Source organism: Leucoraja erinacea, chromosome 15 (genome assembly GCF_028641065.1).
Source record: "Leucoraja erinacea ecotype New England chromosome 15, Leri_hhj_1, whole genome shotgun sequence".
In the NCBI taxonomy this organism is placed as follows: Eukaryota; Metazoa; Chordata; class Chondrichthyes; order Rajiformes; family Rajidae; genus Leucoraja; species Leucoraja erinaceus.
Window position 1 is genome coordinate 34,059,312 of NC_073391.1, and position 59,598 is coordinate 34,118,909.

The 59,598-nt window shown below is 49.4% G+C and overlaps 1 protein-coding gene across 1 annotated transcript; it reads right to left on the bottom strand.

Moving 5' to 3' along the window:
- Positions 1-2,042: 2,042 nt before the first annotated feature.
- ldb1a (LIM domain binding 1a) lies at positions 2,043-46,065 on the bottom strand. Its single transcript, XM_055647100.1, is given in 13 exon segments — positions 2,043-3,084; positions 4,058-4,161; positions 4,164-4,185; positions 4,188-4,207; positions 5,096-5,219; positions 6,018-6,101; positions 8,378-8,500; positions 9,055-9,227; positions 10,090-10,192; positions 12,087-12,162; positions 14,839-14,883; positions 16,643-16,745; positions 45,498-46,065. Coding segments are annotated over 13 exon segments (1,233 nt in total). The 5' UTR covers positions 45,523-46,065; the 3' UTR covers positions 2,043-2,853.
- Positions 46,066-59,598: the final 13,533 nt, after the last annotated feature.

Consider the following 59,598-nt stretch of genomic DNA (forward strand, 5'->3'; position numbering starts at 1 on the left):
AACTGGGGAGGGAATGTTTCTGGCCGGCATCCTTTTTCAGTTCTTCCCTGGACACAGGTGAGGGGGTGATGGGCAGATGGGTGGAGTAAGTGACAAGGGCTGGAGATGAAAGGGAGACAAAAGGGTGTCAGGCAAGGAGAGAGGAGTGAAATGTAAAGCCAGAGGGAGGGATAAGGGTGGAAAGGGGCAGGGGGAGGGGAAAGAGGGGGGGGGGGGAAAAAAAGGAAATGTGGGACTTAGGGAGGGGAAATGAGCGTACAGAGGAGGGGAAGTACTGGGGGGAAGAGAGGTCGTATGAAGCCAGGGATGAGACAGATTTATTAAACCTCTGGGGCAGCTTACAACGAGTCCTCACTCTGCCTTGAACTCACACCGTGATGACGACTGTGCAGACACCAGCACAGATGCCCCATTTTACCCCTTCTGGCGAAGGGTTAGAAACCAAGAAGCGGGGGGAGGTTTGGAGGGGGGAGGGCAACAACATCAGTCCCCGTCCTGGTTCATTGCTGCTTTTCCCCATTGCCACCGCCTCAACTCCCCTTCTTCATACTAACCCTCGCTCCCCTTCCTCACCCCCACCCTCCCCTCACCTGCCTCTTACAGGTACACACCCACCTGGCGATTGGTCACCCACCCCACCTTTTGGAGGAAGGCTACTCAACCATAGGAGCATCACAGTCCTACCGTTGTCCAGATCGTAGACCAGATCCTAGGCTCAGACCTCTCCTATTGGGAGTGGATCCCTGCACAGGTACCTCCAGTAGTGGGTCCCTGTGTGGAGAACGTTATCATGGGTGGATCCCTCCCCAGAGACCACAAGCAAAGTGGATCCTTTGTTGAATCGCACTCTGCCCCAGTAGATCCCTGGTGGAGGAGCGCTCTCAGGAGTGGATGCCCACCAGAGAACTCTAGCAGAGTTGATCCCTAGCCAAATAATTGGGAATGGATCCCGAGTGATTCTCCATGCCAGTAGTTGATTCCTGGTCATCACCAGATCCCCATCTGACCCCTTCCGAGAGTGGATCCCTACCAGGGACCAAGCGGATTCCTCACTGAATCTGTCCATGATCAGTAGATCCCTGATGGATACGGACAAATAGTAGTAGCACCCAGTAGCATTTGATATCTCCACTAGCACTAGATCCCCAGCCGAGACCACTCCCCCTGAAGTGGATCCCTGTCAGACCATTAGCAGAGTAGATCTCCAGATGAACTGTTCTCCATTAGAGGTAGATCCCCAGTGGAGGGGCTGTCTATCAGTGTCCTCTGTGATCCCTGCCAAGGATCTAGAGCAAAGTGGATCCCAAGATGGATCGCTCTCCGTGACAGCTGTAGATCCCTCTGTGGTAGATCCCAGTTTGAAATCTCCGCCAGTGCTAGATCACATGCAGAGACCCTCCGTAGAAGTGGATCCCTCTCTGCTCTCCACAGTCAGAACTCTCTAGATCCCTGGCTAACAGCATCTTTGTCATGATTGGTTCCAAAGTGGATCCCTGGCCCAGACCCTTCTGCGATTGGTCAACGGCCCATCAGGAACTGGATCCTTCGGCCATTCAAGCCTCCCTCGCATGCCTGCTGACGCCCCTCTCCCTCGGCATGGAAACTTCCAGAACAGCTAGTCAAGAGGTGGCAAAGGATATGGTGGGACCAGCTTGGACAGTATGGAGTAGTTGGGCCGAAAGGCCTGTTTCCGTGCGGTATGGCTCTGTGGCTGCAGCTAGTTATTTCCTCCAATGGGTGTGGGGTGGACACGGGCAGAGAGGAGGAGGGGAGGGGATGGAGGGGGGGAGGGGAGGGGGGGGGGGGTAAGGTGAGAGGGTGGGGGAGGGGGGCAGAGGGAATTGAGGGGTGGTGAGGGAAAGGGAAGGGAAGGGGGGAGGAGAGGGGCGAGGGGCAGAAGAGGAGTGAGGGAGGAGGAGGAGGGGCGTGGAGGAGAGAGTGAGGGGAATTAGGAGAAGGAGAGGGTGAAGTTAAGGGGGAAGGGGAATAGGGGTTTCAATCTTTCTCAGATGCAACAACTTTTTTTTTTTTTTTTTAAAAACTTTTGGGGAGAACAACGAGAGAGTACAGAGAGACACGTCATGGAAAACAGACGCTTCATCCCACCGAGTCCACACCGACCATCAATCGCCCGTTCACGCTAGTTCAATGTTATCCCACTTTCTCGTCCATGTCCTACACACTAGGGGGCAATTTACAGAGGGGCAATTAACCCTACAAACCCGCACATCTTTGTGATGTGGGAGGAAACCGGAGTGCCCGGGTCTCTGGTGCTGACAGGCAGCAGCTCTACTACCCGCCGTGCCACCGTGTCGCCCAAATACTTTGCTACGTGGGGAATCGGAAGCTGGTGTGTGGTGACCAATTGGGCAGCGCAGCTGGTCGAGTTGCTGCCTCACGGCACGAAAGACCCGGGATCGATCCGGACTATGGGTGTCGTCTGTACGGAGTTTGTACATTCTCCCTGTGACCGCGTGGGTTTTCTCCGGGTGCTCCGGTTTCCCCCTACGCTCCAGAGATTTACAGGTTTGTGGGTTAATTGGCCTGGGTATAAATTGTAAATTGTCCCCGGTGCGTGTAGGCCAGTACGGGGAGATCGCTGGTCGGCACGGACCAAAGGGGACGAAGGGCCTGTTTCTGCATCTCTAAAGTCTAAAGTCCAGAGTGAGGTGGTGTTGGGGCGGGGGGTGGGGGGTCTGGGTGTGGTGGCTTCCCCCCCCACCTCTATCTCCCGCTCTGTCCCCACCCCCTCTCCCTCCCTGCTCCCCTGCTGCCTGTGGGTGGTGGGTGGGAGGGAGGGAGTTGGAGGTCGGTGGGCGTTTCGGGGTGGAATGGCGGGGCAAGGGGCACCCCTCACTGCGATGCCTGTGAGGTGGGGTTCTCGGACTTGCTCTCCTGGCTGGAGGGGGGCTTGCTGTTCCAGGGGCTGTTGGCCCCCAGCGCGGGCGAGTTGTTGAAGCTGTCCTCGTCGTCAATGCCGTTGGTGGCGTCGTACTGAGTGTTCTCCAACCTCGTGATCAGCCGCTCGTCCTCGTCCCCAAACTCCCCCCCCATCAGCGTGGGCTCCCCCACCACCATCACGTCCTGCAGGGAGAGAGACACACACACACACGGGCCTCAGCTCACTGTGGGCACAGGGGGGAGACACACACACGGGCCTCAGCTCACTGTGGGCACGGGGGTTGGAGAGGGCTTAGAGATGGGAGGGAGAGGAGAGAGGGAGAGAGGAGAGGGGCGAGAAGGAAGACAGATAAAGAGTGGGAGAGAGGAGGAAGGAGAGAGGGATAAGAAAACTGGGGAGAGAGGAGCAAGAGAGGGAACAGAGAGAGAGAGAGAGGAAGTAGGGGGAAGGAGGAGGGGAGAAGAAGGGGAGAGGGAACAGTGATGGGAGAACGAGGGGCGAGAGGAATGCGAGGGGGCGAAGAGTGAGATTGAGGAAGTGGACGAGGAGAGGGAAGAGCACGTATAGAGGGGGGGGAGAGAAACAAGAGAAAGCAGAGAGAGAGGGTAGGAGCGGGAGGGGGAGGTGGAGGAGGGGAGATGGGATAGGAAAAGAGCGGGGAGGGGAGGGGAGCGGTGTAGTACACACATGCAAACTCAGACATGAGCCACACGCGTCGTGCAGAGTCACACGCGTGTGCAGACAGTCCCTCACACGGGGGCGAGTGCAGGGACACACACAATGGAAGCCCCCACGCATGTTCATGAAGCATCTTCACGTATGTGCAGTGGAGTCATGGAGCGTGTCGGGGACGAGGCGGTCACGGGATCAGTGTCTGTCCTTGCATCCCATCCCCCCACCTCTCACCGCCCCCTCCCCTAATGCAAGGATGCGGGCACAGAGCCAGCCCAATGGGGGAGAGCAGGGGCAAGGGAGGGGAGGGGAGGGGGCAGGGGCAGGGGGAGAGGTGTGATGTGGGGAGAGAGGGGGGAAGGAGGAGAGTGGGGGAAGGGGAGAGGGGGGGGAAGGGGAGAGGGGGGGCAAGGGAAGAGGTGGGGCAAGGAGAGTGGGGGCGCAGCAGGGACGGTGGATGGGAAGGGGAACGCCGAGCGCAGCGGTCACCTGACTGAAGATGGGCGAAGCTGCTGGCCGATGCTTTCTTCTTGCTGTTGCTGACTGTGTTGAGTTGGTGCCACTGCTGCTGGTGCTCCCGCCCGACTCTTCCTCTTACGCTGCTTGCTGGGAGGTGTTGACGGGCAGGTTCAGCTGTAGGGTGATGGTGATATAGTCACAGAGACACAGAGGCCGCTTACGCCGTCACAGTCACAGGGTCACAGTCACAGAGACACAGTCACAGAGACACAGTCACAGAGACACAGTCACAGTCACAGAGACACAGTCACAGAGACACAGTCACACAGACACAGTCCCAGAGACACAGTCAGTCACACAGACACACACAGAGACACAGACACACAGTCACAGTCACAGAGACACAGACACAGAGACACAGTCACAGAGACACAGTCACAGAGACACAGTCACAGAGACACAGTCACAGAGACAGTCACAGAGACACAGTCACAGAGACACGCGGGCACAGAGACACAGCGTGGAAACAGGCCCATCGGCCCATCTGCCAACACCGACCAACAAACCCCATCTACACTAGTCCCATCTGCCTGTGTTTGGCCCACATCCATCTAATCACATTTCATCCATGTATCTGTCCAGATGTTTCTTAAACGTTGGGTAGTACCTGCCTCAGCTACTCCTCCGGCAGCTCATTCCACATAATCATGTTGCCCCTCAGGTTCCTATTAAATATTTCCCGTCTCACCTTAAACCTATGTCCTCTGGTTCTTGATTCCCCAACTTTGGGCAAGAGATTCTGTGTTTACCCGATCAATTCCTCTCACAATTTTGTACACGGTCACACAGGCCCTTCGGCCCAACTTGCTCATGCTGATCCAGATAACCCGCCCACGCTAGCCCCACCTGCCTGCGTTTTGCCCACATCTCTGTAAACCATCACTGTCCATGTACCTGCCCATCCTTTTAAATGCTTTAGGAGGGGTTGTACTGAGGGAGGGGCTGTACTGAGGGAGGGACTGTACTGAAGTTGGGGGTGGGGGGGGACACACACACACGTACCTGGGGGGGCAACCATCCGTTGCCATTTCTGGAAGAGGCAGGTCTTGAGACAATCCCGGGGGCTGAGGCTGTAGGTTTTGTGCCGGGACATGAGTTCCTGCATCGGCTCCAGAATAACACAGAGCTGGGGATGGGGAGGGGGGCGGGGTGGGGGGGGGGGGGGGGGGGGGGGGGTGAGAGAGGGGAACAGGAGCAAGAGGCAGAGTCGGGGTTTAAGAGGGGATGTGGAGAGACCAAGAGAAAAGTCAGTTAAGAATCCAGAGGATTTTATTGTCACATGTTCCGAAACAGAACAATGAAATTCTTACTTATGGCAGCACAACAGATATGTAAACATAGTGCTCTGTTTCTCGACCTGAAACGTCACCCATTCCTTCTCTCCAAAGATGCTGCCTGACCCGCTGAGTTACTCCTGCATTTTGTGTCAATCTTCAGTCTTAACCAGCATCTGAAAGTACTTCCTAAACATTATATTTGATATCAGGGGAGAGGGAGGCTAGAGATATGTGGAAGGATAAGATGTGAAAACGATCGATCAAAGCAGACAATGGTCAAGGAAATGGTTCATTGTTAGCTGAGGAGAAGGTGAAGTCGAAGCATACAATCAGCAAAATTAAACAGGACAGTGAATACACAAGCACACACACACACACACATATAGATATATACTTTTATAGGTATAGACTTTTATAAAAGTCTGATCGTGTGTGTGTGTGTGTGTGTGTGTGTGTGTGTGTGTGTGTGTGTGTGTGTGTGTGTGTGTGTGTGTGTGTGTGTGTGTGTGTGTGTGTGTGTGTGTGTGTGTGTGTGTGTGTGTGTGCGCGTCTGCATGTGTGTGCGCATCTGTCTGTCTGCATTCACTGTATCTTCCCAAAAAGGCTATCATCATAGAACATACAACAGGTGAGTTGAGCGCTCTTACCCGGAGGTAGTTCAGGGTAGAGTTGGACAGGCCGCACCGCGAGATGTTCTTCGATAACTGGTCCAACATCTGTGGATCCTGGGCCTGTGGGGGTGGGAGTCACAGAGGGGAGAGGCTCAGCAGCGTTACCACAGAGTGTAGACTGGTCTGACGGCCCAACTTGCCCTCCCCGACCACCATGCACCATCTACATCTAGTCCCACCTGCCTGTGTTTGGCCCAACTCCCTCTAAACATTTCCTATTCATGTACCTGTCCAAATGTCTCTTAAATGTTATGATAGTCCCTGCATCAACTAGCTCCTCTGGCAGCTCGTTCCATCCACCCATCACCCTTTGTGTGAAAACGTTACCCCTCAGGCTCCTATTAAATCTTCCCACCCCCCCCACCTTAAATCTACATCCTCTGGTTCTTGATTCCCCTACTCTGGGCAAAAGATTATGTGCATTCACCCAATCTATTTCTCTCAAGATTTTATACACCTCTATAAAGGTAACCCCTTCATCCTCCTGCACTCTAAGGAATAAAGTCCTCACCTGCCAAACCTCTCCTTATAGTTCAGGCCCTGGCAGAATCTTCATAAATCTTCTCTACACCCTTTCCAGCTTGACAACATCTTTCCTGTAACATGGTGACCAAAACTGAACACAATACTCTTTAAGTGTGGCCTCATTAATCGCCCACACCTTGTACAAGACCTTGTATGGTGAGGCCACAATTAAGAGTATTGTGTTCAGTTTTGGTCACCATGTTATAGAAAAGATGTTGTCAAGCTGGAAAGCGGGGAGAGAAGATTCGCAAGGATGTTGTCAGGACTCGAGGACCGCTCCCCTTGCTTACGGAGCAGGGAATGGTCAGAGGACGGGCCAGGCCGTGAGTCCCGAGCACGGCGAGACCCAACGCAGCATCGAGCTAAACGATACATTCACAGCGCACTGATGGAGATCACGCCAACGCCTCCACTTCCTCAGCAGAAGCTCAGTCTGTCTCCACCAACTCGTACAAATTTCTATCGATGGAAATTATCCGCACGCATCACAGCTTGGTTTGGCAACAGCTCTGCCCAAGACCACAAAAAGTTGCAGTCACCCAGTCCATCACATAGACCCGACCCACACCATCGACTACATCTACACTTCACGCCGCCTCGGGAAAGCAGCCAACGTAATCAAGGACCACTCACACCCTGGTCATTCCCACTTCCCTCTCCTATCGGGCAGAAGATAAAAAGCTTGAAAGCACGTACCACCAGATTCAGCAACAGTTTCTCCCCACTGTTATCAGACAACGGAACCATCCTCCCATCAGCTAGGGTCTAAACCTGATCTACCAATCCACCTCATTATGTACCTTGCACTATTTTTCTGTGCACTTTCTCTGTAACTGTAACACTAAATTCTGCACTCTGGCATTTTTCTCTTTGCACTACCTGTTGTACCGGTGTACGGCTTGATTGTACTCACGTATAATAGGATTTGACTGGATAGCAAGTAGACTAAGTTTTTCACTACAAGTCGGTACACGTGACAATAATAGGTTTAAGTTTATTGTTATGTGTTTTGAGATGCAGTGAGAAGCTTCATTTTGCATGCTATCCTATCACATATTCATAAAAACAAACGTCAAACTTTAGTCCCAATAGATAAAGCAAAGGAAAAGATACGAAATGCAGAATATAGTTCTCAGCATTGTCGCGAATCAGTTCCAGAGACAAAGTCCAATGTCCGCCATGGGGTAGAAGTGAATCTGACAGTACCCTAGCTTATGGAAGTACCATTCGGAAGTCTGATAACAGAGGGGAAGAAGCTCTTCCAGAGTCTGGTGGTGCTTGCTTTCAAGCTTCTGTACGTTCTGCCGGACGGCAGCAGGGAGAAGGAGGAATGACCGGGGGTGGCGCGAGTCTTTGATTACATCGGCTGATTTCCCGAGGCAGCATGCCGTTTGGATGGAGTCGATGGTGGGGAGGATGGTCTGTGTGTGAGATGGACTGAACTACATCCACAACCCTCTGCAATTTCTAAAGATGGACACAAAGTGCTGGAGTAACTCAGCGGGTCAGGTAGCATCTGTGGAGAACATGGATAGGTGACGTTTCGGGTTGGGACCCTTCTTCTGTTTGATGATACAGGAGGTGTAGACGTTTGGAAGCATGTGCCTCCAGATTCACAGAATACCCTTCTGTCTGAAGAAGGGCCCCCATCTGAAACGTCACCAGTCCATGTTCTTCAGTGGAGAGGGGGCCGCCGAGAGCTTTGGGCAGAGCGGTTCCTACGCTGTGCTGCAGCCCGACAGCAGGCTTTCCACGGGGCATCTGCAGCCCCTAATGACGAGCGGCAGGGTGCGGAGACAGGGGCTACTCACGTTCATGGCCAGGATGCTCCGCGGGATGAGCTCCCGGTGCTGCCGGATGTTGAAATGCCAGGTCTTGATCCGCATCATGTCGTCGAACATGAACTCCAGGTACAGCCGCCCCTCCACACACACCTGCAACGCCCACAGCCATGGTCAGTGCTGGTCTGAAACCTCTCCCTCCCCCCACCCCCGACTAAGCTAAACTACCCCTGTGCCAAACATCAACCCTTCAGTCTATCCCTGAGCCCAGACCCCCCCCCCCCCCCCCCCCTGTGTACAGACCCCCCCTCCCCTGCGCCCAGAACCCCCTCTAGTCACTACACCTGCATACAGACCTTCGCTCCGGTCCCCCCTCCTCTTTGTGCCTGAACGACCCCCCTGCCCCCCAACCGCATGTACCCAAACGTCCCTCCTTTCCCCCCCCTCCCTGTGCACTGTCCCCCCCCCCTCCTTCCCCCCCCCCCCCCCCTTCCCCTTTGCCCCGCCCCCCCCTGCCCTCCACCCTGCCCCCCCCTTTCTGTGCCCTGTCCCTCCCTTCCTGCCACCCCCCCCCCCCCCTTGCCCCCCCTCCTTGCCACCCCCACCCTGTTTTCTGCCCCCCCATTGTGCCCTGACCACCCTTCCTGCCCCCCCCCCCCCCCCTGTGCCCTGACCCTCCCTTCCTGCCCCCCCCCCCCCCCCCGTACCTTGGTGAACATGGGCTTGCCGTGCTGGGTCACCATGGTGCACTGGTCACAGTCGAGGGACACAAAGTTGTTGTGGAAGGATTCCTTTGGGTGTTTGAGCACGTAGTACAGGTCGGTGGCCCCCCCCTCAAAGATGCTACGGAAGTAGCGGGGGATTAATGTCCGCCCGATTGCTGTGGGAGCAGAGAGGACAGACAGCGATCAGGCCACAGGAGAGGGCAGCATCCACGCCCGACGGCCCGGGATAGCCCCGGCAGATGCTGCCCCATCACGTCGGGAGGGCAGGGGAAAGCTGGAGAGGCTGCTGATGCCGGGGGTTGGAGAATATTACCAGCAGCAGATATAGGGTAGACAGTCAGAACCTGTTCCCCAGGGTGGAAATGTCAAAAACTACAAGGCAGAGCTGGAAGATGAGAGGGGCAACGTTTAAAGGAGATGTGCGGGGCAGTTTTTATTTTTCTGTCTGTCTCACAGAGGGCGGTGGGTGCCTGGAACACACTGCTAGAGGTGGTGGTGGAGGCAGATACGATAGTGGCGTTTAAGAGACTGTAGGATAGGCTTAGGGATATTTCTTCCCCCCTGCAAGATTCTTGATTAGTATGGGTATCAGAGGTTATGGGGAGAAGGCAGGAGAATGGGGTTAGGAGGGAGAGATAGATTAGCCATGATTGAATGGTGGAGTAGATTTGATGGGCCGAATGGCCTAATTCTGCTCCTATCACTTATGATCATGATCTACTCCATCAGTCTGAAGAAGGGTCCCGACCCGAAGCGTCACCTAACCAAGTGCCCCACAGATGCCGCCTGACCCGCGGAGTTCCTCCAGCACACTGTGTTTTGCTCAAGCTTCCAACACCTGCAGTTCCTTGTGCCTCTGCTGTGAGGCAAGGTCAGGTGTTTGTCTGCCCCCCAGGATGGTGTGGTTCCCCCCTACCCGCCTCGCCCTGGGGGATGTGGGGGCGTTACGTAGCCGGGAAGTTCAGAGGTTGGCGGCTGGGGGGGGGGGGGGGTCAGGGAGGGAGAGAGGGAACTCACTGTATCGCTTGGGACCGTCTTCCAAGCAGAAGGTGATGGTCAACATGGCGTCGTCTTCGAAGAATTCCGTGGTGAAGGCGTCCCACCACAGATTGTCACACTCCTGGAGAGAGAGGCTCAGTTAGAGGTCGCGGCAGAGAGCGCGGGAAAGAGAGGAATAACAGTCTCGAGTAACAAAAGGAAGAGTGAGCAGAGTAACTGAGTGTGTACGAGAGTGGGGGGGGGGGGGAGAGAGAGACTGGAGGAGATTATATGGTTCGAGACACTCATTCCATCAATCTAATTCGGGTTTGCAAATCCCAACCTCAGCAATCTTCTCCATTAAGACAGTGGCTGAAAGGCAATGTGTAAGGGGACGGTGCAGAGGCCAGGAGTGTGTGTGGGGGAGCTTCATTCTGTGTTTCACCCCTCTTTAGATTTTCTTTGTATTATACAAATACTTTTATTCAGAAAATGAAAACAAACATACAGAGTATTAACACGATCAAAGGTTGCCTATGTTGACAGTTTACAAACAAACGGTCATCAGATTAATATATCGCCAACTTTATCAACAATACACTCGACCTCCCGCGGTGACCAGCATTCACGGAAGGCCCCCAGCGTCCCCGCAAAAGGATTTGAGTATAAGAGCAGGGAGGTTCCACTGCAGTTGTACCAGGTCTTGGTGAGACCACACCTGGAGTATTGCGTACAGTTTTGGTCTCCTAATCTGAGGAAGGACATTCTTGCCACAGAGGGAGTACAGAGAAGGTTCACCAGACTGATTCCTGGGATGTCAGGACTTTCATATGAAGAAAGACCGGATAGACTCGGCTTGTACTCGCTAGAATTTAGAAGATTGATGGGGGATCTTATAGAAACTTACAAAATTCTTAAGGGGTTGGACAGGCTAGATGCAGGAAGATTATTCCCGATGTTGGGGAAGTCCAGAACTAGGGGTCACAGTTTAAGGATAAGAGGGAAGTCTTTTTGGACCGAGATGAGAAAAACATTTTTCACACAGAGAGTGGTGAATCTCTGGAACTCTTTGTCACAGAAGGTAGTCGAGGCCAGTTCATTGGCTATATTTCAGAGGGAGTTAGATGTGGCCCTTGTGGCTAAAGGGATCAGGGGGTATGGAGAGAAGGTAGGTATGGGATACCGAGTTGGATGATCAGCCATGATCATATTGAATGGCGGTGCAGGCTCAAAGGGCCGAATGGCCTACTCCTGCACCTGTTTTCTATGTTTCTATGTCCCCATGGACACCGCATGTTCCCTTTTCACGGACGTGGGCCCGGAAAAGGGGCAGGCAGCCGACCTCTGTGTGGCCGTCGACTGCCCGTTGCCTAGACCCGCGAATGGCCATCTTGGCCAGGCCCAGGAGCAGACAGACAGGGAGATCCCCCCACCTCAGTACCGGGTGCCCAAACATCAGGAGCGTGGGGGCTAAAATGTAGCCAATACTTGAGGAGCAGCCCCTTCAGATAGTCGTACAGCGGCTGCAACCTCACACTGCATGTAGATGTGGAACACGGTCTCTTCAAGTGTCTGCTACAGGCCACTGCCATGTGCAACACTCTCCACCCCAGGTCCCCGATGTAAAGAGGGAGGACTCCCTTAGAGAGATCTACACTGAGGACCACTCCCGCTGTCAGGTGGTAACTCGGACCGCCAGGGCGTGTCCGGACAGAAGACGAGGGTGAGGAAGTGTAGAGTGTGCAGGAGCAGACTGTACAGTACTCGCCTCTCAGCGACACGGAACGGCCCTAGGAGTGTGTGTGTGCGCGTGTGTGCGTATATGTGTGTGTGTGTGTGTGTGTGTGTGTGTGTGTGTGTATATGTGTGTGTGTGTATGTGTGTGTATACGTGTGTGTGTGCGCATGCGTGTGTGTGTGTGCATGCGTGTGTGTGCGCGTGTGTGTGTGCGCATGCGTGTGCGTGTGTGTGTGTGTGTGTGTGGGAGCTTCACTCTGTGTCTGACCCCATGCAGACAGTAACAGCGATGGTCTTACCTCTGCCCAGTTCTGTAGGCGTTTGTTGAGCTCGAATATCCTGTAGTCAGTCTGGTTCATGTAGGGTGTGTGTCTCCTGAGAGGGAACAGAGCACCCACTGTCACCCACACCTCTCACCCCAGAGCCCCCTCTCCCGCGCCGCCGCTGACACCTCCTCCCTCAGACCCGCTGCCCAGCCCGTGCACACCAACACCAACCACAATAGAGTCATACAGACCCTTAGGCCAACTGGCCCATGCCAACCAAGATGGCCCATCTACTACACTCATCTCACCTGCCTGCGTTTGGCTCATATCCTTTCCTATCCATGTACCTGTCTTTTAAATGCTGTTATAGTACCTGCCTCAACTACATCCTCTGGCTGCTTGTTTAATATACCCACCACTCTCTGAGCAAAAAAAAGTCGCCCCTCAGGTTCCTATTAAATCTTTCCCTTCTCACCTTAAACCCATGTCCTCTGGTTCTTGATTCCCCTACTCTGGCTAAAAAGACTGCATTTACCCTATCTATTCCTCTTGTGAGTTTATACACCTCTATAAGATCATCCCTCATCCTCCTGCACTGCGAGGAATAAACCCCTCGCCTGCCCAACCTATTCCCCTCATCATCTTATACATACTATGAACTATGGACGGCCTTTGGTTGCACTAAGACTTCAGTTTATTTTCCCCCACTAGTACTGAGGTTACCAATTTTTAAAAACTTTTTTTAAATGTGTATGCGTTTATAGGTCCGCTAAGCTGCAGCAAGTAAGAATTTCATTGTTCCATTCTTGGTACGTAGGCAATTAAACTCTTGGAGGCGGATTCCAAGTTTAATCCTTTGCCTGGGTTTTGCCAGTAAACTCTGATCGGAATCAGTCAACTCTCAGACGGTGAACTGTCAGAACCTTCCAGGAGTGAGCGGGTTAGCAAATGATGAGCGTTTGACAGCACTGGGCCTCTACTCGCTGGAGTTTAGAAGGTTGAGGAGAAGGTTGAGGGGAATCTCATTGAGATTTACAGAATAATGAAAGGCATAGATAGAGTGGATGTGGAAAGGATGTTTCCACTGCTTGGAGAGTCTAGGACCAGAGGTCATGGCCTCAGAATGAAAGGGCGCTCTTTTACAAAGGAGATGAGGAGGAACTTCTTCAATCAGAGGGTAGTTAATCTGTGGAACCCATTGCCCTATAGGGCTGTGGAGGCCAAGTCAGTGGATATTTTTAAGGCAGAGAGAGAAAAATCCTGGACTAGAACGGGTGTCAAGGGTTAGTGCAGAAGGCAGGGAAATGGGATTAGGAGGCAATGGTTGAATGGCAGAGTAGACTCGATGGGCCGAATGGTCGAATTCTACTCCTACAACTTGTAAACTACCCTCTTCCCCCACCCCATAGTGGAAATGTTAAATATTAGAGGGCATAGCTTTAAGGTGAGAGAGGCAAAGTTTAAAGGAGATGTGTGGGCAAGTTTCTATCCATAGGGAGTGGGGAATGCCTGGATGTGCTACCAGGAGTGGTGCTGGAGGTAGATGTGATAGTGGTGCATAAGAGGCGTTTGGATAGGCAGATGGATATACAGGGGATGGATGACTATGGATCACATGCAGGCAGCGGAGATTAGTTTAACCTGGCATCGTGTTTGGCGCGGATATTGGCACAGGCAAGTTCACCACTTCACCACTAATTTCCATCTTGCTCCGTCTCCATCACAGGAAACAGACTATTGACCAACATCTACCACAAAGCCCACTGACTCCCATAGCTATCTTGACTACACTTCTTCCCCTCCTGCTTCCCCTACTCCCAGTTCCTCCGTCTAGGCTGCATCTGCGCCCAGGATGTTTTCCATAACAGGGCATCGGAGATGTCCTCCTTCTTTAGGGAATGGGGGTTCCCCTCTCCCATTATAGATGAGGCTCTCACTAGGGTCCGCTCTTGTTCCCCCTCCTCCCATTCGTAACAAGGACAGAGTCCCCCTTGTCCTCACCTTCCACCCCATCAGCCGTGGCATACAGCATATAATCCTCCAACATTTTCGCCACCTCCAAAGGGATCCCACTACTGGCCACATCTTCCCATCTGCACCCCTTTCTGCTTTCCGCAGAGACCATTCTCTCCTCCATTGTCAGAGTGAGGCCCAGCGCAAATTGGAGGAACAGCAACTCATATTTCGCTTGGGTAGTTTACACCCAGCGGTATGAACATTGATTTCTCTAACTTGAGATAGCCTTTGTTTTCTCTCTCCATCCCCTCCCCCCTTCCCAGTTCTCCCACCAGTCTTACTGTCTCCGACTACATTCTATCTTTGTCCCGCCCCCTCCCGTCTGAAGAAGGGTCTCGACCCGAAACGTCACCCATTCCTTCTCTCCAGAGATGCTGATCTGTCCCAACTGAGTTACTCCAGCATTTTGTGTCTGCAGGCAAGTTGGGGAAAGTTTAGACTTTATAGAGGCACAGGGCGGAAACAGGCCCTTCGGCCCAGCGAGTCCGCGCTGTCCTGCAATCACCCCTGTACACTAGCACTATCCTACACACGAGGGATAATTTACAATTTACACATCCTACAAGCCCGCACATCTTTGAAATGTAGGAGAAAACCCGGTGAAAACCACGCGGACACAAGGAGAACGTACAAACTCCGTAAAGACAGCACCCAAGGTCAGGATTGAACCCGGGTCTCTAGTGTTGTCCTAGTCTCCTGGCTCCAATGTCACACTCCCATGGCACTCACCCACCTCCCCGCTGTGTCTGTCTACACACCAGTCACTTACCCTATACCAGGCTCCAGGTATGTTGGAGGGTACATTGGTGTAGGACTGTGAGGACCAAGACAAAAGAGAGAATATTATAACACTCAGGAATTTTCACCATCCTTTCCATTAACATTTACTTCTAAGACACAAAGCGCTAGAGTAACTCAGCAGGTCAGGAGAGGGGGAGAAGAGAGGGAAGGAGGAGAGAGAGGGGGGAGAGAGAGGGAAGAGAGAGGGGAGGGGAAGAGAGAGGGGAGGGGAAGAGAGAGGGGAGGGGAAGAGAGAGGGGGGGGAAGAGAGGGGGGAGGGGAAGAGAGAGGGGGGTTTGGTTCAGTAACATGAATGTAGTTCTCTATGGGGCTGCACTACCTCATCAGGCCAGATTGTGGCGTTGCGGCGGCATTCCGAGCTGCAGAGCCGCGTATGGTCAACGGGGGCGGCGCTGCTCGTGAGCGCCCCCGTGTGGCGGACTGACACCGTGCAGCGTTCAAGAGCTCCACCGTCTGGCCACCTGCGGTACCACAGCTGGACATCCCTCAGTTCCTGAGAACTGGGTCAATTTGACAATAATGAACCAATACTACAGCTGCTGTTCCCAGGTAATACCTAATATTAAGGGGGTAGAACATAAGTTATTGGAAATGATAGCAAGAGAGTGTGTGGGGGCATTAGAAAGAGTTTATTTAGATGTAGGCAACCTGCTGAATTACAAAACAAAACACAGAGTGCTGCAGCAACTCAGCAGGTCAAGCAGCATCTCTGGAAGACATGGATAGGTGATGTTTTGGGTCAGATCTGGATTTTGGATTGGTTAGTGGATAAAAAGTGAGAATGAATGTTAGTTTTTAATCGGGATTTGCAGGCTGCCGTAGGAAACAGTCTGGGAACTCAAGTTCTGGCGTAACTCAGCGGGTCAGGCTGCATCTCTGGAGTGACATTTCAGGTCAGAACCCGCCTTCAGACTGAAAGTAAAGTGGGGGTGGATCTGAAGGTAGGGAAAAGGCCAGAAAAACTCAGGGATGGCAACAGATGACCAAGGAAGGGTGGAGCCCATAATAGCTCATTGTTGGCTGGGGAAGGGGTGAAGAAGGGGTCAACATTTCGTTGTCTCTGTAGAGGGAATCTGAATCTGAAGACGAGAGGGGTACAAGGATTCGAACGGTGGATGACTAGGGTTGGGGAAGGGGTGGGGGTAAAGGAGAGGGAATGCAGGGGTTATTTGAAGATAGAGAAATCACCGTTTATACCACTGAGATGTAAACTGCCCAAGTGAAATATGAGGCGATGTTCCTCCAATTTGCACTTGGCTTCACTCTGACAGTAGAGGAGGCCCAGGACAGAAAGGTTAGTGTGGGAATGAGAGGGAGAGTTAAAGTGTTTGGCAGTTCCTTCCTACACATTTAGTCATGGTACTCAGCTGTTCATATCAACAATTTGCATGAATAGTTCCTGGGCGTGCATGCCTTTGGAGATCTGTCCCGGGCCAAGCACGTTGAGGCAATCTCTAAGAAAGCTCATCAATGCCTCTACTTCTCCAGAAGACTGAGGAGATTGGATATGTTGATGAATACTCTATTGAGCTTCTACAGGTGTACAGTAGAGAGCACACCGACTGGTTGCATGACGGTTTGGTTCGGCAACTCGAACGCCCAGGAATGCAGGCGACGGCAGAGAGTGGTGGACACGGCCCGGTCCATCTCGGGCAGTGACCTCCCCACCATCGAGGGGATTTACTGGAGGCGCTGCCTCGAGACGTCAGCCAGCATCATCAAAGACCTGCCCACACCACCCAGTGGAGGAATTCCCTGCCCATCTCTCTTACCCGACATCGCGATCCAGCATGCTGCCTGGGTGGAAGGGAGGGAATGAGTTGCCGTTGAGGGGCTCCTTCGGCGAGTACAGCTTGAACGACTTAGACGAACACCCTGGAAGGAGAGGAGGGACAATCAGTGGAGGCCGAACACGTGCCGACAACCGCCAACACGCCCCGGCACTGGCCTGCTCTGCTCCTCGCCAAAACGTCCGTGGCACGCCACTCACCGCCAGCGACCCCCCCACCGCCATCCCGAGGAGAACACTGCATTCACAGGGCAGTACAGCACAGGATCAGGCCCTTCGGCCCATAATGTCTGTGCCAAACACGATGCTCTGATAAACTGATCACCACTGCCTGCACGAGATACAAGGAGGACATAGGACAGTACACACAATCTGCTAAACACTTTAACTCCCCCTCCCATTCCCGCACTGACTTTTCTGTCCTTGGCCTCCTCCATTGTCAGAGTGAGGCCCAGCGTAAATTGGAGGAACAGCACCTCATATTTCGCTTGGGCAGCTTACACCCCAGCAGTATGAACATTGACTTCTCTAACTTCAAGTAACCCTTGCTTTCCCTCTCTCTCCCCATCCCTCCCCCTTCCCAGTTCTCCAACCAGTCTTACTGCACCCAAATACATTTTATCTCTGTTTGCTTCGATGTTGGTAGCTTCCCCCAGCGAACAATGATCTATTCTACATTTTCCTTGATCGCCATTCCGTTTGTCCTATTTTCACACCTTACACTTTCTTATCTATGTATCTCCCTCTCCCCTGACATCAGTCTGAAGAAGGGTCTCGACCCGAGACGTCACCCACTCCTTCCCTCCAGAGATGCTGCCAGTCCCGCTGAGTTACTCCAGCATTGTGTGTCTATCTTCCGTTTAAACCAGCATTTACAGTTCCTTCCTTCACATAGGATGGTGCAGCATAGGAACAGCTCCATTGGCCCACAATATCCATGCCCAACATGACACCAAGTCAAATTAATCTCCTCTGCCAGCATGTGATCCATATCCCGCCTTCCCTTGCAAATATTCCTCTCATGGTTTATATAGTTCTACCATGTCTCCTCTCAACCGATGCCCCAGGGAAAACAATCCAACTTTGGCCAACCTCTCCTTCGACCGAATCCAGGAGTCATTCTGGTAAATCTCCTCTGCACCCTATCCAAAGCCTCCACATCCTTCCCACACTTTCTTCCTAAAGAGCCTGGGGATGTTTGGTGTTAGGCCGAGCTTCCAGGACTGGGAAGCATAATGAAGTTCACAGAGAAACCAGGAAGTCAAAACACAGATAAATCATAAGAGAAACATAGAAAATAGGTGCAGGAGTAGGCCATTCAGCCCTTCGAGCCTGCACCGCCATTCAATATGATCATGGCTGATCATCCAACTCAGTATCCTGTACCTGCCTTCTCTCCATACCCCCTGATCCCTTTAGCCACAAGGGCCACATCTAACTCCCTCTTAAATATAGCCAATGAACTGGCCTCAACTAGCTTCTGTGGCAGAGAATTCCAGAGATTCACCACTCTCTGTGTGAAAAATGTTTTCCTCATCTCGGACCTAAAACATTTCCCCCTTATCCTTAAACTGTGACCCCTTGTTCTGGACTTCCCCAACATCGGGAACAATCTTCCTGCATCTAGCCTGTCCAACCCCTTAAGAATTTTGTAAGTTTCTATAAGATCCCCCCTCAATCTTCTAAATTTCTAGCGAGTATGAAAGTCCTGCCATCCCAGGAATCAGTCTGGTGAACCTTCTCTGTACTCCCTCTATGGCATGAATGTCTTTCCTCAGATTAGGAGACCAAAACTGTACGCAATACTCCAAGTGTGGTCTCACCAAGACCCTGTACAACTGCAGTAGAACATCACTGCTCCTATATAATGCATAACAAACACAAGCAGCTAATTGGATTCCTCAGATTTGACTGTGGGAAAGGGCGGCAAGTTGGCGCAGCGGTACAGTTGCAGCCTTATAGCGCATGCAGCGCCGGAGACCCGAGTTCGATCCCGACTACGGGTGCTGTCTGTACGGAGTTTGTATGTTCTCCCCGTGACCTGCCTGGGTTTTCACCAAGATCTTTGGTTTCCTCCCACACTCCAAAGACCTACAGGTTAATTGGCTTGGTAAATGTAAACATTGTCCCCAGTGGGTATAGGATAGTGTTAATGTGCGGGGATCGCTGGTTGGCGCTGACCTGGTGGGCCTGTTTCCGCGCTGTATCTCTAGACCATACTAAAAAAAACGAAGTACAAGATGACGACTGGTTGATACAAGGAACTGCAGATGCTGGTTTGCAAAATAAAGCGCTGGCACAACTCAGCAGGTCGGGCAGCATCTCTGGAGAACATGGATAGGTGATGTTTCATGTCGGGACCCGTCTTCAGACTGATTGTGATGAGTGGGGGGGGTGGGGCTTGGGAGAAAGGCCGAAGAGACCAGGGGCAGGACAAAGCCGGGGGAGTGACAGGTGGATACAGGTGATGGGGGGGGGGGGAGAAGGGGGGGGGGGGATTTGATTGCCTGATGGTTGGACAAATGTCAGAAATGATAGAAAAAAGAATGATAAAGAGATAAGGAGGGAAATGGGTGAAATGTGAAGCCAGTGGAAGGATTACAGGGGAAAGGGGACAGAGGTACAGGGGGACACGGGACATGGGTGGGGAGAAATGGGTGTTTGTAAATTAGTTACCTAAAATTGGAGAATTCAATTAAATGATTCTGAGAAAGGTCCCAACCCAAAACATCACCTATCCTTGTCCCCCAGGGATGCTGCCTGACCCACTGAGTTACTCCAGCACTCTGTGTTCTATGCAAGATCCAATATCTGCAGTTCCTTGTGTCTACATCGAGGAGTCAGGAACAGCTTGTTCCCCGCTGCTATCAGCCCATTGAACGGTCCTCCTATAAGCTAGGGGGTAGTCCCGATCTTCCAACCTACATCTCTGGAGATCTTGCACTTTTTCCCCCTCTGCAACTAACGCTATAACATTATATTCAGCACTCTGGTGTTTTTTCTCTTTGCAATACCTGTTGGCTTGATTATATTTATGTACGGTATGACTTGGAAGACAAAGTTTTTCACTATATCTTGTTACTAGGCTGCATTCTGGTAAACCTCTTCTGAACCCTCTCCAAAGATTCTGCATTCTTCCTGTACAGAGTAGCACCCAATATTGCAAAGGCAGCCTGACGAAAGTGTTATCGAGATGCATTGTGACTTTCTGACTTTTATTCCATGCCCTGAGCAACAATGGCAAGTATACCTTGTCCATTCTTTACCACCTAGTTTACCGAGGTACAGTGAAAAGCTTTTTTATTGTGTGCTATCCTGTCAGCGTAAAGACTATACATGAATACAATCAAACCGTCCACGATGACAGGATCAAGGGATTAATGTTTAGTGCAAGATCAAGTCCAGTCCACACAAACCAGACTCCCCACCATCACCTCCATCCACACTTCACGATGCCTTGGGAAAGCAGCCAACATAATCAAAGACTTGAACTGATTGTATCTATGTATGGTATCTGATCTGTGTAGGAATGAACTGCAGACGCTAGTTTACACCGAAGATAGATACAAAATGCTGGAGTAACTGAGCGGGACAGGCAGCGCCTCGGGAGAGAAGGAGTGGTTGACGTTTCGGGTCGAGTCCGAGGAAGGATCTCGATCCAAAACGTCACCCATTTCTTCTCTACAGAGATGTTGCCTGCCCCGCTGAGTTACTCCAGCATTTTGTGTCTTTCTTCAGTATTATCTGATCTGATCTGGAACGGGCTTTTCACTGTACCTCGGTACTTGTGGCAATCATAACCCAGAACCTAGGAAGCTAAAGGACAAATGAAACTGACCTGGCCTGCGTTAGGGCAGTAACTGGGAAAACAAGAAGGGCTTCAACTTGATTTTCCCTGAAAGACCACACCTGAGATACGGACACATTCTCTCTCCACTCAGCACCGGTCTCCACAATTCTACAGGTGTATGGCAGAGAGCACACACACACTGCTTGCATCACGGCCTGGTTCAGTAACTCGAACGAACGCCCAGGAATAATGGAGATGACAAGAGTGGTGGACACTGCCCGGTCCATCACGGGTACTGACCTCCCCACCATCGAAACGATCTACAGGAGGCGCTGCCTCGTAAAGGCAGCCGGCATCATCAAAGACCCACACCACCCTGGCCACGCTCTCATCTCGCTGCCACCATCGGGAAGAAGGTACAGGAGCCTGAAAACCGTGTTCAAGAACAGCTTCTTTCCAGCAACCATCAGGCTCTTGAACACTGCACAACACTAACCTCAGCAACTGCGATCGTTTACAGACTGTGTCTTTGGTTGCACTACGGACTTTGGTTTTGCACTATTATGGTCTGTTAAGCTGCAGCAAGTAAGAATTGTTCCATTGTCGGTACATACGACAATTAAACACTCGTGACTTGGTGGCAGCATGCAGTCAGCGTGTTGAACTTTAGCAGTACAGTCCACCTCACAGGGCTAAAAGAACAATTTCACAGACACCCAACACATAAACAGTCCCGGGTGCAATCCGCATTACTGACCATCCAAACATCAACCACAGCCTTCTGTTCCCCGCCTCCTCCAAACGAGCTGTAATCCCATCTGTCCCCGAGAACATTGCTAATGTCCTTCACGCTGTCTATGAAAAGCAGCCAACATGAACAAAGACTAGTCCCACCCCGGTCATTCCTTCTTTCACCCGCTCCCATCTGGCAAGAAGGTGCAGAAGCTCAAAAGCCCTCACCACCAGACTCAGGAACAGCTTCTTCCCCTCTGTTATCAGGCTTCTAAACAGTCCTTCCATAAGCTAGGGTTCTGCCCAATTCACCTCTACCCCATTGTGCACATTGGACTTTGTCTTTGGAACTGAGGAGCTACAATTCCGCACTCTGTATCTTCCCCTTGGTTCTACCTATTGTACTTGAGTTTGACTTGATTGCATTTCTGTAGAGCATTATCTGATCTGATTGGATAGCATGCAAAACAAGGCTTTTGCACTGTACCTCGGTACACGTGACATTAATAAATTTAAACATAATCTAACCAGTAGTAATGACTATTGCTGAGCTTTACCTTGCTACTGAGCCATGCAGCTTGACTTGGGAGGAAGGGTTACTACAGCGAGGGTACTCTGTCCAGAGATTCACCACTCTCTGTGTGAAAAATGTTTTCCTCATCTCGGTCCTAAAAGATTTCCTCCTTATCCTTAAAGCACAGAACTGTGACCCCTTGTTCTGAACTTCCCCAAACATCGGGAACAATCTTCCTGCATCTAGCCTGTCCAATCCCTTAAGAATTTTGTAAGTTTCTATAAGATCCCCTCTCAATCTTCTAAATTCTAGCGAGTACAAACCGAGTCTATCCAGTCTTTCTTCCTATGAAAGTCCTGACATCCCAGGAATCAGTCTGGTGAACCTGACATCCCAGGAATCAGTCAGTCTGGTGAACCTGACATCCCAGGAATCAGTCTGGTGAGCAGATTTAGGGCACAGGTTTGACCGCCATTCAATCATGGCTGATCTGTCTTTGCCTCTCAACCCATTCTCCTGCCTTCCCCCTGCACGCTTTGGTACCCTTACTAATCACGAACCTGCCAATCTCCGCTTTAAAAATGGCCAATGATTTGGTGCAGCAGAATGTCCCGCGCTGCCTCACACAAGGTTTATCAGAGGCTTGGTTGGAGGGAGGTGGGAGAGGTTGAGAGATTTCTCCAGGCAATTCCAAAGCTGGGGGCCAAAGCAGTGGAAGACATGGGTATCAGCGCTGGAGGAAGAGGCAGGGAATGGAGAAGCGGGAGATATCCGAGTGACGCAGTCTCGTGGAGGTGACAGGGGCAGGAGGGGCCAAAAGGAAGTCTTCAACGTGTTGCTGGGGGTGGTGGTGGAGACAGATATGCGAGTGGGGTTCAAAGCAGTTTTTGACGTAGATATGCAGGGAATGGAGGGATATGGATTACGTGCAGGCAGATATGTTCATAATTTCATGACAAAGGCAAAGAATTAGGCCATTCAGCCCATCAAGTCTACTCTGCCATTTAATCGTGGCAGATCTATTTTTCCCTCTCAACCCCATTCTCTTGACTTCTCCACGTAACCTTTGACCCTCTAACTAACCAAGAATCTGTCAATCTCTGCTTTAAAAATACTCAATGACTTGCCTGTGGCAATGAATTTCGCAGATTCACCACCCTCTGTACAGAAATTCTTCTTCATCTCCTTTCTAAAGGTATATTCTTCCGAAAAAGGGTCTCAACCCGAAAAGTCACCTATTCCTTGTCTCCAGAGATTGCTGCCTGACCCGCTGAGTTACTCCAGCCTTTTGTGTACGTCCTTTAGAGTTGGTTTTGGCATCATGTTTGGCATGGACATTGTGGGCCGAAGGGTCTATTCTTGTGTTCCACCGTTCTATATTCCACGGTGTCCTTCGTGCCTCTCTCAGGACTTCTCAAAGTGAATTGGCGACAACAGAGTGTAGTGAGTGTTGTGGTGTAGGAAGCCAGGCAGCCAATCTGTGCGCAGGAAGCTTCCACAAGTGACAACGCCACTACATGCTGTAGGTGCGGTCAGGGCCACCGAGGGTCTTGAACTTCAGGAGCTGAGGATACTGCAGCTTACCCTGTAGGCCATCTGGCAGGGGCTGGAGTCATAGAGTCATTCGGCCCAATTCCTCCATGCCGACCACCATGCCCCATGTACACTAGTCCCACCTGCCCGCATGTGGCCCGTATCCCACTAAACCTCCCCTATCTTAGACAATAGACGCAAGAGTTGGCCATTCGGCCCTTTGAGCCAGCACCTCCATTCAATGTGATCATGGCTGATCATCCTCAAACACTAACCCGTTCCTGCCTTCTCCCCATATCCCCTGACTCCGCTATCTTTAAGAGCCCCATCTAGCTCTCTCTTGAAAGTATCCAGAGAACCAGCCTCCACAGAATCAAAAATTCCACAGACAACTCACTGTGAGAAAAAGTGTTTCCTCGTCTCCGTCCTAAATGGCTTACCCCTTATTCTTAAACTATGGCCCCTGGTTCTGGACTCCCCCAACATCGGGAACATGTTTCCTGCCTCTAGCGTGTCCAAACCCTTAACAATCTTATATGTTTCAATAAGATTCCCTCTCATCCTTCTAGACTCCAGAGTGTACAAGCCCAGCCGCTCCATTCTCTCAGCATATGACAGTCCCGCCACCCCGGGAATTAACCTTGTAAACCTACGCTGCACTCCCTCAATAGCAAAAATGTCCTTCCTCAGATTAGGGGACCAAAACTGCACACAATACTCCAGGTGTGGTCTCACCAGGGCCCTGTACAACTGCCGAAGGACCTCTTTGCTCCTATACTTGACTCCTCTTGTTATAAAGGCCAACACGCCATTCGCTTTCTTCATTGCCTGCTGTACCTGCATGCTTACGTTCATAGACAGATGAACAAGGACTTTGCACCTGTCCAAATCTATTTTAGATGTTGCTCTGCTAGCTGCCTCAACTACCTCCTCTGGCAGCTCGTTCCATATATCCACCAACATCTGTGTGAAAAAGTCACCCCTCAGGTTTCTATTAAATCTTTCCCTTCTCACCTTAAACCCATGTCCTCTGGTTCATGATTCCCCTGCTCTGGATAAAAGACTCTGTGCATTGACCCTATCTATTCCCCTCATGATTTTATACACCTCTACAAGATCACCCCTCAGCCTCCTGCATTCACAGGAATACAATCCTAGCCTGCAACATTTAAAGTGAGGCATGTGTTTTACACAGAGCGTGCTGGGGGGCGTGGAACGTGCTGCCACGGGTGGTGATGGAGGCAGTGGTATTTAAGAGACATGTGGTTATGCAGGGATTGGAGGGATATGGATCGGGTACAGGCTGGGGAGATTAGTTTAACAGCCTCACGGCACGGACATTGTGGGCCGAAGGGCCTGTTCCGGACAGTTCTAATCTTCACACTAGGGGCAATATATAGAGAGCAATTAACCCACTGAACCACATGTCTTTGGGATGTGGGAGCAAACCGGAACACCCGGAGGAAACCCACATGGTCACAGGGAGAATATACAAATTCAACACACAGGCAGCACCTGTAGTCAGGATCGAATCCGAATCTCTGGAGCTGTGACGCAGTGTGTCCATTAACCCCACCGCCCCACTCCTCTTACAACACAGTGAGACAGTTTGCCGACAACCAACGCAGTAAAATGTAAACCCCAGACAGCCTCAGAAGTACTAAAACAGCTTTAGTGCAGAAGGAGTGAGGGCGGTGGTGAGGGTGGTGGTGAGGGTGGGGGGGTTAGGGCGGTGGGTGATAGATATAGACATAGAAAATAGGTGCAGGAGTAGGCCATTCGGCCCTTTGAGCCTGCACTGCCATTCAATGTGATCATGGCTGATCACAATCAGTACCCCAGTCCTGCCTTCTCCCCATGTCCCTTGATTCCACTAACCCTAACAGCTCTCATCCTCTCATCCTACTAAATTCCAGTGCATACAACCCCAGTCGTTCAATTTTTTTGTCATATGACAGTCTCGCCATCCCGGGAATTAACCTTGTGAACCTACGCTGCACTCCCTCAATAGCAAGAACGTCCTTCCTCAAATTAGGGGACCAAAACTGCCCACAATACTCCAGGTGTGGTCTCAGCAGGGCCCTGCACAACTGCAGAAGGACCTCTTTGATCCTATGCTCAATGCCTCTCATTATGAAGGCCAACTTGCCATTAGCTTTCTTCACTGCCTGCTGTACCTGAGGGAGAGGGCAGGAGGTGAGGGGAGTGTGTGGCGGTGTGAGGCAGGGGAGGGGTGAGGGTGGGGTGTGAGAGAGGGAGGGGGGGAGGGGAGTGAGAGGGAATGGTAGTGGAGGAAAGGGTGGGAGTTGGGGTGAGAGATGGCAGGGTGAGAGTGCGGGTAGAGGTGTGGGGTAGGAATGAGGGTAAGAGGTGAGGGTGGGAGTAGGGGTGACGGAGGGGTGAGAGTAGATTTGAGAGGGTGCGAGGCAAGGGTGAAGGTGGGGACTGGGAACCATGGGCCAAACGACACCAGCAATACCCAGCTACAGACTCTCAATCAGTTCTGGATTAAAAAGGATCATCTGTAGAGCAACTCTTTAACTGTTGCTTGTTTTAACACACATATCACCCTTGGGTTGGGGGGGGGGATATCACTCTCCCTTCCCCCCCCCCCCCCCCCCCCCGTCCTCTGTCTCTCCCCCATGTCCATCTCTTTAACCACTGGAGCCCCTCGGTGAGCTATTCATTAATCTGTTATCTCCCCCTCCCCTTTCCCCCCCTCTTCTCCCTCTACCCCCCCTCCTCTCCTCCCTTTCCCCCACTGCTCTCTTCCCTCTGCTCCCTTCTCATCTCTCCCTCCCTCACTGGGAGGAGAGTCGGACAGACGTCTCAGGTTGAGGGGAAGCTTTCTGCAAGGCCCTGGCCTTCACATGCTGAGACCACCCCTTCCCTTCCCCTCTCTCCCCCCTCACACCATCAACGAGATATCTCCCCCCTCCCTCCCTCCCTCCCTCCCTCCCACCTATCACCCTTCCCTCCCTCCCTCCCTCCCACCACCAGCTCGGGCCTGCCTCACTCATGCAGGCAGGCTGCTAATCCGCCAGCAACTTAACAAGAAGTAAAAGTCCCGAGAAGGCCAGGATAGAGCACTCACGCACACGGCCACAAGAAAGAATAAAAAGAGGTTTTGTTTTACCTGCACAGAAGCTGTTCCAGTCGGGGGGGAAACCCAGGGTTCACAGGCTGGAGAATTCCCTCCCCCTCTCCCTCTCCCAAATACTTTCAAAATCAAACACTTCAGCAATATACTCTTATTTATTTATTAATCCTTCTAAACAAAGGCCTGCGGTGGCTTGGCATGCCTGCCTTCTCTCTGTCTAGCAGCACTGTGCCTTTTGTTCTGCTGTGGGGCAGGCAGCTGTCAGCAGAACAACAATAGAGTGTGGAGAGCCGGCACTGTGTGCATGTGTGTGTGTGTGTGTGTGAGAGTGTGTGTGTATATAAGTGTGTTGGTGTTGTGTGGCCTGCTTTGCACTGAATCACTTGAACAACTCCTCCTTCCACACCCCCCCTGGCCAGACAATAGGGTGAGACCGGCGGAGGGGGGGTGGGGGGGGACCTGGGGAAGCCGGCTTCTCGATAACCCTCCCATTACTCCTCCCCCACAACTCTCTGGCTTCCCTTCCCTTCCCTTCCCCCCTCCTCTCCACCGGGGAGACAGGCTGCCTCCCGGCCCACCGCACAAAGGAAGACGGGCAGAGATAACACTGGGAGCATCACATCGGCGAGGGCAGTTCCTGTTTTCCCACTCCTTGCCTTCGTTTCAGCTTGTCCCCCACCCTCTCATCAGTATCTCACCCCAACTCTCCGTGATCCTTGCATTCCTCCAATCCCTGCCCCCTCATCAGCCCCCACTTTTAACCCCTTCGCCGCTGGCAGTGTGTGGTTTGACCTCTAGTTTATGTGCCCCCCCCACTCCTTCAATCGAGAGAAACCTATGGTCTGAAGAAGGGTCCCGACCCGAAACGTCACTTATCCATGTTCTCCAGGGATGCGGCCTGACCCGCTGAGTTACTCCAGCGCTCTGTGTCTTTTTTTTCTCCTTAAATCTTCCTCTTGGAAGAGCTTTTTGATCACCGACTCTAATAACCACTCATAGCCAAATCCTATGAGGAACAACAGGGAGGTGACACAAGCAACTGCAGATGCTGGAATCTTGAGTAAAACACAAAGTGCTGGAGGAACTCAGCGAGTTAGGCAGCATCAGTGGAGGGAATGGACAGGCAACGTTTTGGGTCGGGACCCTTCTTCAGAACTTGAGGACGTTTTCCTCCTCTCTCTGACTGGGGTTCTGTAAGACCCTCTCTCCCTGCCCCCCCCCCCCCCCTCTGTGATTCCTGCTGCTCTCCTCTACAACCATGTACTGACCCAGACTTGCTACCACAGCCTCAACACTTGCCCTGCACCCTTTTGTCTCGTTTTCACCTCGTCTTTGTCACTCTCTCCACCCATCAGCCTATCAGCCCCCCCCCCCCACCATCTGTATCCACCTATCACTCATCAGGCTTTGTTCTACCCCCACCTCTCTTTCCCAGCTTTCACCTCCCCCCTCCATCAGTCTGAAGAAGGGTCCCGACCTGAAACGTCGTCTGTCCATTCCCTCCACAGATGCTACCTGACCCGCTGAGTTCCTCCAAAACTTTGTGTTTTTCTCAAGATCCCAGCATCTGGAGTTCCTTGTGCCTCTGAGAATTGAACCGTTGTCTTTAGAAAAGTACTAGAGTTCCCCTTTGGCCCAACTCATCAATGACAACCAAGATGACCCTTCCAAGCTTCTACCCTATTAACGGTCTTGTACATCACAGGGCATTAATAAGCTCATGTCACAAGAGCAGAACGATGCCATTCAGCCCATCGAGTCTACTCCACCATTCAGTCGTGGCTGAATGTGCTTATCCCACTATGGGATACTGCCGTTTCATATTTCCAGCTGTGGGACTCTAAGCGGTCAAAGGAAAATTGAAATGTCAATGTCAACCAGGAGACGATAATTGTTCTTATTTTTCTCCTTCATCACCGTACCATGAAAGATTATTCGGCTGAACGATCTTACTGTTCCTTCTGCTGGTTATGTGACCTGAACTGCAAGCAGCTGTGGTAGTTATCGAACTTTGCTTCACTTTCTCACACAGAGGGTGGTTGGTGAATCGAACGAACAGCCAGAGGAGGTCTTTGAAGCCGGTACAATAAGAGCATTTAAAATACATTTGGAAAGGTACACGGATAGGAAAGGTTTAGAGGGATCTGGGCCAAACATGGGCAAATGCGACATCTTGGTCAGCATGGACGAGTTGGGCCAAAGGGCCTTTTTCTGTGCTGTATGACTTCATGGCACTAAAACTGGTATTTTTCCAGACTCCCGCCCTCACTGATCAAATCAGGGTGCAATTTGCAACTGAACCATCTTACCACACCTAGAGAGCAGTCCTGAACTACTATCTACCGTGTTGAGGATCCTTGGATTATCTTTGATCTGACTTTACTGACTTTATCTTGCACTATACGTTATTCACATTATTCCCTTTATCATGTACCTGTACACTGTGAATGGCTCGTTTGTAACAATGCATTGTCTTTCCGCTGACTGGTTAGCACCAAAAGCATTTCACTGTACCTCGGTACATGTGACAATAAACTACACTGAACTCAAATCACATCATGCATCAAATACAAAGTACTGCAGTAACTCAGCGGGTCAAGCAGCATGTCAGGAGAACATGGAGAGTTGACGTTTCAGGTCAAGACTCTTCATGTCACCACGCTCGTGTGCTCCAAAGATGCTGCCTGAACCGCTGTGACTACAGCACTTTGTGCTGTATACTTGATTCCAGCATCTGCAGTTCCTTGTGTCTATAAATCACATTGTGCTGCCTGCAACCCATACCCCACAATCAATATCCGCCCGCACTTCATCCTAGCATCCGCCACATCGAAAGCTGTGACCAAAAAGGCACAGCAACGTCTCGACTTCCTCAGCAGATGAAAGAAGTTTGGCACGTTTCCAACATCTCTGACCAACTTCTACAGTTACACCGTAGAGAGCATCACGGATAGACACAACGTGCTGGAATAACTCAGTGGGTCAGGCAGCACCTCTGGAGAAAAAGGATCACCACCCAGCCTGGTTTGGGAACAGATCCGTCCAAGACCGTAAGAAATTGCAGAGTTGTAGATGCAGCCCAGACCTATAATACTGTAACACTATATTCTGCACGCTGGTCATTTCCTCTTTACACTGTCTGTGGTATCTGTTTGTGGCATGTTTGTACACATATACAGTTTAATTTGACTGGTTAGCATGCAAACAAAATGTTTCACTGTAGCTCGGTACATGTGGCACAGTGGCGCAGCTGGTAGAGCCACTGCCTCACAGCTGACATCGGGTGCTGCCTGCCTGTATGTGTGGAGTTTGCACGTTCTCCCTGTGACCGTGTGGCTTTCCTCCGGGTGCTCCAGATTCCTCCCACATCACAAAGATGTGCCTACATGGGTTTGTCGTTTAATTGGCCCTTTGTAAATTGCCACCAGTGTGTGGGGAGTGGATGAGAAAGTGGGAAAGTGGGATAACATAGAACTAGTGTCAATGGGTGATCGATGGTTGGCGTGGGTTGAAGGGCCTGTTTCCGAGCTGTGTCTCTAAAACCTTGAAAAAAACAGTACTAATATCTCTCTCTTGACTCCGAGGTGAACTAGGCCTGAACCAAGGAACGGTGAGGTCAGGACCAGTAGCAGAGTGAAGGCGCTGAAGGGGGAAGCAGGCAGTTTGGGGACAGTTTAGACTTTAGAGATACAGCATGGAAACAGGCCCATTCGGCCCATCTAGTCCATGCCGACCAGCGACACACACTAGGGAAGATTTTTAATTTACAGAAGCCAATTAACCTACAAACCTGCATGCACATCTTTGGGATGTGGGAGGAAACTGGAACACTCTGAGAAAACCCATGTGGTCACGGGGAGATGGTGCAAACTCCATACAGACAGCAACCGTAGTCAGGATCAAACCCGGGTCTCTGTGGCTTTGAGGTAGCAACTCTACCGCTGCGCCACCGTGCCGCCCCTCCCGTACCTTGTGCTCCGTACTGCTCCTCCATCGCTCCAGCAGACTCCCCTCTTTGTTCAGCAAACACAGGGTATAGTACCCCGAGCAGGTGGTGTGATGTGGCTGTGTCGGGGATGGATACTGAGCTCCGGACACAAGATGCCTGGCGGCCGCGGTGTCAGGCTACAGGGAGCGGGGTGGGTGGGGTGTCAGAGACAGGGGCGGCTGAATGTCCCCGCGGATTGGACCCAGTGTCCAGGGAGGCCACCCCGAGGGAGGGAGCAGCGTTATCGGGCGCATCGGCCTTCAGCGGGGACGAGTGAGTTAGCAGGAATGGAAGGGGCAGGAACTACTCGCCCCTCCCCAGGCAGGGCTCAGGAAAACCGCAACGGCTGGCCTGTTGCTGATAACAGCTGGATCACACACACACACACACACAGCACCGAGAGGGTCTGGTCATGCGAGTTTAACCTGAGGAAAATAGCCAATAGTTTAGTTTAGACAGAAACAGCGTGGAAACAAGGAGCACACAGTCCACACCGACCATTGATTTTATACACGAGTTCTATGTTATCACACTTTCTCATCCACACCGACCATTGATTTTATACACGAGTTCTATGTTATCACACTTTCTCATCCACTCCCGACATACTAGGAGGACAATCTATAGAAGCCAATTAACGTACAAACACACACATCTTTGGGATGTGGGAGGACACCGGAGCACCCGGAGGAAACCTACGCGGTCACAGGGCAAACGTGCAAACTCCTCACAGACAGCACCCAAGGTCAGGATCAAACCTGGGTCCCTGGCACTTTGAGGCAGCAGCTCTACCCGCTGCACCGCTGATGAACATTTGAAACTTTGTTGGCACCAGAAACGTGGCGACTCTTTGTGTACTGCTTGGATGAGGTCTGCTGCATGATTTTACTGGGTCACATGCAAAAATAACGAATTTCTCTGGTACCACCGAAGTACATGTGATAATAAAGTGCTCTGGTTTCCTCCCACACGCCCAAAAGATGTGCAGGTCTGCAGGTTAATTGACTTCAGTTAAATTGTGAATTGGCCCTAGTGGGCAGGATGGTGCTAGTGCATGGGAGGCTGCACCTATCCCTGTTCCCCAGAGCTGCTGCCTGACCCGCTGAGTTAACACAGCGCTTTGTGCCTTTTTGATGGATTAATGAACATGCAAGTCATGTTCATAAGACATAGGAGCAGATTTAAACCCTCGGTCCATCGAATCTGCTCCGCCATTCGATCATGGCTGATCTACCTTTCTCTCTCAACCCCATTATCCTGCCTTCAACCAGTAAACTTTGATACCTTTACTGATCAAGAACCTATCAATCTCAGCTTTCAAAACTGCCGCTGTGTGTGGCAATGAATTCCACAGATTCACCACCCTCTGACTACATAGGTTCTTCCTCATCTCCTTTCTAAAGGTATGTCCTTTTATTCTTGTTTCCTGTGAATTTCACTCCTGCCATTGGAAAGAAGGTACAGGAGCCTGCAAACTGTAACATCCAGGTTCAGGAGCAGCTACTGCCCCACCATCATCATGCTACTAGAAACATAGAAACATAGAAATTAGGTGCAGGAGTAGGCCATTCGGCCCTTCGAGCCTGCACCGCCATTCAATATGATCATGGTTGATCATCCAACTCAGTATCCCGTACCTGCCTTCTCTCCATACCCCCTGATCCCCTTAGCCACAAGGGCCACATCTAACTCCCTCTTAAATATAGCCAATGAACTGGCCTCAACTACCCTCTGTGGCAGAGAGTTCCAAAGATTCACCACTCTCTGTGTGTACTAAACAAAACAATCTCCAAATTGGCTCCAAACTATGGACTTGTTGAGGGGGGCATTATTTTAGACTTGGCACTATTATTGTTCATTTACGTGTATGCGTGTGTTTATACACACGCATACACGTATCTACCTACTGAACATAGTTTAGAGATACAGCGCGGAAACAGGTCCTTTTGCCCACCAAGTCCTTGTCGACCAACGATCCACATCGCATTACCTACCACACACTATACACCCTTGGGACAATTTCTAATGAAGCTAATTTTCCTACAAAGCTATACGTCTTTGGAAAGTGGGAGGAAACCGGAGCACCCGGAGAAAACCCAGTTACAGGATCGAACCCGAGTCTCTGGTGCTGTGAGGCAGCAACTCTACCACTGCGCCGGTTTAACAGAGTACTGTGTTAACATATCTAAGATAGACTCAAAATGCCAGAGTAATTCAGCGGGACAGGCAGCATCTCTGGAGAGAAGAAATGGGTGACGTCTCTGTTTGAGACCCTTCTTCAGACGTTCTTTTATTCTGAAGAAGGGTTTCAACCCGGACCGTCACCTATTCCTTCAGTCCAGAGATGCTGCCTGTCCCGCCGAGTTACTCCAGCATTTTGCATCTATCTTTGGTTTAAACCAGCACCTGCAGTTCCTTCCTACAGTGTTTACATGTCTGTCGCGCTGCTGCAAGTAAGAAAGTCATTGTTTCCGTTCTGGGACAAATGACAATAAAACACTCTTGAAGCGAGGAGGATTGTTAGAGCCGAAGATTTGTTTGCCCTCAATGGTGGGGTGAGATGGGAAGCTGCAGCCCAGGGCACAAGCAGTGGCATTCCTCAACTCAACAAACGGGAAAGTGCCAGCCCTCACTGCCACAGACTGTAGGCAGCTGCCCTCGGCTTGTCGCAAGGATTCCTGGTTGCTCTCCCCTCCCCCCCCTCCACTCTCGCAAGGATTTATGCACCGACACAGGAGCTGAGGGAAGCAGCCGACAGCACACCATGGTGGAAATATCAATCCTCTGCTAGCAATGCTGCCCCACCTACACGTTGAGTTTTAAATTCAGTTTCATATCACTCCAAACCCTCCCCATTTACATGTTGGGTTTCAAATGTAGTTTCATATCTCTTCAACCCCTCCCCATTTACACGTTGTGTTTTAAATTTGGTTTCATATCTCCCCCTGCTGCCTCTCTCTACTACCTCCTCCATCCCAGCTCCCCCCCAGTCCTCTGCAATCCTGTCCAAAGATCATAGCTCTTGCTCTAGTATCTTTGATCCTGTCATTCCAGCCTCACCCCTTCCTGCCCCACGGATTTAACCGTGCCACCAGTGTCGGCTGTGTTTCCGGCTGCCGGGTCCCCGAGTTCTGGAATTGCCTCCCTAAACCTCCTGACTCTCTCCTCCGAAAACGCACTCCTTGAAACCCAACTCTTACCCCAGGCAAGGGAGGAAACCACAGGCATGTTCGAGAAAAGAAATCGCAGACGGCAGGCTTTGACCGTTCTAACTAACAGAGTGAGTGGAATAAAACAGACTTAGAATTCGAAATAAAGGTAGAAAATGCTGGAAATACTCTGCAGGTCAGGCAGCGGCTTGATGCCAGTGTAAAGTTACTGATGAAGGCGTGGTGTAAGGGAAGGCCATGTGTTCGAGGGTGACGCAGCCCAGGAGAATGTCCCCGCACAAAGCCATTTCATTGCAAGACAAGGGACGAGCAAGACTCAGCCCCTGATGTCTATATGGGACAGGTCAGGAGTGTTTAGTTTAGAGATACAGCATGGAAACAGGCCCTTCAGCCCATCGATTCCACACCGACCATCGAACACCCATTGACACCAGTTCTATGTTATCCCACTTTCTCATCCACTCTCTACACAATAGGGGCAATTTAAAGGCCAATTAACCTACAAATCCGCACGTATTTGGGGTGGGGGAGGAAAGTGGAGCACCCATTCGACCCTGACTGCGGGCGCTGTCTGTACGGAGTTTGCATGTTCTCCCTGTGACCGCGTGGGATTCCTCCGGATATCCCGGTTTCCTCCCACATTCCAAAGACATGCAGGTTCATAGGTTAATTGGCTTTAATAAAAATAAAATTGTCCCAAGTGTGTGTAGGATAGAGTCTGTGGACGGGTGATTGCACGAAGGTGGGCTGAAGGGTCTGTTTCCTCACAGTACGTATCTCTAAACTAAACTAAACGTGCAAGCTCCACACCGGCAGCCCGCGAGGTCAAATGCGAAGCTGGGTCTCTGGCGTTGTGAGGCAGTGGCTCTACCAGCTGCCCCAGGGTGCTACCCATTACATGGTTCAATCAGGCAACTCACCAACCTGAAGAAGGGTCTCGACCCGAAACATCGCCTATTTCCTTCGCTCCCACAGATGCTGCCTCACCCGCTGAGTTCCTCCAGCATTTTTGTCACCCTCCTCAAAGAAGTTAGATATTGCTCACATCCAAAAAGAGCAATAAATAAATTAAAATAGAAGAAAGCTCCTCAACTCTGTTTCCTGACAACTAGTTTAGGGATTTGGGGGGGGGAGGGGTTGGCAGAGGTCACAATATCACCCCATTCATGAGGTTGAGAGTTCGAGCCTCCGGACGTACGTTGCCAGGACGCGCTGCCTCGTCAGAGGTGGCGTCTCTCCATGTACGTCTCGCGCAGAGAGAAACTGCACCTGGAACATGGAACCTGTTTCCTCAACGGCACCTCGACAGCAGGAATTGGTTGATATGTGCACCGAGATGCAGTGGAAAAATGTTTGTCTACGTGCTATCCAGCCAAATCACACCGCACACGAGTATGATCAAGCCGTACCCGTACAACAGGTAGTGCTAAAGGAAAAATACCAGAGTGCAGAATGTAAAGTTACAACGCAAAAGTGCGACAGCTACAGAAAAAAAGCGCAAAGTAAGCTATGAGATGGGTTGGAAGATCAGGACTACACCCTAGCTTGTGGAATGACCGTACAGGTAGAAGAAGTTGTTCCTCAATCTGGTGGTACGCGCTTTCAAGCTTTTGTATCTTCTGCCCGACGGGAGAGGGGAGACGAGGGAATAGCCGGGGTGTGAATGGTCCTTGATTATGTCGGCTGCTTTCCCGAGGCAGCATGATGTGTAGATGGAGTAGATGGTGCGGAGTCTGGTCTGTGTGATGGACTGGGCTACATCCACAACTCCTTATGTGCCCTTTATGGGCGACTATTTGCATATCTTGGGTCTGCAAGCAAAGAATTTCACTGTGACTTTTCACATGTGACAATAAAGTATTCAATACAATTCGGTAATTTATTACGGTCCTGGGCAGAGCTGTTACCAAACCTAGTTGTGATGCAGTCAACAATTTCATAAAACAACAAATGCGTTGTTTAAAATCGCACGTGTGCCTCTTCAATGTTTGTAACCAAGATACACTTGTGTTTCCAAGCAGTTTGTTTTTATATAAACCCCCTTGTGCTTTCGATGCTCTCTGCAAATCTCAGAGTGCATCATTGAACAGCCAGATCTGGCATTCTCGTTCCCGCACTGAAAACTTCAGACAGCCCTTGCTTTCTCTCTCCATCTCCATCCCCTTCCCAGTTCCCCCACCAGTCTTACTGTCTCCGACTACATTTTATCTTTGTCCCGCCCCCTCCCCTGACATCAGTCTGAAGAAGGGTATCGACCCGAAACGTCGCCCATTCCTTCTCTCCAGAGATGCTGTCTGTCCCGCTGAGTTACTCCAGCATTTTGTGTCTACCCACACTGACCTTTCTGGCCAGGGACTCCCTCAGTGACACAGTGAGGCCACACGCAACCGGACGAACAGCACCTCATATTTCACTCGGGTTACCCAACGGTATCAACATTCAGTTCTCTAATTTCAAATAATACCTCTGTACACCACCCAGGTGTACACACATCTCTGGAGAACATGGAGAGGTGACGCTTCGGGTCGGGACCCTTCTGACTCCGGACAGCATTGGAGCAGACCCTTTGGCCCACAATGTCCGTGCCGACCATGATGACAAGTTAAATTAATCTCATCTGACTGCACATAATCCATATCCCTCCATATCCATGTGCCTATCTAAAAGCTTCCTAAACTTCACTGTCATATCTGCCTCCACCACCATCCCTGGCAGTGTGTTCCAGGCACCCAGCGCGCTTGGTGTAAAAAAAACTCTTCCCCCTCACCTAAAACCTATACCCTCTAGTATTAGACGTTTCCACCCAGGGGGAAAAGGTTCTGACTGTCTACCCTACCTGTGCCTCGCATAATTTAATAAACTTATATCAGGTCTCCCCTCAGCTTCTAATCCTCCAGAGAAAACAATCCAAGTTTGTCCAACCTCTCCTTGTAGGTAATACCTCTAAGGAGATGATAAGGTCATGTGATAGTAGAATTAGGCCATTCGGCCCATCAAGTCTACTCCGCCAATCAATCATGGCTGATCTATCTCTTCCTCCTAACCTCAACCGCCTTCTCCCCATAACCTCTGACACCTGTATTAATCAAGAATCTATCTATCCCCGTCTTAAAAATATCCACTGACGGCCTCCACAGCCTTCTGAGGCAAAGAATTCCACAGATTCACCACCCTCTGACTAAAAAAATTCCTCCTCATTTTCCTAAAATAACGTCCTTTAATTCTGAGGCTATGACCTCTAGTCCTAGACTCTCCCACTAGTGGAAACATCCTCTCCACGTCCACTCTATCCAAGCCTTTCACTATTCTGTATGTTTCAATGAGGTCACCCCTCATTCTTCCAAACTCCAGCGAGTGCAGGCCCAGTGCCGTCAAACGCCCATCATAGGTTAACATGCTCATTCCTGGGATCATTCTTGTAATGATATGAAAGCATAAAGCCCCTTTGAAGCCCCGTCCCACTGGGAGGGCAGTGTATATAGTGGCCCCTGGCTGAGAGAGAGGGGTAGCTTCACACCAGGTGACCTGGGCTTGCGGGCTTGAGTTACAGGGAGAGGTTGGATAGGCTGGGGCTTCTTTCTGTGGAGCGTAGGAGGCTGAGGGGTGACCTTATTGAGGTGTACAAGATCACGAGGGACACCGATAAAGTGAACGCTCACCGCCTTTTTCCGAGGGCGCAGGCTTAAGGTGAGAGGGGAGAGATTTAAGAGGAATATCTGGGGCAACATTTTCACTCTGAGGGGAGTCTGTATCTGGAACCAGCTGCCAGAGGAAACTATAGAAGCAGGTACAATTACAATGTTTAAAAGACATTGGGACAGATAAATGGATAGGAAGGGTTTAGAGGAATATGGGCAAAATATAGGGAAAAGGGACTATCACAGTACACCAACTTGGTCGGCATGGACAAGGTGGGCCAAAGGGCCTGTTTCCATGCTGTACAGTTCTGTGACTTTCTCATCTACTTCCTGCACACTAGGAGCAATTTATAGAGGTCCAATTAACATACAGACCCACAAACCTTTGGGATGTTGGGAGGAAACAGGAGCAAACATGTGTAGGCACAGGGAGAACATGCAAACTCCACATAGACAGTACCGAGGTCAGGATTGAACCTGTTGGGTCTCTGGCACTGTGAGGCACAAGCTCGTTACTGTTTACCTTCATTCTTTGATAGCTGCACCACTGTGCCGCCCATGGGATAAGTGCAGTCAATTCGGCAAAATCGAAGAAGAATAGTTCATACTTTATTGTCACATGTGACAAGTGTGGGAGCTTTGTTGTGGTTTTTAGCAGCGTATGCAATAGTGGGATGAATAGATGGTCGGAATCTCAAATGATTTAGTGTTTGTGGCCCAGGTCCATAATCGCCTGAAAGTGTGAGCTTTCCATGGAGTGGTCAAGAAGGGGACAGTTTTCTGCCATTCATCGGTCGGGGGCATTGAGTAAGAGTCAGCAATTCAGCTGCTTTTATAGAACGGAGTTAGGCTTGCTGGCCTGCGTGCAGAGAGTGTTTTGTTTATTTTAGTTTATTGTCACATGAGTCTCAAAAGCCAAACAAAGTGAATCAAGAGCAGCAGTTTCAGACTTGTCCCACCCATCGGACATACCTTCTCCCCTGCTCCCTTCTGGTGACTGTCCCCTCCAGAATATAGAGAAGCTCGAAAGCTTCTTGAAGATATAGATGCTTGTTGGGTTGCATCGCAACTTGGTTTGGGAACAGCTCTGCCCAAGACTGCAAGAAATTGCAGCGAGTTGTAGATGTAGCCTAGTCCATCACACAGACCAGATTCCCCACCATTGACTACATCTAATTCACGCTGCCTTGGAAAAGCAGCCATCACAATCAAAGACTTGTCCCACCCCAGTCAGTCCTTCTTCTCCCTGCTCCCATCCAACAGAAGGGAAAAAAGCTTTCTGGTTTCCTCCCACACTCCAAAGACATGTGGGTTTGTAGATTAATTAGTTTCTGTAAACTGTAAATTGTCCCTGGTGTGTAGGATGCTGCTAGTGTACGGGGTGATCGCTGGTTGGCGTGGACACGGTGGGCCGAAGGGCCTGTTTCCACGCTGTATCTATAAAGTCTAAGGAATATTACAGTGAGGATTTCTGTCAAATAGTCACAAAGTGCCGGAGTAACACAGCGGGTCAGGCAGCATGCAAAAACAAGGCTTTTCACTGTACCTCAGTACACATGACAAGGTATATAAACCTATACCTTCCCCCAAGAGCATCCGTGAAGAGGGCAGGCCTTTGTTGCATTGTCTCTGCTACCAGACCTGACACCGACTGGTGGATTGTTTTTTAAAGTGTTCCAGATTTATTTAATTAACATCATTTACATTCTGGAGTTGCCTTGGTGAGATCTGAACAGGAATCTAAGCCTTTCCATTAAAAAGTTCTTCACTTTACCCATCACACAGCGAAAGCACAATACAAGACATGTGGGTTTGTAGATTAATTAGTTTCTGTAAACTGTAAATTGTCCCTGGTGTGTAGGATGTAAAACACGTTGTTTCCACATCTATAAAGTCTAAGAATTACAGTGAGGATTTCTGTCAAATAGACAAAGTGCCGGAGTAGTACTCAGCGGGTCAGGCAGCATGCAAAAACAAGGCTTTTCACTGTACCTCAGTACGCATGACAAGGTATATAAACCTATACCTTCCCCCAAGAGCATCCGTGAAGAGGGCAGGCCTTTGTTGCATTGTCTCTGCTACCAGAACTGACACCGACTGGTGGATTGTTTTTTAAAGTGTTCCAGATTTATTTAATGAACATCATTTACATTCTGGAGTTGCCTTGGTGAGATCTGAACAGGAATCTAAGCTTTTCCATTAAAAAGTTCTTCACTTTACCCATCACGCAGCGACACAATACAAATACAATCGTTCAGCCACACACTGTAAAAGTTCATTAGAAGACAAAAGTGTACATCAGATAAATTATCATTAAAAGAATCAAGCTTTATTATGGTACCGAGAGTGGGGGAGTTACAGTCAGTATGGTTTCATACTATTTGTCTCTCGGAGACCCACTCACTGAATGAGTGGGTAAGCAACATATTTATACACATAAAACGAGAAGCACTCGAGGGTGATCATGAGTTTGATTACATAATACAAATGGTCTTACAGTTGGTCAAGAGTCAAGTTATTCTTATCTAATGCCAACAGATGTACAAATGGCCAATAGGTCAGTTACTGTTTTTTTTCTCGCATACTCAGCACTAACGACCCAATTTCCAGACATGTTCACCTTCTGCGCTTCTCCATTCTCCAGTTACTTCCCATATTTTTGGTGTAACTACACAGACGTTTCCTCCCGCGGCCAAACGGTACCTTTCAGTTAGTCCAAAGTTAGCCGTTGGCCTGTAGACCGCATTATGAAGTAAGCCTTGCCAGTCTCATATAGTTCCCCAATCTTAATTGTGTAATGCCTCAATGCACAGCTCCTAATCTGGAGCATAGTTCAAGTAGTAATATTTCAATGTTCAGCATTTAATCAATAAATGCTTATAGATGCTTATGTATTAAGTTTCTTATAGAAACTTACAAAATTCTTACGGGGTTGGACAGGCTAGATGCCGGAAGATTGTTCCCGATGTTAGGGAAGTCCAGGACAAGGGGTCACAGCTTAAGGATAAGGGGGAAATCCTTTAAAACCGAGATGAGAAGAACTTTTTTCACACAGAGTGGTGAATCTCTGGAACTCTCTGCCACAGAGGGTAGTTGAGGCCAGTTCATTGGTTATATTTAAGAGGGAGTTAGACGTGGCCCTTGTGGCTAAGGGGATCAGGGGGTATGGAGAGAAGGCAGGTACGGGATACTGAGTTGGATGATCAGCCATGATCATATTGAATGGCGGTGCAGGCTCGAAGGGCCGAATGGCCTACTCCTGCACCTAATTTCTATGTTTCTATCTAAGAATATAGGTAAAGTATTTAAAATTTCTCCTTCACAACACAAGGAACTGCAGAAGCTAGTTTAGTAAACAAAAAGACACAAAGTGCTAGAGTACCTCAGCAGGTGAAGCAGCATCTCTGGGAAACATGGATGGTGATGTTTTGGGTCGGGACCCTTTTATAGACTGTTGGAGTCTGCACCTCTATTTAACATGGTGTTGTGCAATGCCTTGTCTCAATGCTACATTCCAACTCCCATCCCGCGGTACTTAATGTCCATTGTATGTAGCTATTATAGTCATACAACATGGAAACAGGCCCTTCGGCCCAACTGATCCATGCTAACCAAAATGCCCATAAAAGCTAGTCCCATTTGCCATTGTTTGGCCCATGTCCTTCTACACCTTTCCTATCCATGTACCTGTCCAAGTGTTTTTAAATGTTGTTATAGTACCTGCTCTGGCGGATCTTTCCATACACCTACCGTGAAAATGTTGCCTCTCAGGTTCCTATTGAATCTTTTCCCTCTCACCTTAAACCTCTGTCCTCTAGTTCTTGATTCCTCTACTCTGTGTAAAACACTCCCTGTGGATGCTTCTGTTAATTCTGGCCAAATTGGGGCTGCCAGGACACTAAAATTGAGTAACGGTTGCAGTGCTGCTAGTCCATTTGGTCAATTTAAATGTGCCTTATGCAGAACTGGGACAAGCTGCAGAAGGTGCCAGTTTGTCTGGAGCCCAGATCAGAGTTGCAGGAAAAGAATTGGGACATCTGCAGCTTCTTACAATTAGGGTTAAATTGCATGAAACGGAATGGGTGAATGCAAACCAGACGTACACATTGTATATAATGTTGCAAAACTTTACTTTGCTAGATGTTGATTGGGTTAAGTGTTGAGCCTTGTCTGGGTTTCTTGAATATCTGGGCAAATGTTGCTATGTTTGCTTCCTTCCAGAAGCTCCTTTCAAATACAATGTATTATTGTTATTTGGCATGGGAAATGTCTATCATGTACTGTGTTAATCGATATTTGTTATTGGACTGTAAAGAGACCACCCCCATATGGTTTAGCCCCTCAAGGTTCGGGGACCAATAAAAGGTAGCTCCCACGAGCTCCTGTGTCAATCTTCTGGAAAAACGCTTGGGACTGCGTGACCTTTTGGAGTGTCTCTGGTTGCACGAGGCTATGAGGGCTTGGCCACGCAGATACAAGGATCGAACCCGCGGTGGTTAGGTATCGTAGTGGGGAACTGTTATTGTGTTTTTACAAAATAAATTTTAGATGCGCAAGTGCTTGACTCAGTATTTTATTGACTGAAACTAGACTGGGGGGAAGCTTAGAACGAGCTATTTACATACCTTAAACCTATGTCCTCTGGTTCTTGATTCCTCTACCCTGTTTAAAACACTCTGTGGATGCTTCCTTCATCAGCCAGGGCATTGAGGGTAAGAGTCCGGACGTCATGATGCAGCTTTGGTCAGGCCGCATTTGGAGTATTGTGTGCAGTTCTGGTTGCTCCATTGGGGCCTGACCAAAGTCCAATAAACCTGCATCACGACTTCCTGAGGATATGGAGGCTTTGGAGAGGGTGAAGAGGAGGTTTACCAGAATGATGCCTGGATTAGACAGTATTCGCTGTCCACAGAGGTTAAGCATACTTGGATTGTTTACTCAGGAATGTCAGAGATTGAGGGGAGATCTGATAGAACTATATATACAGTTCATTTTATACATATAAAATGATGAGAGGCCTAGATAATGTAGACAGTCAGAACCTTGTTGTCTATGACTAGAGGGTTTAATTTTAAGGTCAAAGGGGAAAATGTTAAAGGCAAGTTTTTTTTAAAAAGGGTTATGAGTGCCTGGAACATGCTGGATCGTGGAGCGCCTTGCTGGGCCGAACGGCCTGTTTCCCTGCTGTATCTTTCAATCAATCCCACATCCCAGAGACCATAGGGGTTGGTGGGTTAATCGGCCTCTGTAAATGCCCACCCCCAATGTGTGTGGGTGAGGAGTGGCCTGGGTGAATGATGGTGGAGGGGGGAGAGGTTCAGGGCGGTGGAAGGAGCTGGAGTACCACAAGTCTGGGCGGCGGGAGGGAGGGGAGCAGCAGGTAATGGCATTCCCTTCGCCTGCTGCCCTTGTGCCTGGCAGCGATGGGACAGCTGTTCCCAGGTGTGGAGGAGGATTTTGCAAGGTCAAGCGACTGGGCTTGGATTCAGAGAGACGATCTGTGTGGGAACATTTTCTTCTGTTTTAAAGTAATGATCATGAGTTGCTTGCTCAGCCGAATCGCAGGGTGAATACGACATTTTCTCCGCCAAAGGACATTAATGAAATGGAAGATTTTTGTTTACCTCAATCTAGAATTATTACAAGTGCTTTTAAAATTCCAGATGATGAGCTGAATAAAAATTCTGCTGCCACTCGTTGGATTGTTTGCTCGGGGTGTCTGTGTTAATGGTCTGTTAACCTACCTGCTACACCATCACTGTATATCGAACATAGAACAGTACAGCACAGGAACAGGCCCTTTGGCCCACCATGTCTGTGACATGATGCCAAGATCAATTCTTATCTGCCTGCACATAATCCATATCCTTCCATTCCCTGTGCTTTTTAGTTTAGGGATACAATGTGGAAATAGGCCACTGAGTCCACGCCGACCGTCGCTCAACCCATCACACTCGTTCTACGTTATTCCACTTTCTCATCCACTCCCTACACATTAGAGGTAATTTACAGAGGGCCAATTAACCAACAAACCCGCACATCTTTGGGATGTGGGAGGAAACCGGAGCACCGGAGAAAACCCTCACTGTCACAGGGAGAACATGCAAACTCCATGCAGACAGGACCCGAGGTCAGGATCAAACTCAGGTCTCTGGTGCTGTGAGGCATTGGACCTACCAGCTGCGCTGCTGTGCTGCCCATACCCATTTTTTCACAAGTTATAGGAGTAGAATTAAGCCATTCGGCCCATCGAGTCCACTGCGCCATTCAATCATGGCCGATCTCTGCCTCCAAATCCAATTTTCCTGCCTTCTCCCCATAACCCTTGACAACCATTCTAATCAAGAATTTGTCTTTCTCTGCCATTAAAATATCCACCGACTTGGCCTCCACAGCCCTCTGTGGCAATGAGTTCCACAGATTAACTACCCTCTGACTAAAGAAGTTCCTCCTCACCTCCTTTCTAAAAGAGCGCCCTTTAATTCTGAGGCTACGACCTCTGGTCCTAGACTCTCCCACCAGTGGAAACATCCTTTCCACATCCACTCTATCGATGCCTTTTATTATTCTGTAACGTCACATCAGGTGGAATTGGGGCAACTTGGAGCACATCCTCAGCTAATAAGAGGTCCAGCCTAATATTAATTCTCATCCAGGTTAAAAGTCTTTAGTTCTTACCTACTTGTTAGTTTGCAAATCACCTTCGTTACCGACCCCCCACTGAAACTCTCAACAAATTCAAACTCTAATAGCAACTCCTCCATTGTCTGAGGAGAACAGCACCAGACTTGTCTTTGAGGTTGTCCATAAGCATCTTAAACACCACTCCTTCAGTTGCAAAAGGTGGGGACAGAAGGAATCGCAGGCACCCTATACTGGAGGGAGGGGAGGGGGGGGTTCGGGGATCAGAGACACTGTGGGCCGAGGAACAGCAGGGGGGGGGGGGGTGAGGGCACGGGAGGACATATATAGTCACACAGCACGGACACAGGCCCTTCGGCCCAACTCATCCATGCCGACCATAATGCACCCTCTATGCTAATCCCACCTGACTGCGTTTAGCCTATATACGTACCTCTAAATCTTTCCTATCCATGTACCTGGCGAAATGTCTTTTAAATGCTGTTATAGTACCTTCCTCAACTACCTCCTCTGGCAGCTCATTCCATATACCCACCTCCCTTTGTGTGAAAAAGTTACCCTTCAGTTTCCAGTTAAATCTTTCGCCTCTCACCTTAAACCAAAGTCTTGTGGTTCTTGATTCCCCTTCCCTGGGTAAAAGATTCATCCAATCTATTCCTCTCATGATTTTATGCACCTCTTAAAGATCACCCTTCACCCTCCTGCGCTTCAAGGTATAAAGTCTTAGCCTGCTCAACCTCTCTCTGTAGCTCAGGCACTCGAGTCCTGGCAACATCCTCGTAAACCTGAGCAGTGGCAATGGTGCCGGTTTGCCCGTCCACTCAGCACGGAGACCATGGATGACCAGCCAGGTGAGTGATGACAGACCCAGTACTCTGGGCATCATGTCTGCTAAGGACCCATGATGTACAACTCACTGACCAGCCTCACCCAGAGGAAGTGGTCCGAGCTGCTGCTTCATGCATGGGTCACAGTGTTGGCCCCAGGGTGACTGAGGAAAATGATCGGTCACTCTTGGGGGCAAAAATGTAAAAGTTTGCAGATGATGTTGCTGCTGCTGGAAGTTCCAGACCCTCACTCTGTTGTGGTATGGGGGAGGAGGGGTAGGCGCACGAAATTGCCAAATACACAACAGCTACCTGTGCATACTCACACTATATGTGTTTGCGTGTGTCTATGTGTGTGAGTGTCAGTGTGTTGATGTGCAAGTTTGCGTGTGTGGGTGGGCGTAAAATGTGTGTGCATGCTAAGTGTTTTGCGTGTGTGCATGTTGGTGTGTGCATGTGTTGGTGCGCTCAGGCCTGCTTGGGTGTGCATGTGCGCGAGTGTGCATGCGGGGAGGTGTGTGCGTAAGTACATGTGTGTTGGTGTGCCTGTGCATGTGTGGGTATGCATGTGCCTGTGGGTGCATGCGTAGGGATGTTGCATGCATGCGTGCGTGTGAGTGTGCATGGAAAATTAAAATTAAACATTCATCAGACATCATTTTGTTGAACGTCCATTGGAGGAGAAAACCCTCAGTAATCAAATCTAAAATGGTTCAACCGCGCGCATACAAAAAAACCAGAGACATTAAGGCTTTTCTTTTCTCGCTCTCTCTCTCCCTCCCTCACTGAAACCAAGAGTAAAACACAGCCACAGGCCTAACTGGCAGTTTCAGATAAAGCACACATTTCCACATCAGTAAAGTTAATTGGTTAGCCATTAGTTGCAGGAGTGCACAGTACTCACCAGGACACGAGCAGCCTCCTGACATTTTTCACATCTCTGAACTCCCTTCCTATGCGTGCGGGCAGAAAATATGCTTCCTTTTAAATCCTTTTCTTTTCGCTGAGCTTCTTCTGGTTTCGAGAAGCAGAGACACTCCGCTTCTCTGCCCCCTTCCTCTCTCTCTCTCTCTTACGCTCTCCCTCCCTACTTCATGGTATCCTGTGTGTGTGTTGATGTCACGTACTGGAATCGCTGGGAAGGAGAGAGAGGGGAAAAAAAAGACGAGCCGTCAGGCAAACAGGAAGCAGCGAATATTCATTCCCTCAAAGACAGAATACCTCTAGTCATTAATATGCAAAGGCAAAGACATTTCCCGGTGGGTGGAGAGTCAGACTGGCATTGTAACCCAGGAAACGGCGGATGGCAAAGACTGAACAAGCATGTGACCCAGATTTCGTCTCTCTCGCGCCCTCTCTAAAGGCTTGTTTTGCTCAGTGTAAAATCCTCAGTGAAATTTCTCCAACTGTCCATCAACGCCCCTCTCCACAATCCCAACTACAGTCCCTTCCGGCTGGCTGTTCCTGCCCTTGTTTATCGAATAAAGTCACCTTCCCCACTTCCCCCACTCTCCTTCCTTGCTCCTCCCCTCCTTCTCCCTTCCCCTCTCTCCCTTGCTCCTCCTTCTCTTTCTGTTTCTCTCTTTATTTCTCTCTCCCTCGCTCCTCCCACCCTCCGCCCTCCGTTTTACTGTTTCTCTTTTTTCTCTCATGCTCCTCGCCTCCGTCTCCCCCTCATTCTTTTTTCTCTTTCTCCTTTGCTCTTCCCCTCCCTCTTCCTTTCCCACCCTCTTTCGGCCCGAAACGTCTGAATGCCTGAATGACTACCGTCCGGTGGCCCTTACCTCGGTAGTCATGAAATGCTTTGAGAGGCTGGTGAAGAATCACATCTGCGCCTTCCTCCCTCGGAACATGGACCCGTTGCAGTTTGCATACCGTCCGAACAGGTCCACGGACGATGCGGTCTCCCAGGTCTTGCACACCGCTCTCTCCCATCTGGACAGCCAGAAGGGGGGGCTACGTGAGGATGCTGTTCATAGACTACAGTTCCCCTTCAACACGTCTCCCCCCAGACTGGCCGGGAAGCTACTTTGGGGCTCAACAACACCTCCCTGTGTGCTGGGTCTGGACTTTCTCACCGCCAGGCCCCAGGTAGTCAAGATGGGAGGGAATACATCGAAGTCCCTCACTCTCCCCCCAGGGTCCCCCTATTGTAGTACACACAGGAGGTCGCCCAATTCAGGGTCTCCCAGACAATCCCCTTTGTACTCCCTGTACACCTCTTTCGGTCCGAAAATAATTAAGTTGCTGACACTGTTGGTGGATCCTGATCCTGGTCGGGAATCGCTCCATAGATGCTGCTGCACCCCTCCTCTTGAACATCAAAAAACGAAGGAGCTGATCACGGACTTTAGTACACTCCATTGAGTATAAATGGGGAGCCTGTGGATAGGGTGAACTGTTTTAAATATCTGGGAGTCCACATCTCTGAGGATATGACATGGTCATCACACGCCTCAGCACTGGTGAGTAAGGCAAGGCAGCGCCTTTACCACCTCAGGCAATTGAGGAAATTCAGAGTGTCTCCGAGGATCCACCTCAGGCAATTGAGGAAACTTCACTCACCCCCCTGCAGGAACTATACAACAGGAGGTGCAACTCCAGAGCAAACAAAATCATGAGAGACCTCTTCCACCCCTGCAACGGACTGTTCCAGCCGCTACGGTCAGGCAAACGCCTCCGTTGCTTTTCGGACTCTTGCCACTTTCATTTCACTGCACATCTCGTATGTGTATGTGACAAATAAACTTGACTTGACTTGACTTGACTTCTTGACTCACCTATTTCCATCTTCATAGATGCTGTTGAGTTTTCTCTCCAGCATTTTTGTGTACCCTCTTTCTTTCTCTCTCTCCTTTTCCCCGGTTCGCTCACCTCTCTCTTGTTTTCTCTCTTGCTCCTGTCTCTCTCTCTCTTTCTTATTCCTCGTCCCTTCACTCACCACCCAACCCCACATGATCTGCGAGATGCAAATGTGTAACCCTGCCTGAATTTGAAAGGGGAATAGATTGGCTGATACAAGGAACTGCAGATGCTGGTTTACAAAAAAAAAGACACAAAGTGCCGGGGTAGCTCAGCGGGTCAGGCAGCATCTCTGGAGAATATGGATAGGTGACGTTTTAGGTTGAGACCCTTCTTCAGACTATTTCATTGTTAATCATTTTCAGATTTCCCTCTTTCTGAGACTCAAGGCATTTTTCCCAAGGCCAGTCCAACTCCAAACAAGGCATTCCTGAGGATAATCGACCTTAAAGTAATTTCTGTTCGTGGACACAAGGAGGGTTGTGTTCACACTGATCGCCTTGGGCAGATGGCCAGACCTGCCTCAGACAAGTGAGGGGCCTTCTAAAGAACAAAGCAGTCCTAGCATACAGGATAAACACACATACAGGAACATACAGCAGGAACAGGCCCTTCTGCCCACAATGTTCACGCCAAACATGATGCCAAGTTAAACTGAAATGCAAACAACTGTAATAACTTTATACGATCACCTCTCATCCTCCTGAGCTCCAAGGAATAATGTCCTAGCCTGCCAACCTCTTCCCTAAACCTCAAGCCCTCCAGTCCTGGCAACATCCTCGTAAATCTTCTCTGCACCCTTTCCAGCTTAACAACATCTTTCCTTTAATGGGGTGACAAAAACTGACCTCACCAATGTCTTGTACAATTGCAACATGACCTCCCAACTTCTATGCTCAATTCTCTCGACTCATGAAGGCCAATGTGGTGAAAGCTTTCTTGACCACGCTACTTACTCTGGACTTGCACTCACTGCAGGCATGGCACGCAGGATCCTTCTGCACAGGACACACATCGATCTGAGAGCTCTGCGCACCAACAGGTCATTGCACCAGGGCTGATTTCATTGAATGGGATTTGCAGGGTTAGGTTTATGTTTATTATACTGTCATGTGTATCGGGGTACAGTGAAAAGCTTTGTTTTGCATCCTGTCCAACTAGATCATATAATACTACACATAAATACAGTCAAGTCAAACTCAAGTACAATAGGTAGTGCAAAGGAGAAGATACAGAGTGCAGAATATAATTCTCAGTATTGTATCACATCAGTTCCAGAGACAAAGTCCAATGTCCGCAATGGGTTAGAGATAAATCGGAAAGTACCCTAGCTTAAGGAAGGACCGTTCATAAGCCTGATGATAACAGAGGGGAAGAAGCTGTTCCTGGGTCTGGTGGTGCGTGCTTTCAAGCTTCTGTACCTTTTACCAGACGGGACCTGGGAGAAGAAGTACTGAAGGTACTGTTGTGTATGAAGGTAGACAAATCTCCAGGGCCTGATCAGATATATCCGAGGACATTGTGGGAAACTAGAAAGGAAATTGCGGGAGCCCTGGTAGAAATTTACAAGTCGTCCTTAACTACAGGAGAGGTGCCGGAAGACTGGAGGGTCGCAAATGTTGTGCCTCTTTTCAAGAAGGGCTGCAGGGAAAATGCTGGGAACTATAGGCCAGTGAGCTTAACATCTGTAGTTGGAAAATTACTAGAGAGTATTCTGAGGGATAGGATATACAGGCATTTGGATGGGCAGGGGTTGATTAGGGATAGTCAGCATTGTTTTGTACGTGGGAGTTCGTGTCTCACAAATCTGATTGATTTCTTTGAAGACGTGACCAAAAATGGCGATGAGGGCAGAACGGTAGATGTTGTACACATGGATTTCAGTAAGGAAATCATCAAGGTAGGCTGCTCTGGAAGGTTAGATCGCATGGGATCAAAGGAGAGATAGATGAATGGATAGTAAATTGGCTCCATGGAAGAAAGCTGAGGATGATGGTGGAAGGTTGCTTCTTGGACTGGAGGCCTGTGATTAGTAGTTGTGTCTCAGGTTTCAGTGCTGGGACTGTTACTGTTTGTCATCTACATCAATTTGAGGAAGGATATTTGTGTCAGGTCAAGTTTATTTGTCACATACACATACGAGATGTGCAGTGAAATGAAAGTGGCAATGCTCGCGGACTTTTGTGCAAAAGACAAACAACCAAACAAACTATAAACACAATCATAACACACATATTCTTTTACATGATAAATAATGGAAGGAAAAACGTTCAGTAGAGTTAGTTCTTGGTGAGATAGGCGTTTACAGTCCGAATGGCCTCTGGGAAGAAACTCCTTTGCAACCTCTCCGTTCTCACCGCATGGCAACGGAGGCGTTTGCCTGACCGTAACAGCTGGAACAGTCCGTTGCAGGGGTGGAAGGGGTCTCTCATGATATTGTTGGCTCTGGAGTTGCACCTCCTGATGTATAGTTCCTGCAGGGGGGCAAGTGAAGTTCCCATAGTGCGTTCGGCCGAAGGCACTACTCTCTGCAGAGCCTTCTTGTCCTTGGCAGAGCAATTCCCAAACCAGATGGTAATGTTCCCGGACAAGATGCTTTCCACTGCCGCTGCGTAGAAGCACTGGAGGATCCTCGGAGACACTCTGAATTTCCTCAATTGCCTGAGGTGGTAAAGGCGCTGCCTTGCCTTACTCACGGGTGCTGAGGCGTGTGATGCCCATGTCATATCCTCGGAGATGTGGACTCCCAGATATTTAAAACAGTTCCCCCTATCCACAGGATCCCCATTTATCCTCAATGGAGTGTACGTCCTCGGATGATGTGCCCTCCTAAAGTTCATGATCAGCTCCTTCGTTTTTTTGATGTTCAAGAGGAGGCTGTTATCCTGGCACCAGAGTGCTAGACCAGCCACCTCCTCCCGGTAGGCCTTCTCGTCGTTGTCTGAGATCAGGCCCACCACTACAGTGTCATCAGCAAACTTAATTATTGAGTTGGAGCTGAACCTAGCCACACAGTCATGTGTGTACAGGGAGTACAATAGGGGGCTGAGGACGCAACCCTGGGGCGATCGTGTGCTCAGGGTGAGGGACTTCGATTAATTCCCTCCGATCTTGACTACCTGGGGCCTGGCGGTGAGAAAGTCCAGGACCCAGGCACACAGGGAGGTGTTGAGCCCCAATTCCATTAGCTTCCCGGCCAGTCTGGTGGGGACTATCGTGTTGAAGGCTGAACTGTAGTCTATGAACAGCATCCTCACGTAGCCCCCCTTCTGGCTGTCCAGATGGGAGAGAGCGGTGTGCAAGACCTGGGAGACCGCATCGTCCGTGGATCTGTTCGGACGGTATGCGAACTGCAACAGGTCCATGTTCCGAGGGAGGAAGTCGCAGATGTGTTTCTTCACCAGCCTCTCAAAACATTTCATGACTACCGAGGTAAGGGCCACCGGACGGTATTCAGTCAGACAGGCTGGGGAGGCATTTTTTGGTACCGGTACAATGATGGAGTGCAGTGTAGGTTCACGAGGTTAATTCCCGGGATGGCGGGACAGTCATGTAATGAGAGAATGGAGCGACTGGGCTTATATTCATTGAAAATTAGAAGGATAAGAGGGGATCTTATAGAAACATATAAAATTATTAAAGGATTGGACACGCTAGATGCAGGAAACGTGTTCCCTATATTGGGGGAGTCCAGAGCCAGGGGCCACAGTTTAAGAATAAGGGGTAGGCCATTTATAACTGAGATGAGGAAAAACCTTTTCACACAGAGAGTTATGAATTTGTGGAGGCCGATTCGCTCGGTGCATTCAAGAGAGTTAGATTGAGTTCTTTGGGCTAGCGGAATCAAAGGGTTTGGGGAGAAGGCAGGAACGGGGTACTGATTGTGAACGATCAGCCATGATCGCATTGAATGCAGTGCTGGCTCAAAGGGCCGAACAGACTACTCTTGCACCTATTGTCTTTGTATATGTATCTATGATTTAGATGAGAACATACAGGGCAAGATTAGCAAGTTTGCTGATGATACAAAAGTGAGTGGTTTTGCAAATGGTAAAGATGGTTGTGAAAGATTGCAGCAGGACCTGAATCGAGGTGGGCAGAGGAATGGTTGATGGAATTTAATACAGAGAGGTGTGGTGCTGCATTTTGAAATGTCAAATAAGGGCAGGGCCTACACAGTAAATGGTAGGCCTCTAGATAGTGTTGCAGGGCAGAGGGATCTAGGAGTACAGGTGCATGGTTCCTTGAAGGTCGAGTCGCAGGTGGGGAAGGTGGCCAAAAAGGCTTTTGGCACTTTGTCCTTCACCAGTCAGAGTATTGAGTATAGAAGTTGGAAGGTCATGTTGCAGTTGTATAAAACGTTGATGAGACCACATTTAGAATATTGTGTTCCGTTCACCGTGCACTGTGTTATAGGAAAGATATAGTCAAACTTGAAATGGTTCAGGAAAGATTGACGAGGATGTTGCCAGGACAAGAGGGTGTGCAGGCTGGGTCTCTATTCCATGGAGCACAGGAGGATGAGATATTTTCACACAAATGGTGGTGGGTGTACGGAACAAGCTGCCAGACGTGGTAGTTGAGATTGGGACTATCCCATCGTTTAAGAAACAGTTAGACAGGTACATGGATAGGACAGATTTGGAGGGATAATGGACCAAGCGCAAGCAAGTGGCACTAGTGTAGCTGGGTCATTGTTGGCCGGTGTGGGCAAGTTAGGCTGAAGGGCCTGTTTTCACACTGTATGACTCTAAGAAGGAATGACCGGGGTGGGACAAGTGTTCGATTACGATGGCTGCTTTCACAAGGCAGCATGAAGTGTAGATGGAGTTGATGGCATGGAGTCTGGTATGTGTGATGGACCGAGTTAAATCGCTGCAATTTCTTGCGGTTTTCGGGAGAGCTGTTCCCAAACCAAGCTGTGATGCAACGCGACAGTGTGCTCCTACGGTGGTTTAAAATAGACCTTATGGACAGATGGTAGTGATGCCATAAAATAGAAGGGTGTAGACCCCTGATCACCACTGACAGACTCTGGAACAAGGGGCAGACTCGGAATTTACTTTAGACACAAGGAATTGCAGAGTATATACTCAAGAGAATATAATGTGTAGGAAGGAACTGCAGATGCTTGTTTAAACCAAAGATAGACAGAAAATGCTGGAATAACTGGCGTAACAGGCGGCATCTCTGGATAGAAGGGATAGGTGATGTTTCGGGTCGGGACTTCCCACAGGTGCTGCCTGACCCGCTGAGTATCTACAGCACTTTGTGCTTTGCTCTCATTTTTATCTACAGTTTAATGTGTCGGCATTTCATTGCTGCTCTTGCAGGGAGTGAGAATATGCAATGCTCAGCAGTTCAGCCTGTATCTAATGCTGACGCAGTAACTAGCATGGTCACAGCTCATTGAGCCTGCTCTGTCTCCCAGTCAAACAATCCTGTCAGTCCCTCTCCCTGTTTTTCACGCAGAACCCGGAAATTAGAGTCTAATTTAGAGATACAGAATGGAAACAGGCCCTTAGGCCCACATTGTACGTGCAGACCTTCGATCACCCGTTCGTACTATTGTGCGGTTTCCCCTAGTGTGAAGGCATCCGCGGGAAGAGTCTGTGTTCCACATGTATATGGAGTGTGTGAGGTTGCAACCCCTCTTCCAATACCTGAAGAGGCTGCTCCTTACCTCCAGTGCATAGGGGAGAGGGTAGGGCCGAAGACGCCCTGGTCGGGTTGCTCCTGTGCCTGGCTAAGCTGGCCATACGCGAGTCACAGCGCCAGGCGGAAGAGGGCTCTGCTCGAGCCTGTTGCCTGCCCCTTTTCCAGGGTTACATCCACGCCCGGATGGTACCTGAGAGGGACCACGCGCTGTCCACGGGCGCACTGGGGGTTTCCGGGACCGTTGGGCTCCGGGTGGGGTGGAAGTCATCCTCAATAAGGATTGTAATATATTTGTATAGTAGTTTATTTAGTATATTTGTTGGTCTTGTATTATGGTGGTGGGTTTTCTTTTGATTTATTACATACTGTAAATATTATTGTAAATAATTGATTAAATAATTGTTGGTTTAAAAAAAAGTGAAAAGAGTAGGATAACATTGAACTTGTGTGAACCGGTGATTGGTGGTCAGCATGGACTTGGTGGGCCGAAGGGCCTGTTTCCGTGCTGCTTCTTTTAATCTTTATGTTATCCCACTCCCTGTACATTAAGGGGTTATTTAATAGTGGCTCAATTAATCTACAAACCCGCAAGACTTTGGGATGTGGGAGGGAAACGGAGCACCCAGAGGGAACCCACGCGGTCACAGGGAGAACGTGCAAACTCCGCACGGACAGAGCCTGAGGTCAGGATCGAACCAGGGTCTCTGGCGCTCTGAGGCAGCAGCTCTACCAGCTGGACTGCTGTCTCTCTCAAATGCCTGACTGATTCATTTGTGCAGTCCAGGCCAGCAAAGGACGGTTTCATCACATGTAATGCTGAATAAAAATCAGTGTGAGGCAATGCCACTCTGCTCCTCTAACTTTAGAGATGCAAAGGTCTTTGGAGAAGGCATGGAAGAGAGATTTGCTGGAACAAGTCCAGGAATGAAGGGTTCCAATAGTCAAGAGTGTTTTGAGTGCAGAAGTTGGGAGGTCATGTTGCTGTTATATAAGACATTGGTGAGGTCGCACTTAGAGCATTGTGTTCAGTTCTGGGCATCATGTTACAGGAAAGATGTTGTCACGTTGGAAAGGGTGCACAGAAGATTTATGAGGATGTTGTCAGGACTCGAGGATCTGAGCTATAGGGAGAGGTTGAGCGGGCAGGAGGATAAGGGATGATCTTATAGTGGTGTATAAAATGTTGAGAGGAATAGATCAGGTAGATTTACAGAGTCTCGTGTCCAGGGGAGGGGAATTGAGAAACATAGGTTTAAGATGAAGGTGGAACGATTTAAAGCCCTGTCCCACGTTACGAGTTAATTCCAAGAGCTCTCCCGAGTTTAAAAAAAATCAAACTCGTGGTAAGCATGGAGAATGAACGTAGTGGGTACGTTGGAGCTCGGGGACGTCTCTTAGTGGCTCATAGCGCTAACGGCAGGTACTTGGGAAGACTCGCTAATGGCAGGTAAGCATGGGAAGACTCATGAAGATTTTTCAACATGTTGAAAAATGTCCATGAGTGCCCCGAGTACCGACGAGTGGCCATTACCGTAAATCTCTGAGTTTGAATCAGGGCAAACTCGGGAGAGCTCTTGGAATGAACTCGTACCGTGGGACAGGGCTTTTAACAGGGATCTGAGGGGTAACTTTTTCACACAAAGGGGAGTAGGTGTATGGAATGAGCTGCCAGAGGAGGTGGTTGAGGCAGGCACTATTGCAACATTTAAGAAATAATTAGACTGGTACGTGGATAGGATAGGTTAAGATGGATATTGGCCAAACGCAGGCAGGTGGGACTAGTGTTGATGGGGCATGCTTGTCGTTGTGGGCATGTTGGGCCGAAGAGCATGTTTTCACACTGTATGACTAATTGGCATATATATTGGCAATGGAACAATTAAATTCTTACTTGCTGCAGCTTAACAGACTCGTAAAACACAACAACACAGAGATAAATAACAATGAACAAAAATCCAATAAGTCAATAATTAGTAACACTCGATAACAGTGCAAATTGAAATCTGTAGTGCAAACAAAACTAAGTCCATAGAATGATTCAAGAACGTGATGGTTGCTGGGGAGAAGATGTTCTTGAACCTAGAGGTCACAATATTCAGGCTCCTGAAACTTCTTTCCGATGGTCGCAGTGAGATGAGAGCATGGCTAGAGTGGTGTGAGTCATTGAAGATGCTGGTTGCCTTTTTAAGGCAGCAGCTCCTGTAGATCCCTTCGATGGTGGGGAGGTCAGTACCTGTGATGGATCAGGCAGCGTCCACCACTCTCCGTAGTTTGTTTATCATGGAAAGACATAAAATGCTGGTGAAACACAGTGGGGTCAGGCAGCATCCCTGGAGAAATTGGAACGTTTTTCCAAAGAAGGACACAAAATGCTAGAGTAACTTAACGGGTCAGAATCATATATGTAGCGACTGTTCTCCAGGGATGTTGCCTGACCTGCGGAGTCACTCTGGCAACTCTGTGTCTTTCCAGGGACATGGTGGTGGGAGCTTTGCTGTACATCCAATGCAAACTGTCCCAGCCTGCTGGTGCATAAGGGATGGTAGATATAACTCCTATCATTCCACCGATAAAAACACACCAATCGAAGAGTGCAAAAGGTTATTCGCTGGCAATAAATCTGCCAACTGGCTGCTCTCACCCAGATCTTTCTTAAACAGCCGGAGTCAGATAAACTTCCACACAACCAAAAGCAAAGAGAGGGCTGCTGGCTTCCTGCAGATTGCACCGAAGCGAGGCATTCTTTATGGTCAGATCCTCGGGAATTCTCCTGGGGGAATTCCATGAAGAAAGAGTTCGCATTTCAATGGCACATAGCCCTGTTCTCCAGAGATGTTGCCTGACTCACTGAGTTACTTAGTTTTAGTTTAGTTTAGAGATACAGCATGGAAACAGGTCCTTCGGCTCACCGAGTCCGTGTCGACCAGCGATCCCCGCACACTAACACTATCACACAGTAGGGACAATTTACAATTTTTATCGAAGCCAATTAATCTACAGATCTGTACGTATTTGTGGGAGGAAACGGGAGCACACAGAGAAAATCAACGCGGTCACGGGGAGAATGTACATACCCCGTAAAGACAGCACCGATACTACAGCATTTTGTCTTTATTTTTTAAACCCATCTGCAGTTCCTTGTGTCTAAATAATGTTAATGCTTCAAGACAATCAAAAGTAACTGATAATATTGACCCCTTTTTGCTATTGGTATCTTAATTGGACTCGTCACCCCCTACCCCCTTACTTTTAGTCTGAAGATGGGTCCCGACCCAAAACATTACCTATCCTTTTTCTCCAGAGATGTTACTTGACCCGCTGAGTTACTCCAGCACTTTGTGTCTATCTTTGGTGTAAACAAGCATCTTTGTTTCCACGAGGTGCCAGAGGTAGTTGAGTCAGATACTATAACAGCATTTAAAAGACACTTCTGCGCGTACATGGTTAGGAAAGGTTTTCAGCGGCAGGGGCCAATTGCAGAAAAATGGGTCTAGCTTGGATTAAGAGTCAAGAGTGTTTAATTGACAGATGTACAGAAAATGGAACAATGACGTTCTTTCTTGCAGCTGCATAACAGGCAACAGCATCTTGGTCAGTATGGATGTTTAGTTTAATTTAGAGATACAGTGTGGAAACAGGCCCTTCGGCCCACCGAGTCCGCAACGACCAGCGATCCCGCACATTGTACACACACTACGGACAATTTAAACATTCACCAAAGCCAATTAACCTACATAACTGTAAGTCTTTGGAGTGTGGGAGGAACCGAAGATCTCGGAGAAAACCCACGCGGTCAAGGGAAAAACGTAGAAACTCTGTACAGACAGTACCCATAGTTGGGATCGAACTCGGGTCACTGGCGCTGTAAGGCAGCAACTCTACGCTGTGCCACCGTGGCGGCACACGGATTAATTCAATAATCAATAGTGTTTTATTTGGCACGTATGCAACTGCAGTGAAATTTACTTTGCATGGATTACACATGTGGGCGCCGTCATTATTCAAAGTCTGGTGGGGCATTATATTCGGTATAATGGAACAGTTCCCGTGAACCGACGTTCCTCTCCTCTCCGAATTCAACAGAATGGCCTAATTCCCTGCTGTCTGACTCTATGAACAGTCATTATAGACCTCCAGTCTGATTAACAACACTCGACCAATACCCTGCTTCCTACCTTCAAGCCGATTTTGTATCCAACTGGCAAGCTCATCTTGAACCCCGTGTGATCTAGCCTTCCAGCCTACAACATGGTACCTTGTCAGGCCGTACTAAAGTCAATGCAGACAATATCTATCACAATATCTATCCTCAGCAAACAGAAGTGAAAATAAAGTTCACCTTCAATAAATTTGCACAGATTTCCAGGCCGGGACTATTAGACTGATAAGTCTCTACACCAACGACTGCACCTCCACAGACATCTCTGTCAAGCTTCTCAAGTTTGCGGATGACACAACCCTGATAGGACTGATCCAGGATGGGGAGGAATCTGGTGCCATCGCAACAATCTAGAGCTCAATGCTCTTAAGACAGTGGAATTGATTGTAGACTTTAGGAGTTACCCCTCTCCTCACCGTACTCACCATCAACAACACCACTGTCACATCTGTGGAGTCTTTTAAGTTCCTGGGAACCATCATCTCCAAGGACATTAAGTGGGGGGCTACCATCGACTCCACAATCAAAAAGGCACAGCAGAGGATGTACTTCCTACGGCAGCTGAGGAAGCACAATCTACCCACGGGCAATGATGTTCCAATTCTACACGGCCATCGTAGAGTCTGTTCTCACCTTCTCCATCATGGTCTGGTTTGGCTCAGCCACCAAGCAAGACCCTTGGAGGCTGCAGCGAATCGTCCGATCAGCTGAGGAGGTTATTGGCTGCAACCTTCCCTCCATTGATGAAGTGTGCACTGCAAGGGCCAGGAAGCGAGCAGGCACGATCATCTTTGACCCCTCTCATGCTTGATCGATGGTGTTTTATCATTAATGTTTTATTATTATTAATATTTCGTGTTTTCCGAGTCATTCGTAAGTGTCACTGTATGTCATGTTGTTACATATGGGCGGAGCACCAAGGCAAATCCTTGTATGTGAATACTTGGCCAATAAACTTACTTACTTATATAAAGTTAATTGTGTCAGAAGGAACTGCAGAAGCTGGTTTATATTGAAAATAGACACAAAATGCTGGAGTAACATAGCAGGTCAGGCAGTATCTGTAACATCCAGGTTCAGGAACAGCTTCTTCCCTACACCCATCACACTATTAAATACTACAACCTGCAAATAAGCTCTGAAGTACATAGACTTGGAGGCATTGGTTTTGTCTTTTTGTACTATTATTGTTTGTATATGTATATATATATACACACACATTCACACTGAATTGCTCCTTTGTTCTAAAGATACTGTCTGACCCATTGAGTTACTCCATCTTTATGTGTGTCTTATGTCGATATATTCTGTGTAGGAAGGAACTGTACGTGCTGGTTTAAACTGAAGAGAGTCACAATAAGCTGGAGTAACTCAGCGGGTCAGACAGCATCTCTGGAAAAAAGAAACAGGTGACGTTTCAAGTCGAGACCCTTCTTCATATTTTGCTGTAATCTTAATTGGCGTAAGAATTCCATTGTTCTGTTTGGGACAAATGACAACAAAACACTCTTGACTCTTCATAAGATCATGTGATAGGAGTCGAATGAGGCCATTTGGCCCATCAAGTCTGATCTATCTCTCCCTAACCCCATTCTCCAGCCTTCTCCCCATAAGAGGAGGCCACCTACTCTTAAAAAATAATAGGTAAACTTTTGGTTGGAACCCTTCTACCATTTAAGCAATTACTCGTAATTGATTGCCTTGAGATGTTTTGAATAAAAACCTCTATTGCGTTAAATAAAGATGTAGCAGCACATCTAACAGTTTGCTGAATCTTTCTCCTCACTAACTACAATGTCCTTTAAAAGGGTGCCTGACTGGAAACGTCTTGCTAAACACAGTAAGCAAGTGAATGATTGGGAGCTGTAAAAAAAGATCACGATGCGAGTTGCTATGGAAATTGCTGAAAGAGCAAGTTAAATAATAAAGTGAAATGTTCTCTTGCCTTCCTCTGCTTCATGGAATTAGGTCAGTGGTTGTGGGCCCGGCCTGACCTGGCCACCACGCATGCGCCGGATTCCCCCCCCTCCCGGCCAAAGATCCCGGCCGTCGAGAGGTGGCGGCGCATGCGCGCGATTGAATCTCCCGCCTCCAGCTCGGCGCGCGCACGCAGTAGGCGGCCGCCCGACGGAATGGCGTCACGCGAGAACCGGAATTCAGCGCGTGCGCGCCGCGGCCGTTTACAGCAAAGATTTAGCAGGGGAACGGACAAGAGGTTTAATGCACAATCTGCAGATGTATAACGCATATTACACATTGCACAGTCCACAAAGTGTAGTAAATACCTCATGGAAGAATTAAAAAATCTAAAGAACGTATTTTCACATTAAGCCATTTCCTGCAGATAAAGATGGGCTTTTGGACAAACCGGTTCACTCCGGTTTCG